Consider the following 72,089-nt stretch of genomic DNA (forward strand, 5'->3'; position numbering starts at 1 on the left):
TAGTGTATACCTCCGCATTTGTTGACCACATATGATCTACGTAATCGCTCTCGGCAATCCCAAGACAGTCTTCACAGTTGTCGCATCACTTTTGCGGCAGTAGAATAACGGAAGCAAAACGCCAATCCAATTGTTAAAATATATGTTATGAACGCCAGCTTCAGATACAAGCGGATTCGAAACAGGCATCAAGCCAACAGCAAAGACACTCGTAATGTTTGTAGCTGACAACGCGGACGTTATGAATGTGTCATGAACCGATGTCGCGCATGTGGTGTTCGCGTTGTGTGTCGTCCGATTCTCGGATACTTTTCACATTGTCTTCATATCTCGGCTTCGTGACTAACATCGGGCGACTTTCGTTGCCTAATATCCTGCACTATAAACTCATCAAAGTTTCTCATTCACTTAAAATAGGTGCCAAATTCTCTGAGCCCACCCAGTATCTGGCCGGCGGTATGCCTGCGCAGCCACGCATATATGAGTACTTCAATGCTGTACTGATTGCTTTGACCTATCATCGGAACAGAAAATTAGCACTAACATACGTGCGGGCATCACATTTGGCGGTACGCTGGAAGATATGCTACAAATACGCTGTATTACTCATCGACGCTGGCAATAATGCGTCTAAAACGTCTGAAGGGCCCCGTAACGGCTTTTACAAACAGCGCATTCACGTTAGCGTTCCAGTCTCATACGATAGCCCACAGCGTTTGTCATACAACCTGCCAGCGCATATCCTTCGTCCACGAAAAAAATGCATAACGGAAAAGAAAAGCCACCCGTTCCGGCGCGCATGGCGCGCAGAGAGAGAGAAAGAGACAAAGAAAAAAAAATGAAGGAGGAAAAGGCGCTCACACTCCTCCGAGCGCGCACGCCCTCCCGCGTGGAGCTCCTGCGCATGCTCGGAGCTCTTGCGCATGCGCGGCGGTGCGCCGTCTCAACGAGTGCGCCAGGCACGTAAACGGTTGCGCCGGCGTGCGGTGTCTCCCTGAACGTTGGTGTCTGGGTATGCGTTTCTTCTTTGTGGCATCACACGTCAACTACACTGAATGGTAAGCTTTATCAAAGACGTTTTGCCACAATACCTCATGATTTTGTGAGCGCATTTCGTAGCGCGAACCGGCTGCATGTAGCGCAGGCGACTCGGGTATAGTGTCGGTTTGTCGTTGACATGGTTTGATAAGGCGCTCTTGTTCTCGCTTCTACTATACGGAATGTTTTACGGCGAGCGATCGCTCGTGCTTGTTGATTTTATCATTATAGCTTAGGTGCGTAAAAAAGGAAGTACACCATGTTTTAACTTAATACTGAGCTACCACTAAGCGGATTGTGTGTGTTGGGCAGCCAGTGTGGTAGATCTCATTTAGTGGCGCTTGATCCGGCCGCGATGAATGCTGCACCGTATGTGTAGTGAAATTCTCGTGACACGCTTTACGTATATGTCTCGAAATTGTGTTAGCATCAAGAATTTTCAAACAGACAGGCATAGTTGAATAACTGCTAGCGTACTCGGATGAAAGGCCGTGTTTGCGGGGCATGCATCAGCAGTGTGTGCGCTGCCGTTTTCGCATAGTTTAAATGTAGCAGTATTTTTAAGGTTCCTGGCAACCAATCTAAATAATTTTGGGAAGTTACAGCAAGCAAAACACGAGACTTGAAGAAATATCTAGTAGAAATCTCTAGATTCACCCAATCTATTTATATGCAACCACAAACGCTTTTGGAGCATGAAACCTGCGATAAGCTCAGTCACTTGCAGCTTCGCAACTTAGCCGAAAAAAATATAGAACAATAAATTAGTCGCTCCGGGAACACCTTTACACGTTTCAAACTGAAGGCATTGCGTTTGACGGTAGTTGGAAGATTTGTTTTTTGTCTTTTTTTTAAACAATTTAGCAGCAGAAGTTATCTTTCGAGCTATATGAAAAGCGTTAAGCGGCTTCCGATGGTTCGGCGTTCTGCAGTTTACGTGCTCTTAATCACAAGGCAGCTGCTGGCGCAGATTCGCATTCTGCTAATCGTGCATGGTAAGAAGCCATTGTCGTGCGTAATAAGTGTTCCGGTTTTCATTACTGTTGCATGTAGTGCCGTCGTCTTGGACAGACTGCATACAATATGCTCTGTACAAAAGAAAAGAGAGCCAGATTATCAATTTGGTGGTCTTTTCTAAGTAGATAACGCACAGATTATTCAAATTATTCAGTGGGCATTGCATTTGTTCTACCCTTATCAACACACCTAAGAGATCGTAACATGTTTTAGTTGATAAGTAACCTGATCAGTACGCCCCTATTCATGTGCATTCTACTGAAAGTGTGGCAAATGTATTAATCTCGAAGTATGAGAAAAGAGACATTGCAGACTGTTCTAAGCGGAAATAAATTGCAAATCTTAACGTGATTGTTCAAAACGGCAGTCAGTATGCTGAGCATGTTCGTTCGGCACGGGCATATTGCATTAACACCTGAAAAATGTGCACAGTCCAGCCGGGTATCTTTGTTTCAACAAGTATTATTATAGGAATCGTTTGGGATTCTCGCATTTTTTTTATTTTTATAAGTACACTGTGTGTCACATGAACCTGTCTTAAAACGAAACGTACCGTTGCTGGCACCGGCGACCATTACGGTTGTCTAACTGCTTATCATACTGTGGTATAACGAAACATCATAATGGTATTGATTAATATTGCCATGTAGTCTTTAGTCAGAGGTAAACAAAGTTAACTAGAGGCATAAGTGATGAGAGCAAATTATATTGAAAACTACTATTGAACCGTAAAAATAACTAATTGTATAACTCATTGTATAGTTTTTCCTCACATTGTTGCATTTGCTTTATGTGTGTCTCTGTGTCTTCCGTGCTGTACTCGTGTGGCCATCAATTACGAACTTGCCGAAGCCCTTGTCAGCTTTATTAATCAAGGGATTCAAGTCAGTTGAATCTAATACTGCATGTCAAGTGACTGACGTGTTAGTCGTTTTATCTAAATATTATGGACTGGCAGTACTTGGCAAGCATTAAACCACAATATTTTTTTTGATTACACTTAAGCTGCAGGCGTCATAGATTGCCAGAAAATTTTCATGAAAACAGCCAGGGAAGGCTTGGAAAAAGATCGGGAACTTTTAATATGGCCACATAGGTATGCTGTCTTGTTATACGTCATACAAAGTTTCCAGAGAATCTCTGAGTTAAATATATTTTTAAAACGTTTCACCTGATAAAAATTGAAGGAAATTGGTTCCATTTATTGAAAAATAAAAGAAAGTCAAGCTTACTGACAAGGCATTTCTTACTCAATATGTGTTTTTTTTGCGTTAACTAAACGTCCTGAACCTCGATAGGCTAGAAAAAATTTTCATCTTTCAAAGCACCTTAAATAATTTACTGTAATAGAATTCATTCGAACTATACTATCAGTTCTGTTTCCTAGGAGGTGCATATCTGTCGTGCCATGACACAAAGTGCTCGTGTGGTATTTCGGGTGCTCATGTGGTATACCTAACTTGGAAACCTGTTAGCACGCCCAAGAGACCTCATTACCTGTAACAAATTAAGTGACCATATCGATACAATCAGCCCATCTGCCTTCCGTTGAAGTTATGGCCAATCACCCATCCATTTAAAAGTATGAGAAAGACATTTAAATGTGTATTAAGCAAAATAAATTACAATCTTAGGCATGATACTGTGAATATTCCAGTCACGTCTTCTGAAAATATCCCTCTGCACGGGCATACTTAACTACCAGCCAAAAAAAATGTACAGACAGCCCAACTGGGTAACGTTTCAGCAATAAATATAGAGACCATTTGGGATAAGTACAATAATGCATCATATACGAACTTGTCATATAAGGGAACATACTGTTGCTGGCACGAGCAGCAGTTGTGACTGTTTAATTGTTCACCATACCATGCAATAAAACATTGCATAAAGGTGCTGATTTGTATTGACAAGCAGCCATTAGTCATAGTTAAACCACATTAAGTATTGACTTAGATGGTTTGAGCAAATATATTAAGCTGCTTAATTAACACACAAAGAATATACACTTGTTATTTTTGCCTCATATTGCTGCATCTACTTATTTGCAGCACACACCTGCAGCACCTTTGGGACTAATGACACAAAGGTCAAGGCCAGCCTGGCGACCATGCTTGCCAAGGAGTAGTGTAAATATTTAATCTGTTTCCATAATAGCATACGACATGAATTTAAGGAATTCATCTATTATATCGAGCAATAAAAACGGTGAATGCATTGCTGGTGCATTTGTTTTATTTTTCGCACTGCATGATACAGCACTATATAAATTCTTTCTGTTTATGCAACATATATGAAAGTACAGCTGGTTCAGAAGCATTATTAATCTACTAATGGTAATGCATAAGTGCAGATGAAAAGGAACAGCTGCACATGCATAAATACATTCAAAACTTTTTGCTACCGCATGTAAACAAAAATGTAAACTAACTTGTAGATAGCCGCTATGGAGTTATGGCCTTATACACTCTTTGTAGACTTGTCTATAAGATGTCTGTGTATATAGAGTGCCTATAGATTAAAAAAATTCATATTTGTTAACAAATGTCTGCAGAATGTCATAGAAAAAAAGTGTATCGGACTATAAAGTTCTGTTTTTGTAGACTGAAGTCTATAGAATGTCTATAGACTATCTATATACATTTGTATATAGACATTCCATAGACTTCAGTCTACAAAAGTAGAACTGTATATATAGTTCTACTTTTGTAGACTGAAGTGTATAAAATGTCTACGGACAAATCTCATCTGTAGACATTCTATAGACTTCAGTCTACAAAAGTAGAACTGTAAGCCTATACACTTGTCCATAGACAGTCTATAGACTCAGACTTCTTATAGACTAGTCTATAAGAAGTGTATGGCCATAAGTCTCTAGACTGTCTTTAGGCAGTGTATAGACAGTCTATAGACTCAGACTTTTTATAGACTAGTCTATAAAATGTGTATGACCATAAGTTTATAGACCGTCTATAGACAGTCTATAGACTCAGACTTCTTATAGACTAGTCTATAAAAACTGTATGGCCATAGGTCTATAGACAGTCTATAGACAATCATAGACTCAGACTCTTTATAGACTAGTCTATAAAAAGTATGGCCATAAGTATATAGACTATCTATAGACTGTGTATAGACAGTCTATAGACTCAGACTTTTTATAGACTAGTCTATAAAAAGTGTATGGCCATAAGTCTATAGACTGTCTATAGACTAGTCTAAAGAAATGTCTATAGACAGTCTATAGACTCAGACTTTTTATAGACTAGTCTATAAAAAGTGTATGGCCATAAGTCTATAGACTGTCTATAGACTAGTCTAAAGAAATGTCTATAGACAGTCTATGGACTTTCTATAAAAATTTTTGTAAGGGAGCAGAAAGTGTTGCAGTCTCCTATTTTGTGCCTCCATATGCAGATGTTGACAATGATAACCCAAACGCAGGGCGAAATAACCGATAGAGATCATATTTAGTTACTGAATTAATGTATCTGAAAATAAAGCACGCTTTCAGCCTGCCACATTCCCTTCCCTTCGAAATGCCCAAAGCAAGGCACCCGGGGAAGTTCGCATCAGGTAAAATCTACCGGGGAGGACCGTTACCTAGGTCGACGGAGTCTGTCAAGCTGAGCCATGACTCAGAGCCTACGAGTTGCGGCGACTTTTGCAAGCACGAGTGAAAGAAAAATAAAAGAGTAAAAGAGACGGGGTGTATTTATGGACAGCCTGACTTGCGAATGCTGGCTGACTGATGTCATCCTGCATCCTATACACGGCTTCAAATTCGGATGGCAACTCTATGGAAGATAAGCAAGTTTTCCAGTCATAGGTGTGTACCGAGCACGTTTCTTATTGCACTTTAATTTGAGCCGCGAGGATTTGAATAGGACAACTACCTTATATATTGCCACAACAACTTGTGCGCCTAGGGTTGCATCAAACCACGCATTATTTGTGGCTCTTTGTGTTTACCCTATGCGACACCCTATGATTTTGATTGCAAAAGCAAGCCCGGCGCGCTGTGGGCGATAACAGCAAAAATGTCACTCCGCTTGTACTTGTTTGGTAGGAATTTCATACCTGCAACGCATTCCATGTAATAGGTACTCACATTTTTGCACACAAAGTTATGACGTCTAATGTAACGTCGAATTGCATGACACGTGCCTATAAGCGTTTTCTGATGGTAGGCATTGTGGATTGTCGCTGTTGTTGCTGATGCGTGCAGTGAAAGAAGCCTCTCTAGCTTTCGTAGCGTTGCCTGCGATGCATAAGGCTGATTATAATCACTTTATCCATTGTCAAACCCGTGACATACCACTCACCACTGTCGAACATGATGAGGCGTGTGCCGGTACTCCACAAAGGAAGTTTGAGCGTACGCGGGAAAGGTTTGTGACGAGGAGAGCACGAGCAAGGTAATAATAAATTAATACGATGAGTCTGCCAAAACCTCGTTGATACGTTACTAGTCAAAGGTAATTTAGAATAGCAAACCGATTGAAAAGAATAATTGCTTCCTGCCTCTTCTTTGAATATAAGCTATACCGCATAGCCTATCCGCTTCTCCCTCTCCACTCTCCCAGCCCCTTTCCTGTGGGCGTGCAATAGGCAACTGCTCCGGCTATGCACAGAAAGGGTAGATTCATGACAGCACCCCGCACCCGACATTTTTGCATAAAGAGTCTGAATTGTTTCGTGAACGTTTAAGAAGGGTGAACGCGCACTGTGTGGACTCTTAGAGCATCGACAAACGCTTAGCCGGAAAAAATGGCGCTTTGCATCGAAGCTGTATATGGCTCTGATCAATTGTTTGGTGGCGTCTGTCTGCGGAAACTATCATCAAGTGGGCCGATCCTGATCATAGTGACGAAAGGGTCCAAGCTCAATGACACATACCCTTGTGGGCTCGTGGACCCGTAACGTGCCCATGAACTACCCTATAGTCATTCCTGTGGCCCAAAATTGTCCTAGCGTAAGGGTAAGAACAAATGTTCTTGAAAAAAAAAGAATGTTTCGTACTGCTTTTCCAAAAATGACTTTAAATATTCTCGGCGCTAATCGCAGTAACGCAGTCGTGCCACTGCTCACACGTTCATCTTCATCGTTTTCTCCCACAGCTGCCTCCATAACGCAAAAAAACTATCATTATCAGCAATGGCTTGAGTGTCGTCGTCTTCCTCCGCAGCTGGCTCGGTGACCCCCTCGGCGCCAAGCGCGCGAACGTGTCATGAGCGGCAAGCGCTCATGACACGTTCGTCGTCGTCTTCTTCCATAGCAGGCTCCATCGGCGCTTATCATTCAAGCGTTGAATTCTAGTTCTCTCCTGTCGTCGTAAGGGGGAGGCCGCTTTTACAGGGGTATCAATCATTGCTTAAGGGAACATGATCTATACATTCGGTTATGTGACGGACGCATTTACTAACGGAGTTGATACGCGAATGTTTGTGCGTACCCACATCGTTAGGATGACCGCGGATCAGGACCATAAATATGTTCGTAGTTTTGTTCAAAATTCCGTGTCACCTGTTCGTCCGGCGATAAGCACCTTCGCTGGTCGTCCTCTTTCTTAGAGTGGCACGACTCCTGAATTTTTTTACTACTCCGCTGCTTCATCGCTTCACATCCTCCCTTCTAGAAAAGGCATATTGAGTGTTTACACACTCGAAATAAGAAGCGGGTATCTTCAGTTAAGGTGTGGTATCTGCAGCATTCTAGAAGAGAGAAAGAAAAGGGAAGAAGGAAAGGCATGGAGGTTAACAACACTGAATCTAGTTTGCTACCTCACACGTGGGGAGGGGAGGGGGAGTGAAAAAGAGAGAGAACATGAGTCTATACCGCACTTTCACATGCACTATAAGGTGTAAGATGTGTATAGTCCGGTACTCAAGTCTGTTGCCTTCAATTAGTGAAGAAGCGCTCGGACTACTTTCTGGGTTAACGAACTGTGAGGCCAGGATCCCATGACATTTGCTTCGGTAAGTGGCCTGTCATCAAGTCTATTCAGGGCACGCTGGAGAGTCTGACGTTGGTTGTCAAAGCGAGAACAGTGGGACAGAAGATGACCGATGATCTCTTCACACTTGCACTTAGCGCACATTGGTGAGTCCGCCATTCCAATACGATAGCTGTAGGAGCTGGTGAATGCTACTCCAACCCACAACCGACACAGCAGTGGTGCGTCACGTCTTGAAAGGTTTGCTGGTAATTTAATTTTCAGTGATGGGCCGAGGCTGTATAAACGACACATGGACTTCTTTAGTGTCTGCCAGTAACCTAACGTGATGGTACGAGCGCGACCGCGAAGCTCTCTTGCAGCGTCTACTCTCGACAAAGGTATAAGGAGTGTCGCTTCGCCATCCTGGCCACATCGAGCAGCGTCATCGGCGCGGTGATTACCAACAATTCCACAATGTCCAGGCAGGCACTGAAAGACGATATCATGTATTCACTCAGAGGCGCAATGGCAAGTTTCGTTGATTTTAGACACCAACTGTATCATAATTGGAACGTCGTAAACCTCACAAGCTCTGGAGGGGGGCTGCTTTCGAATCACAAAATATTGCCCATTTCTTAGGCGGTTCCTTTTGAATGTGTTCGACAGCAGCGCGAGGAGCGGCCAGTTCGGAACCTGTAGATATTGTCGCGTGGTAGTGATTGTGAAGAAAGCAGCCAAACTGAGAAAGACGAAACTAGCATTTTATTGGGCGAACTTGTGCCCTCAAAAACAGGCTACACTCAAAGAACGGCGACAGCGGTGAACACAGTCGGCAATCGTCGATAATCTGATCAGCGGGTCAAGCGTGTCGACTTTTATACATCAATCGTCGAATGTTCCAGACTAATCGCTGAGACCCGCGCGCATTTCACAAAGTTCTACAATATTCGCGTCGCGCACACATGCAATCAAATTACACAAGGTTCGGACAATGGAGGGAACCATCGATATTATTCGAGAAACTTTCCACACATGCAAGTGCGTCCTGCGCTCTGCGATAACATTTGTTAGGTGGTGAAACGTGTCGCCCGATGAAGAGAAGTACACGTGTCAGTACCCCTTCTTAAAGAAGCATCGACCCAATGCTGCAAACAAACGAAAGTAATAAAAGAAAAGCACTCGTAGCAAAGAAAACAACAAAATAAGGAAGTTCGCGAGCGTCCGTAAAAGGGTTTAAGACGCACCACGTGGACCACTTCAGATCGCGTGGCGCCGCTGTGAATGCGAAAGGCCTGGCATGACCTCATAGTCCAGTGCACCAATACGTCGGATGACCTTCTAGGGTCCGCAACAGCGTCGCAGTAGCCTCTCACTGAGTCCTCATCGGCGAATCGGGGTCCATACCCAAACACGGTCGCCGGATTGGTACTCGACGAAGCGTCGTCGGAGGTTGTAGTGTCTGCTGTCGGTCCTCTGCTCGTTCTTGATCCGCAGGCGCGCGAGCTGTTGGGCTTCTTCGGCGCGCTGGAGATAGGTAGCGACGTCAAGATTCTCTTCGTCAGTGACGTGCGGCAGCATGGCGCCGAGCGTCGTCGTCGCGTTCCTGCCGTAAACCACCTTGAACGGCGTGATCTGTGTTGTTTCTTGTACCGCCGTATTGTAAGCGAATGTTACGTACGGCAGGAACGTAACGTTCTTGACCGGCAGGAAACATTCTGGCAGGAACGTAACATTTGAACTGTTACGTACGGCAGGAACGTAACTTTGTAGCAATTGCTACGAACGGGTGGATGTCCGATTTTCCCTTTATTCAGTACGGCAGGACGGCATCCCAGGTCTTGTGTTCGACGTCGACGTACATTGTTAGCATGTCGGCGAGGGTCTTATTCAGCCGCTCCGTAAGACCATTCGTCTGTGGGTGGTAGGCCGTTGTCCTCCTGTGCCTTGTCCGACTGTATTGCAGAATGGCTTGGGTGAGCTCCGCTGTCAAGGCCGTTCCTCTGTCGGTGATGAGGACTTCTGGGGCGCTATGTCGCAGCAGGATGTTTTCGACAAAGAATTTCACCCCTTCGACTGCGCTACCTTTCGGCAGTGCTTTAGTTTCAGCGAAGCAGGGGAGGTAGTCCGTCACCACGGCGATCCACTTATTTCCGGTTGTTGACGACGGAAAGGGTCCCAACAAGTCCATCCCGATCTGCTGGAATGGTCGGCAAGGGGGCTCGATGGGCTGTAGTAATCCCGCTGGCCTTGTCGGTGGTGTCTTGCGTCGCTAACAGTCTCGGCATGTTCTGACATAACGGGCGATGTCGGCGGTCAGGCGCGGCCAATATACCTTTCCAGTATCCTCGATAGCGTCCGGGAAAATCCGAGGTGTGAAGCGGTCGGATCGTCATGTAGAACGTGCAATATTTCTGGACGCAGTCCTGACGGAACAATAAGAGGGTAGTTGGCGCGCACTGGCGAGTTCTTCTTTACGATTAGGTTGTTTTGAAGCGAGTACGAAGACAATCCTCGCTTAAATGCCCTAAGGACAACGTCGGTGCCCCCTTCCAAATACTCGACGAGGTTTTTCAACTCCGGGTCTGCTCGCTGTTGTTCAGCGAAGTCTTCCGCGCTTAAAATGCCAAGGAAGGCGTCGTCACCTTCGTCATCTTGCGGCGGCGAGTCAATGGGGGCGTGTGATAGGCAATCGGTGTCAGAGTGTTTTGGTCGGGACTTATAAGTTACAGTGATAGCATATTCCTGCATTCTTAAGCTCCACCGCGCCAGCCGTCCTGAAGGATCCTTTAAATTCGCTAGCCAGAACAAGGCGTGATGGCCACTGACGACTGTGAATGGCCTGCCATATAGGTGAGGGCGAAATTTCGCAGTAGCCCAAACGATGGCGAGGCATTCGTTTTCGGTTGTAGAATAATTGCCTTCCGCTTTTGACAACAACCGGCTAGCGTAAACTATCACATGTTCATGTCCATCATTTCTCTAGACTAGGACGGCACCGAGGCCTAGGCTACTGGCGTCAGTCTGTATTTCGGTATCGGCGTGCTCGTCCAAGTGCGCAAGTACGGGCGGCGACTGCATGCGTCGTTTGAGTTCTTGAAATGCGTCGGCCTGCGGCGTTTCCAACTTGAACTTGACGTCACATTCAGTTAGCTGTGTCAGCCGCTCAGCGATGAGTGAAAAATCCTTGACAAATCGCCTGTAGTTGGCACACATGCCTACTACACACCTCCACCCGCACCTCCACCAGATGTCACGTGGTAGTGACTGTGAAGAAAGCAGCCAAACTGAGAAAGACGAAACTAGCTTTTTATTGAGCGAGCTTGTGCCCTCATAAACAGGCTGCAGTCAAAGAACGGCGACAGCGGCGAACACAGTCGGCGATCGTCGATAATCTGATCAGCGGGTCAAGCGCGTCGGCTTTTATACATCAATCGTCGAATGTTCCAGACTACTCGCTGGGACCCGCGCGCCTTGCCCAAAGTTCTACATTATTCGCGTCGCGCACACATGCAATCAAATTACACAAGGTTCGGTCACAGACAGTGGATGGAACCATCGATAACATTCCAGAAACTTCCCACACATGCAAGCGCGTCATGCGTTGTGCAATAACATTTGTTAGGTGGTGAAACGTGTCGCCCGATGAAGACAACTACACGTGTCAATATGGTTTCGTGTGAAGTCTTAACCTTGATGAAGACCGATTGAGATGATATAACAATGGCGTCCATGGAATTTTCCGAGACGGAACCGTCCGCGTAGATATGGATTCGTTTAGCGTATGAACAATGCAAAAGTTCCATTGTGGTCTGCTTGAGAGCCGCGGTGGTTAGGCTACCTTTATTCACTATTCCTGGAACAGCAAGGTAGACTGGAGGCTTTTCAAGCACCACAGAGGGGATGGCGTTCTTGTTGCGGGTGAATGCCTCAATGAGAATAAGTGCCGGTTAGCCGCAACTGGTCTGGAGAACGCAGCCTCCGGTCTTTTCTTAGGCAAGCGAGCGAGATGGTGGTCAGGGACTCTGGATATATGGCGAACATGCGCCCGGAGTGCGTCGATAGCTATACAGGTAATTATTGGGTGGTCTCTCGCGGTGGCAGTTGTTGCTGTGGTTGAAGCACTTCGAGGTAGCCTAAAACATGTTCGAAGGGCTTGGCCTTGAATGCTCTGTAGGACATGGATTTCAGTTTTGTTAGCATTGGACAGTACTGGTGTGCTATATTGCAAGTATCCTAGGAAGGGCGTCCTGTATAGTTGAAGCGAAAATGCCACGAATGTGCCCCACGTTTTACCGGCAAGGCACTTCAGTATATGGGCAATAGAAGTAAGCCTCTTCTACAAGTATGAGATGTGGCGGCTCCATGAAAGGTCTCAGTCGATAATAACGAATAGGAATTGGTGAGATTTTGCGTATGAAATTGTTTGGTGGTCAATAGAAAAGGGGTACCATGCAATGAGCTTTTGGGTAAAAGCGACTAAGGGGCACTTCTCGGTCAAAATGCGGAGCCTTTGAGCACACAGGTCCGATGATGTTAGGGTCACTGCTTTTTGGAGCCGTGCACGCACCTGGAGTCGTGTAACTTCCGAGGCCCATATGCATATGTCGCCAGCGTAAATGGAAAGGTTTACTGTATGTCATAGAATGTCGGCAAGTCCAAGGATTGCAAAATTGAAGAAAGTGGGGCTAAGAACGCCACAATGCGGGACGCCACGGCAGGTGTAATGGTCAGTGGCTTGGGCGTGTTCACTGTGCACAAAGAACGATCTTTTGAATAGATAGCTCCGAATCCATCGATGCATGCGACCACAATTTCATTATTTTTCAGGGCATCAACTATGGCTTCATGCGTTACATTATCATAGGCGCTTTTGGCGGATAGACGGTAAGGCGGTAACTAGGCGCATAGGCGGTAACTTGGTAACTTGGTGTCAGTGTTTGTTGGCTTGTTATAGTATGACTACTAAAAATCGAGCCCCTCGGATAACCCTCTTTCATCTCACTGTAGGCGTGTGAGAATCATTCTTTCCATGACCTTTCCAACACAGCTGGACAGTGCAGTGGGAAGTTAGGATGCTAGGCCAAGTGGAGACTTTCCAGGCTTCAGGAGTGGTATCAAGAGGCTGGACTTTCATCACTCAGGGACGGTGCCATCATTCCGTGACTGGTTGAAACATTCCAGCAGCATACCTCGGCCATGTTCACCTAGTTGGCATAAAGCTGCGTTGGTGATGCCACCTGGTCCTAGCGACGATGAGCGCCTGCATGTGGCCAGAGCAGCGTCAAATTCCTCAAGTAAGAAGGACACATTCCATTCTGGGAAGCGTGTCGTAGGAACGTCACCCAGGATTTCACTATTGATCGTGAGCACACTGCCCGATCTTTACACAGAAATCGGCTATATCAACCTCTGAGCGGCCTTGACGGAGGGCTAGGGCGCAGAACGGGTGTCGTTGCTATGGTGACGAGCCAAGGCCGCGCACCGTTCACCATATGATGGATAGTGGCTTTCGGGGTCAAGTGATTCGCAGAACGTCTTTCACCGTTGTTCCTCCAGCCTGTCCATACGAAGTTGAATTTTCTTCTGGAACGTAGAGTGACTCTGAAGACATGAATTGATTTGGTGCCCCTGTACAGCCTCTCAGCCCTTCTGCGAATCATGCGAAGTCGCTCAAGTTTCATTTCGAAGTCCGTACGTTTTCTTGCAGATTTAAATGTGTACTTGGACGATTCCAGTTCGCTTGCACGCGAGGAGCTCATAACTCGAAGGGCCGCGCAGCGGCATTGAATTGGTCAATAATGATTTGTTTTTTATTTTATACAATCATTTCATACACTCATGGAGTGGTGCCGCTTCCTACCCATCGAATGAGCCGTCACGTGCCTAGCGACGCACACACTAGCTCACACGTTTAGTTGGCCATGTAGTCGCGACGTGACTTGCGCAATTACGTACGCACTAGGCGCCCATTTAGTCAACCAGGACCGTGCATCCGCCATGCTTCGGGGAAACGTGCTCGTCTCGCACCCCGGGGGCCTGGGCTCGGTTCCCACCCTCACCGAAGTTCACCTGACGCTTTGCTTTTCAGAGGCATTAATTCACTTTGTTTGCAGGAGCCTCCCTGAGAAATTAGGCATGATTTTGTGTATTTTTCCATGTGGTTCTACTCTTTGCCGTCGGCCATCTTTGGTACGATCATTCGGTGACGCCGCGACTACAACGCCGAATTTTCGCATGATGGGGCATGCAATGCTTTCGTATTAATTATTCTAGTGAAAGGCGACGCTTCATCATCAAGCCAAGGTGTTGAGAAGTTTTGTGAGAACTTTGAATTAGCAATAAAGAAAGGAAAAACTAAGTATACTGTATTTAGGGGCGACATCAATACGAAAGGCTGTGAAAGAGTCAATTGCTAACTACGGCATCAACCCTAGGAATAGTAGATAATATATATTTGTGGAATTTAGCGAAAAGCAATCGACTCCCAATAAGGCCTACCTTTTCCGGAAGCACAATAAGTCGACCTGGAAAAGCACTAACGGTGATTGAGGAGATTTCATAGTCTCTGCTGACGCCAGCATTGCGCAGGATGTAGAAACATTAGGTAAGGTGATAGGCAGTGATTATAGTTGACTTAGGTTAAAGAGTTCTCTAAATTTGAAGAGATGAAGGCAAAATCAATCATGTACAAAGAAGCCAACCTAGAAGCAGACGAATTTATGCAAATGCTTGTGCATGGCAGCTTTCGAACTGCAAGGTGAAGTTAACATATAGGTAATGACTGAGGACATAACTAGGCCCATTTAAGAGGTAGCTGTTGGAGTTGGAGGTAAGGCACCAATACAGTAAATAGGTATGCTGTCCCAATAACAATGAGGCTAATAAAGAAACATAGAATCATAAAAGTGTAAATTAGGAGATCGGATGGGTTTGGGTCAACTGCTACAGCTCCGAGAATCAGTGAGAAGAAAACGTAGAGTAGAATACATCATTATGCTACGGAGAGAAATTAAGCAAGGTAATATCATGAGCAATGTCGATGATATAGTAGAGGCATGAGAGGTCTTATATAGTGACCTCTAATGTAACAAGAGCAGCCACACAACTTTGATTGGAACTACTGACGAGCAAGATAGTGATGCTGCGTGTGTAAGTAGCTACACGGTTGTAAAGCCTTTTAAAGATATGTGCAGGGAAAGGCTGCAGGAGCAGATTAAATAACGGTAGGTGTGATAAGTAATGCAGGAGTTATTACAATCTAAATGCATGCAAAACTTTATTCACAATGCGTCAAGACTTCAAGTGTACCTTAATAATAGGATGAATGGCGAAATCCTTGCTATCGGTGAGAAGGGAGACATGAAAGACTTGAGGAACTGTAGGGCCTTTGGCATGCTTTCAGTATGTACAAAATATTCACCAGAGTGTTTAGCAGTAGAATTATGGCAACACTTGACTTTAGTTAGCCCAGAAAACAGGCTGTATTGTCGAAGGAATGTCGAACAATGGATCGTATTCATGCCATAGGTGATTGAGAAGTAGTCGAAGCAAAACTAACATCTCCATGTGGTTTCTGTGGATTATGAAAAGTCTTTGATTGAGGGAAGATACCAGCATCACTGCGTAAGCCAGACTACAGGAAATGTACGTGGTTGTTGTAGCAAATATCTATAAATACTCCACAGCTGCCTTAATTCTCTAAACTAAAAGCGGAAAAATAGTTATCACGAAAGGGTTCCAGCAAGGTGACAATCTCTACAATGCTATGCATAGCTCGCCTAGGCGCTTTCAAGCTATTAGACTGAGAAGAATTGGGAGTGAGGACCAACGACAAATATCTATGTAATTTGCTGTTTACGTACGGCATTGACCTATGTAGTAACGATTCAGATGGCTTGAAGCAAATGATTGAGGATGAATGTAGGGTTACACAAAGTATAACAGTGCGTTTGAAGTTTGGTGTGCAGAAGAGAAAGGTAATACTCAATGGCATGGTAAGAGAATAATTCGTGATCGGCAGTCAGCCACGAAATTCTGCCAGAGTGCGCTTATTTCGGGTAATTACCCGCAGGGGACACCGAGAATGAGAAAAAATTTACAGAAGAAAAATTGGGATGGAGTGCATACAGTAGACATTTCCCACTCACGACTGGCCGCTTGCCGCTATCCATGCAAATAAAGAAATCACTGCGTTCTGCTGATATTTGGGCAGAAAATTGAAGAACAAGAAAAAAAGGCTTGAACACGTAAGGAGCGACGTAAGGAAAAATGAGCACACTGGTGCGGTTTAGAAAATAAATTTTGTTAGCGGTTATTCCAGTTCATATGATGCAAAAAGTTCATAGAAATGGGCAGGTCATGGAAACGCGCAGGGCGGATATTTAGTGGTCCGTTAGACTTGTGGAACGGTTACCAAAAGAAGGAAAGTGCAGTATAGGACTGTAGAGACATAGGTTGTGTAATGAAATAGCTGGGAGAGGCATTCGTCCTGCTGTGCACGATGTTGACGATAATAATTTTCTTCGGTAATTAGCAAAAGTGTGACATTCCTGAGCACAATGTAAATGCGAGAAGTAACTTCAATGATAGTGTGCGCAAGATCGTGCTGCACAGGATATCAATATTACGTATCCTGCACTTCAATCCACTGCGCGGCTAGCGCTGTTTATAGCTCAAGGGCAGTTGATTTCCTGAAAGCACTTGATTATGACACTTGGAGCGCACATCTGAAAATCAAGATGCTTTGCCACAGCGAACTGTCTGGTGGTTTTTTTGCTTTCATATACCGCATCGGCTACGACGTGCACCACAATTTGGTTTTCTGGCGCAGGCGCTTTACACGCGTCCTGCAGGACATGCGAGTATAACCCCACTTGAAAGAGGTGTGTTCTGGCATGCCCTGCCCACCGGTGTCGCAGGTCTCCTGTTGTTCACTTACCAGCCCACCTTAGAAGAACAACCCGGCATAGTCCCTGCGCCAGAATAATTTTCCTTATTATGCCCTACTATGTACGATTGTTAGTGGCAAAGTATTTAACCCCTCGGATTGAATCTTCTTATTGTTCTCGTTGACGGGTTGGGGGATAATGTTTAGGTCGTTTTACATACGTGTCCAGGCGAAAGATTCAGATCTGATACTGAGTCGAATGGGAAATCTCAGGGTACAGCATGGCGAGCGACTCTACTTTCAAGAAGTCAGACCAACGACTGCGTTCAACAATTTTTCGATACAGGTTAGGCTGAGTCATTGGTTCCTCCAGAGCGCAAAGTAACTTTTGCTTACCCATGGACTAACGTATTTGGGCAACGAGAAACATTTTCTGTGATGACAGCAGCAAGCAAGAGGATGACGGTGGTGACTGCGACAATCGTAGAAGCCTATAACGTCGCGACGTGGGTTGAAGAACTGTTACAAATCGGCGCCCTTGTAGCATACACTGATAGTGCTATTTTGCCTAATCGCTTCATAGCAGCTGCAGTTATTGATTGATTACTTCATTTCCGCTGTTCGCTGTCCCAGTTCAACATGGAGGCTATGCGAAAGGCTGCATTATGTAGAGGATGCAGCAATATATTTTGAACACTTACGCTTGTGCACGTGAATATCAGGAGAGAAACCTTCTTGCCTTGTGCAGTCATTGACAGCTGCCCATCGCAACCGAAAGATAAGCCGGCGACGCCATGTGCCACGTTAGCTCATTGGTTATGGCTTGATGAGCACAAGGTCGTAGGGTTATATTGCTGGTCGTATACGAAGTGGAAAAAGAACCACGCTCATCCTGAGTCTTCTCATATAGCGTCTCTCTGTCCAGTTTCGACACGTTAAACCTCGTTACCTCGTCGTCATCAGCATGACACGAAGAAAAATCAAAAACTTATTTGACATGTCCCGCTCATTCAAATTGATTTGAAAACGAAAATACAACATGGAACAGCTGAGCTAGTTCAAAGTGTAGCTTTCCAGTTTCGCATTGACGAACTAGAATCATCAACAGCACTTAAGGGCTTGAGAGAGAAATATCGGTTCTACCGATTGTATGAAAAACGGTATTTTACATGTGCTGAAAATAGCAAGGTCCTAAGTTATTTCAAAAATTGCCGAATGATAGAGATTATAGAGAAAGAGAAAAGATTGAATCGCGAAATTTACAATCCGTACCAGTGAATGAAAACAGATATCGCTCTTAAAGAAAGTGAATATTTCCGAGCATTTATTGACACCATATACAATATATAGACCAGGATTCGGAGAGTCGCTAGGTGACCGTCTTCTTTTGCAGTAGCAGCGTGTTCTTGTCGAATGCGCAGCCCGCATTTTCCTAGGTGGTCCATGTCGCCACCTGATCATGTGGTTGGACGTGAAGTCTGTTTTCTCGAAACGAAGGTTCAAGAATCAAAGATTCTGGTTTATAGGTTTACAGCTTCCATAAATAAGTTAATGCTTACCTGTGTTTTGCGATACTTCGACCTAGAAATTAGTGCGATCATTCAGAACATTGTATAATGCATCGAATTTGTCCCCATCACGTTTCTCAATAACTGCAGTTAAGAAAATTGTGATATTATTTTAAAGTGATGAGTACACACTGTTAAGTTTGAGGCTTGAAATTTGCAAGACTTTCTGTCGAAAATTTGTTTTACAAGAAGGACAAATATCTCTCACACATAGGTATACTGCAACGTTTACTTCTAATGTAAGAAGCCATCAAATTCGTTACAGGGGACGTCCAGCAAAATTACTTCTAAAGCTGTCCCTCAGCGATGAACCCTGGACAAGAAAGCCAGCTGTACCTATTCATTCTTCGCTGCTAAAGTTCTAAAGATGAAAATACCAAAGATGAGTTTCAGTAAAGTGCCGAAGAAATAGTGCCAGCATAACTGCTTGCACAATTGCTTCCTACAAGTCGCGCGTTTAGATTATGCTGCATACCCTGGCCACATGCTCGTCTCAGCCGCAGAACGACTGCTTAATGGGCCCTTCACCAGGTCTGGCCATCTTGAGCTGACAACCGCCGAGCATACAACGCGCGTTAACTATCGTGTTTGCAAAGAACTGCATCGCTACGCGCCGTGGAAAGGCCTGAAATTTCTATCCGAACGCCGTTTTCCCTTTCCCTTGCAGCGACCGCGCTCCAAGCCGGACGGTGACGTACTCGTGTCCGTGCGCCTACGTACTCGTGAACACACTGTGACGTCGCTCATGGTGACACCTGACTTCGAGAATTATTCAAGACAACATCAGTTGTTTGTGTGATACGTTGCTTTAATTGACTAATTGAAGTTTAGAGAAATAATAAAACGCACAAATGGAATGTCTGCGTATTCTCTTGTTTTACTTCACAACGAAGCGAGAGAGATGTACTTCCGCCTCGCCTGCTAGTTCCCACGGTCGTGCAGTCACGTGCACAGGTACCAAAAGTATGCCATTTTCTACCGTGGTTCCAGCGCGTGATCATGCTCTGTGATCAGCTTCTTCTGCCTCTGTATTCGTGTAGCACTGAATCATAACGCCAGTCATGTGTCCTTGTGCAGAGCGCGCAAAATCGTGCGCTGCGTAAAAGCACAACCTCCACAACCATCAGAAGAGCTTGCACGTGGCGTCGGGAACAAAAGTGCGCGGCGCCGAAAAAAAAAATCAAGGAGAAAAAATAACATGAAGGCGGGGTCCGTGACGTATGCGTCACGCGAAAACACACGGAAGGAATTTCGCTTGCCGAGGTTGCGGAGCGGAGAGAGTTTCCTGCTTGGCTGTGGAGCTCGCCTCCGGAAATAATGGGTTCGCTGCACTGAAATATCGATACCTCGTCTATTAATTAACCGATTTGAAAACTTTATGTGGCATAATGCTTCTCAGAGGAGACGTAGCGACTTCCAGCGTGTAAGCAAAATGTTGTATGGGGCCTGAGGGGCCCGTTACAGAAGCACAAGACAAAAAGCTCCGGCCAAGTGTACAAGCAACACCATTGCCGTCATCTTCTACATAACGTAGTTGCTGCTGTACACTAAGGAAGATCGCTCTAAGGAGTAACATTAGCGTCATTTGACGTAATAGTTCTGCGGAAAACCACAAGGTGGCGAGAAGAAATTAATTAAGGGAAAATGAGACATCCACCCAATCGTAGCAATTGCTACAAAGGAAACCCGTACGGTTTCCTCGAAAGGAAAGCCTCGCAAATCAAGAAAAATTTGTCCTGGTCCGGGACTCGAACCCGGGACCACGGCATTTCCGGGGCAGCCGCTCTACCATCTGAGCTGGTATAGTGGGACGAATCTGGAAACCCTGATCCATACCGCGAGATAACGTCTAACTTTATTACGCAACAAGATATACCAGCATATTGCAATGCAGCTTTCTCACGAGACAATATATTTCGGGTGCGAGAGGCACCTCTTGGGGTTTCGCGCTCTTTTCGGGCAATCCTTTAATTCCATGAGGTGTCGCTTTGCTTTACGACGTCATGACTTACAGTGTGGTGTCCTCGCGTTACTCTCAGATCAGTTATCAGCTCCTACAAACACAAATGATCCAAAAAAATTGATGCGTCACTGAACGTGCAACGTCGAAAAAATATCGTGTTTGTTGCGCATGTCGTGATTGCCACAATCTCACAATACCGCATCAACACCGGTGGCGTTGGTGGTCGCGTTTCCTTCGCCATGCGCTAAATATGATGTGACGCAATGAGTACGTCACCTTGATATTCTGTGGCCAGCGGTTGCCCGGTCGCATTTTCGCGGCACCAGCTACCATCGCTGGAAGCCTGCAGGGCGGGTGCTTTGTTCGGACGTCTGCGGAGCCACGCTGGAGCGGAGCTCGGCCTAGCGAACTTTTAACGGTAAGCCTTGCGTTTATTATTACACGGAAGTATGGTAGGGAGGGGAGAAGCAGCATGTCTTAGGAATGAATACTACGCCTCGCCTTTAAGCTCGCCTTGAGAAGGATTTGGAATGCATAAGAGGCTTGCGCAAGATACATCGAGGCTCGACGGAAGCGCACAGAGAGTGTGCCTTTCTTCGGTTGAATTCGCTTCAACGTTCAGTATACGTTGTTTCTTCTTTTACTACTCTGTTCGAAGGAAGTGAGCGAAATAGCTTGCTCACATCGCGTCTTCAGCAGTTCGCGCTTACTGCGGTCATTCTGAGCTATCAAGCGTAGCACAAAGCTGACGTGGTCCAGTAGCAATGGTTTTCTGATGGTAAACGGGAGGCCCTAGGTTTGATTGCAGATAAGAGCGGCAGCACTAAGATTGTGTGGAATGTCAAAGTGATCGTGCGTTTAAACTTGGGGTTCTCTGTAAAGAACTCCAGAGTTGCGGAGAAATTATTCCAGATGCCATGACTATAAAGTCCCTCCGAGGCAAATTATTGCTTGAACTGCACTATATGAAGCAGTAGTTCCCTGAATACAATATTCGTCTTCATAGAGTTGCATGCAGTGCTTGTATCTCTTGATGGGAATAGCCGCCCACTACAATTATGCATGACAACTCGCTCGGATAGCGTTGTCGCATAGTTGGTTTGCAATAATTACTGTGACCTCTAAAAAAAAACTTCATCCAACTAAGGTTTCTGGCTAAACACGGAAATAAATACTATAAGAAAGTGATAGCGCTGTCTTACCTCTTTGCCACATTTGTAGTTGCTATGAAGATTCTTTTCGTACACTTTCCGTGTTGCACACCTTTATTGCAAGTAGCGCTTACACTTCCTTCTCTCATTGTCTACTTAATCTTTTGCTTCGCGCTACTGCTCTGCCCAGTATAACCACAGCACAGCGAATTTTCGTCGTAAGACTCTTTCCTTAACTGCGGATAGCTACGCCCCTCACAGGGGGAATCTTACGGCGCCGTTAACTTGCCGCAACATTCCGTGTGATTGCCGCTACGTAGTTTCTTAGAAAACAGGGCCGTGCATTTTGTTGAACGCGTGTAAACCCACGTATCTGCAAATTACGCGCCAGACTCACTTCCGATAGCTAGAAACATCTTCGTAAACAGAGATGACGCTTAGCATCATTACGGTGTTTCGCATTGGCTTTCATAGACCGTTACTAAATTTCGTAAATAGGGAACGTTCGCTTCTGCACTTGGCGCTGGTGTGCGCACTTCGCGGCTACCACGTTCTGAACTAGGTGGGACTAGACATTCGTATGGTACATCAATTTTTTGCGCGTTAGAGGCCTCCTGGATAGAGCTGTAGTGTTAGCCGTGGGTGGCTTAGCGGCAAGGACGTCGCGCTGCTAAGCACGAGGTCGCGCGATTCAATCTCGGCCACGGCGCTCCCGTTTCAATGGGAGCGAAATACTAAAACACCCGTGTTTTATGCCTTGAGCGCACGTTAAAGAACTCCAGGCGGTCAAAATTAATTTGGAGTCCTTCCCTGCAGCGTGCCTCATAGTCACATCCTGGTTTTGGCACGTAAACTCCCAGAATTCAAGGAAAACTTATTCATTGTTACTTGAATCGGACCTTGCCTGTCTTTTGCTAGCAGCAAATTGCGTTTACGCTTGAAGCCACCTTACTTTCTCATTGACGGTGCACTGCAGTTTTTTGTTAGGGTACATTTCAGTTGCTCCGTTTTCTTGCACCGTGTTATGCGCGATAGGCGATTGCCCTTTCAATGTATTTTGTTCGGCTGTTTCCTACATGATTCCCCTCGCAGCTACAAGGCCACTGACACGCAGCGCACTCCATGCTCGCACTATACTAAATTGCAAAGGTGTACATGCTCACTGACCTGGAGAGGCAAAGCAGAAGAGTGGGTCTAAAAATTAATCTGCAGAAAACTAAAGTAATGCTTAACAGTCTCGGGAGAGAACAGCAATTTACAATAGGCAGCGAGGCACTGGAAGTCGTAAGGGAATACATCTACTTAGGGCAGGTAGTGACGGCGGATCCGGATCATGAGACGGAAATAATCAGAAGAATAAGAATGGGCTGGGGTGCGTTTGGCAGGCACTCCCAAATCATGAACAGCAGGTTGCCATTATCCCTCAAGAGAAGTATATAATAGCTGTGTCTTACCAGTACTCACCTACGGGGCAGAAACCTGGAGGCTTACTAAAAGGGTTCTACTCAAATTGAGGACGACACAACGAGCTATGGAAAGAATGATAGGTGTAACGTTAAGGGATAAGAAAAGAGCAGATTGGGTGAGGGAACAAACGCGAGTTAATGACATCTTAGTTGAAATCAAGGAAAAGAAATGGGCATGCGCAGGACATGTAATGAGGAGGGAAGATAACCGATGGTCATTAAGGGTTACGGACTGGATCCCAAGGGAAGGGAAGCGTAGCAGGGGGCGGCAGAAAGTTAGGTGGGCGGATGAGATTAAGAAGTTTGCAGGGACGGCATGGCCACAATTAGTACATGACCGGGGTTGTTGAAGTATGGGAGAGGCCTTTGCTCTGCAGTGGGCGTAACCAGGCTGATGATGATGATGATGACATGGTGCGCACTACCATACCGTATATCCAACGCAGCCGCTGCCTGGCGGACAGTGGCTGAACCCCGCATAATGGGGTTGGCGCCTGGCGTCTTCTGCTACCACTAAGTATTCACCAGTACCCGTACTGCGTGCATATCCTACAAAACAACGTTGTCTTCCGTACTTAGTTTCGTCGCTTAGGTACTAATGTGCATATTTTTTGCCGTTGTATAGGAGCAGTTCTTCCTTCGACGTGGACTTCGCGCTATAATAGGTCGAGAGTGCGACGTGAGATTGTCGCCCTCTGTAAACAACAATAATTTAAACGTTGTCGCTTTGCGGGTCGATGTCATACAAAAACATTTGGGGACCTTTTGAGCAAGTTATTTGATCATGGCGTGATGGGAATGACTTTGTTTAGCTAACAATCCTGAAACTTTTGTTACTGTGAATTATGAGGGGGGTCGTGTGAAGGCAACGCAGCAGCAATAAGACCTTAAGCAATCATATCGCGCTATACACTTGATCTCGGGCACGTATTTTCTCTACTGTCCCGTACTCGTTACGCGACCGGCATCATCTGCTACTCAGTTCTATGTTGTGGTTCTGATCACAACTGAATCTGACGCTTTAGCACTTCGATTCTCTGCTACAAAAGGAAAGAGAAAATTTTGTTCTGCTATTCACTTCACGACACAGCGGTCATTTGCTTAAAACATCTATTTTGACCTTTAAATTGACTATTTCTTTCATCGTCATGCATGTAACCATGACAACACTGCTTTGTGCTTAGTTAAGCCTTGCTTTGCTGCTATAAAAGTAATCGCGAATGAAGCAACATCGCAATATTGCCAACGTGCTTGTTTTGCTCAACCCATTCTATAGCGATAACTCTACTACTCTAGGGACAAACGCAGAAGACGCCTGGTTCTGTAAATCTGACCGTCGAGCGCAGCAGAGGTCAAACTGGTACTTAGTCTGCCACTACCGGTAGCTTCTGCGTACGGCCGCGTACAAAGTGCGCCGAGTGCTGCTAGCTTCGTGAGCGCTATGCTTTCGACATTTAGTTCGCTTAGAATCGAGACACAGCATAAAGGTCGATTCACTCGCGGCTACTGCCGCGCCGAGCAGCGTCTGCGTGCTGACTTGTGGTGCAGTTGCAGGTGCGGTAACTAATATGCTATCGCACGACAAACTTGGTTTACCAGCGTTCAACCATGGCAACAAAACTGTTTGCTTTTTTTTTTCACTGAGTATAAAATGCCTATATGAATGCGTGCAAGTAGTAAATTTGAATTCATCCATACAGAAAAGAAATACCTAAATCTCGTATACAGAAGAGAGTCCCACAATATTAAAACGAAAAATGGGCAAATTATTTCGCAGTGTAACTCGCTACTTCATTTTAATTACACAGCAATGCAGTGGGTCGTTCCGCAGAAATGGTTGCATTACTTCAGCAGCGCCACAGCAGTATCGGGACTGTGCCGAACCAACGTGAAAGCCGCTAAAAAAGTGCAGAAGCACAGTTTGTCGGATTGCTGGCCAGTGGCCCGTTATACGAGAGTGCGGTTTTTTAGCGTACAATACCGAAATACTTTCGCGTTTAACGCACTCCAAAAGTTCAATTTCTGTTGTTGCTGGCCCTTTTCTGTTACTGATTAATTTGTCAAGCGCAGTATCAAACTCTGCATGACTGAAACGGCGCACTCTTCAGCTTGCGCCTTTAAGACCCGGCTACGTTCTGCCTCGAATCTTCCGATTACAATGGGACAGTCGACGCAGCACAACTTACGGCATTGCCTTGACTTTAATCGTCTGTGTAAAACATAATTTGGTGATTTCTTCCTACTTAGATGTCACGAGTGCTTTTATCGACCGGGTGTCATTTTGTTTGTATCATCTTTCGTTTACACTGTTCGCAACCGGCAGTTCATAAGGCTTCGTTCTAGCAAGTGGCGCACACATCACTCACTGGGCAAGATGTTTTCGCCCCGTTAATTTCCTGGTGTCGCACGTACTAGATTTTACTTGAACAAGGCTACCGTCAAATGACAAATGAGCGTCGCCAGCCTACATACCGTCCTTCTCGCGTACTTTGCGCATGCCTACTTTGTTACTCAAGTTTGTGAAATACTCGAACATCTATCATTTTGCCACACCGGCGACGATGGCTGAGATTGCCGGATTTCTGGTTCTGAGGAAGCAGGTATAACAAAAGGAATGCCATCAAGGTTGTCCTGGTAATCCTCGCGTAATTTACGCGTCTTCTCTGTTAAGCTACTAATTGAAGAAATGTGTGCAAATAACGGAAGTAAATACGGTGTTCTCGAAAAATCTTTAGGGCGAATTATATCTGACGTGAAGTGCTATTTTTAGTTTGCTTGAAAATTTCGCGAAATCTTGGTTAAATCTCGGATTAATGCTAACCTACTGCTAGCTACACATTAACGCGAGACATTCAGTTGCATCAATGCCAATATAGTAGCCACATGCGGCACTCGATCGCAGTCCAGCCACATCAAAATCTTCATCGCTCGCCATTGGCTTGCTTACCCAATGTAGCCCTTCGCGATTGCGAAACTCAATCCACGTCGGGCTTCATCGCTATCAAAAGTACCCCGTGTGAGACCGGTGTCACCAGTGGTCTGTTATGCTGCTAAGTGGCGGTTTACTGTGACGTTTAGATGAACTCCACTTTTCTTATGAATTATATGGTTCCCATCGTAGCATCTATATGGGCAGACTGGAGATAAATTTAGGTTATGAACTTTGCGACAAGCCATTACTAGGTTTCGTTCTGTAACTGGCGCGATTTCTGCAGTGAGACGGTACTGTCACTGTTCATTTGTTTGTCCTCACAATCAATGACCATGCCACGACATAACCTCAGATGTCCAACATATTCCTTTCATTTGGAAACTTTCCATTATTCAATTTCCAAATTTCATTACTCTGTAGTCATCTGCCTAGTAAAATTATTTTCTGTTCATGAGTTCTCTGTTGAGTGTCTCTCTGCCGTTTTGTCATAGTGCTGTTACTGGGTGGCCCGGCACACTCAGGGAAATGTTCGCCTTTAGCCGTGTTCTCAGTCTGCATTGAAAGCGACGCTTTTCCTTGCGAACCTCGCTGGATTTCGTTACCGTGGCAGCCGTGTCTTGGCTGTTCCCTTGTCGAATAGGCCAGACAATCGCAACAGAGCACATGCCGCTGGGTTCCAGGGTAATGAGGAAGTAAACGCTCCTTGCGGATAGAATAGATTGTAAGTGCGGTACTTACGCAAGCACGTGCTGTTTCTGAAACCATGCGTTCAAGGCGTCCGTCCTTCTTGCTGGTAGTCAGCAACTCCATTTCGCAAAATTCGCGCTATAATTTGTGTGCACGCATGTTTTATTTTCGGGAATAACTCGGTCAAGAAAAGCCGAGAGCACTCGCCATCACGTTCAACAGAACTGCTTGTTGGCCTAATTCATCATCAGCCTGGTTACTCCCACTGCAGGGCAAAGGCCTCTCCCATACTTCTCCAACTACCTCGGTCATGTACTAATTGTGGCCATGTCGTCCCTGCAAACTTCTTAATCTCATCGGCCCACCTAACTTTCTGCCGTCCCCTGCTACGCTTCCCTTCCCTTGGAATCCACTCCGTAACCCTTAATGACCATCTGTTATCTTCCCTCCTCATTACATGTCCTGCCCATGCCCAATTCTTTTTATTTTAAATAAGATGTCATACACTCCCGTTTGTTCCCTCACCCAATCTGCTCTTTTCTTATCCCTTAACGTTATACCTATCATTCTTCTTTCCATAGCTCGTTGCGTCGTCCTCAATTTGAGTAGAACCCTTTTTGTAAGCCTCCAGGTTTCTGCCCCATATGTGAGTACTGGTAAGACACAGCTATCATATACTTTTCTCTTGAGGAATAATGGCAACCTGCTGTTCATGATCTGAGAATGCCTGCCAAACGCAGCCCAGCCCATTCTTGTTCTTCTGATTATTTCCGTCTCGTGTTCCGGATCTGCCATCACTACCTGCCCTAAGTAGATGTATTCGCTTACAACTTCGAGTGCCTCACTACCTATTGTAAATTGCTGTTCTCTTCCGAGACTGTTAAACATTAGTTTTCTGCAGATCAATTTTTAGACTCACTCTTCTGCTTTGCCTCTCCAGGTCAGTGAGCATGCATTGCAATTGGTCCCCTGAGTTACTAAGCAAGGCAATATCAGCGAATCGCAAGTTACTAAGGTATTCTCCATTAACTTTTATCCCCAATTCTTCCCAATCCAGGTCTCTGAATACCTCCTGTAAATACGCTGTGAATAGCATTGGATAGATCGTATCTTCCTGCCTGACGCCTTTCTTTATTGGGATTTTGTTGCTTTCTTTATGGAGGACTACGGTGGCTGTGGAGCTGCTATATATATCTTTCAGTATTTTTACATAAGGCTCGTCTACACCCTGGTTCCGTGATGCCTCCATGACTGCTGAGGTTTTGACAGAATCAAACGCTTTCTCGTAATCAATGAAAGCTATATATAAGGCTTGGTTATATTCCGCACATTTCTCTATCACCTGATTGATAGTGTGAATATGGTCTATTGTTGAGTAGCCTTTACGGAATCCTGCCTGGTCCTTTGGTTGACAGTTGGCCTAATTGGCGATTGCTAAAAGACCTGCTTTTTTGCCGCAAGTTAAAACACACACAAGAGAGACTCATAAAGACAACACGGACGTTCAACTTGGTCAACTGTGCAGGCAGCAGAGTAGGGGCAGCGTTCCCTATCACTATGGCGGTGTGAGCTTTCTGCGCAAGTGTGGAACTTCTGTCACTGAACTTCTGTGCAACATTCTTGAATACTAGCGCGTGATGAACGCTTTGTCCACCTTGCGCTAAAGATGAACATTTCCTTTGCAATTGTTACATCTTCGTTACGTATTGCACATTTACCGCACAACTTTTTGTTATCGTTCTTCTGGGACTTAATGCGACCATACAGGAGATATTGTGACGTGGTGGTGAGGTTGACGAACACAGTAGCAATACTGTGAAGGACAAAACTTTTATTGGTCGAACCTGTGCCCAAAAAACAGGCTACACTTATAGCACAAAGATAGCGGCGAACACGGTCGGCGATCGTCTAACATCTGATCAGCGGGTCAAGCGCGTCGGCTTTTATACAGCAGTCGTCGAATGTTCCAGACTAATAGTTGGTATCCGCGCGCCTTCCACAAAGTTCTACACCATTCGCGTCAGGCGATGAAATCGGATAACAGAAGGTTCGGCGACAACAGACATGGGATAGAAGCATCAATAACTTTTCAGAAATTTCATATATATCCAGGCGCGTCCCGCGCTGTGCAATAACATTTGTCAGGCGGCGAAACATGGTGGCCCGATAAAGATAAGTACACGTGTCAATTTGTAACGTTTTGTGTTCGTTCTCAAATACCGAGATAGCAACCCACTAAAGGGCCATCGATGTGCGCGCCTGCAACAGGTTTTCGGGCGTCATTCATAGCACATTCTATAACATCTTTTTACATTTCTAAGCAACGCTGGTTCGATACAATAAGGCAGCGGAGTCGCACTAAGTCGCTTAGGCGCAGGAATTGCTGGCCTCAATCCAAAAGCGAAACCAGCCTGTTGCGGCAGGCTGGTTGGAGTGCCTGTTCTAAAAAAATAGCAATTGCCTGCACTATAGGAATATCTTCCTATCTTATGCTCAATGTCGCCCAATTCCTTCTCTGCTGTTATATGAGGTGTTCGGATTAACTTCTGTCGCAGTAAACTATCGTGCTGCATCGGCACTGCATAAATATGTCACCGCTCTTTCTCGAGCCGCTGCGTTTCTGTTGGCACTTAGCGTTTTCGTTTTGCTTTCCATTTCGCCACCGCATGTAGAAGGTACATGGCTAATGACCAGAAACCTTTCCCTTGCTGTGCTTGTGCTATGCGTCATCAGTTAGCCACATGACCCTTCCGCCTAGCAGAAACCGTTCACCAAAATCTTACAGTTCTATTTAACATTTTCCTTGCCTTCCAGCGCACACAAGCACATTTTCTGAGCGTATCTGCTTACTGGTATCATAAATCGCTGCTAGGAAAGCAGATCGCTCGTATAATTCGCAATTACAGCACCTGCGTCGCTTTCCTGTCACCCTTTAAGTGTCAGCACACTCTGCTAGATGCTACGTTCGTTTGTACGCGGAACGTTTGGGAGCGCTGCAATTACGGCGCGCAAAAGGGCATGTCACGTGGTATTTTTATTTTGTGAGAATCTGCAATAAGCGGAAAAGCACTAATACCTAACAGATATACAGTTAGAGCCTGTTTACTCAGACGTTTTGCAAACCGCCCAAAAACTTTCTAATTTTAATCGTTTGCCTAACTTCGTTGCTTCAGCAGTTGGTTAATCGAGACTAATTGTACAATTAAGCAGAATACAAAATATAGCACGCCTTACTCCATGCAAAAGTCGGCAACATGCATTTCGACGCGTTGCCTTAGAGTACAGCGGCATATTTTTAAACTTTGGCTAAATTTAGCTTGGAAACCCTGTATAAGAACTTTATGTATCTTAGTTAAGCGTCACTTCCTTTTCTACTCGTATAATGGAAATCGTTCTTGATAACTTCCTGCCAGTGCCATCTCTGCTTCATGTTATTATGCTTCAAGTGCTTGAGCTTCTATCAATGTTAAATTTTACATGCGAATGCCGCGTGGTTCTGCGCTGTCGGTCAGTCTCTTATCTCTGCGTCTCCTTTCATTTTCTGTCCTTGTTGCTGGGGCTGATGGGTTGATGGCGCTTGATGTGGTATACTGCATATACAGGTCTTAACGATATGCCGGACACAATGTTTAGTGAACTTATCGGCGTGGTGATAAATTTCAGTTCCCGCTCCCCCCAAGTTCTCCTGCATGTACGATTCTGTCATCTAAAGGCGTATGTTTGTTCACGAGGGCTACTCAACTGCGCTTTTGCCTTCACTGCTAAGGCTCGCATATCTCTATTAGGTTTCATCTATTCAAAAAGAATGGTACAACAACTCGTCCATCAAACTGTCTCATTGGCTGTAAGTATCGAAGATTACGTCACAGCTTCTTCTATAACCGTCGTGGTCTCTTAGTGGATGTGGTGTTAGGCTGCTAAGCACAGGTCGGGTCATCAAATGCAGGCCACGGTGGCCGCATTTCGATGGGGCAGCAAGTACCTCTGTACTTAGATTTAGGTGCACGCACAAGAAGCCCATGTAGTCCAAATTATTCCTAAGTTCTCCACTACGTCGTGCCTCATGAGATCGTGATTTTGGCACGTACAACACCCTAATTTAATTTTTAGGGTTTCAAATTACTATTCTGCATTGTTTTATGCAGGTGCTGTTGCGCGCGCTTGTTTTCAAACCTTCTACAACATGCTGCACCTATCCTCATTTTCTTGTTTCGTTTGCTTATTACACGCAAATAATCTATAACCTTATTTATCTACCACAATATGAATCTCTAAAGTAGGCGCCACCACCTCGTTGCGAACTTTCCCGAACCGTGGTTGGAAACATTCAATACAATTGCGGCAAAGAATAAAAGAAATGTGTCGTTTTTCACCTCTTTGGAGGCGATAATCTAGCCCTTTGGAGTCCACATATGGGCCCTGCATCTATATTCCTCGTAAAGTGGATTTGTGTTTGCGGTACTTATGCACTTCAGAAATCGCCTGTACCGATCGTGTTTCGCGGGAAGTAGGTAGAAACTACGGAATGCTGGCTCACGGAAAGAGACGCTGGGCCATTACTGCTTACAGAATTTCTACCGCACTTTGCGCGTTACAGATGGCCAGTGCGCCAAAGCAGGAAGAAGGCGGCAATGTCCTGTCTCCGGAATACATGGCATTGCTACAGAGCCTCTGCAGACTGACTCGACCGACGGTGAACGAAGTCACTGGCATATTCAACAGCGAATTCCGCCGCGCTTTAGGAGGCGGAAAAGCGAAGCCTTCCAAAAGGTCTGAGGCTCCATCAGCTTCCCGTGGAGGTCCATCAACATCCCGGGGAGGGCCTTCTCGTGGTTCCAAGAAACGCGGCGGCAAATCGGGTAATCGAGGCTTTGTTTGCAGATGCCTTCCTTTATTAAAATAAGCTTGTCTATCTTGCTGTTTGCGGACGTGTCTATGCGTTTGTATTGTATTTATTTCACCATGGCTGTGAACTTCCGGATTCGCGCCTGTCCCACGGTCCATGGTTCACCCGCCCGCAGGCATTGCGACCTCCTTTGTCCCGTCATGAAAGAGTCTTTGCATGCCCATGTGAGGCTTTCAGGTGCTGGCATTGGCGTCACTGCAGGATCTGCAAATACGCGTTTTATCGGAATATATGTAGGGCTACACCTCCTCAGCATTTCTAAATTTTCTGGACGCGTTGCATTTTCGTAATTCTCTCCAAACATAACCACATGCTTCTATATCAACGCCAGTCTCCTCTAGAAAGAAAAGGATAAAGGACCGTATGCATGCCACTTAGGTTAAGACGAGTTAGCTATCAAGAGTGAGGACAAGAGCGCGCCATATTGAAAGGTTGCACGTTGACGTGCAGTTTGACAGATGAATATATACAGGTTAACGGGTGAATGAAGCAATCGGAGAACGCGTACCCACTGGTGCCCAACAATTCCTTCCCTCAAGGTGGTTTTGGCCTATCTGCGCCTGCGCGAAGGTTTTTGAGATTTTTCGCGCTGCAGATCTTGTCACTGTGACCGCCGACTCATTTCACTTGTCCCCACGTGAGCAGTCTCAGAACCACGCTGTGGGCGGGCGCCTCAAAATACCCTCTATAAAGAACCGTCTGTCACTTTCCTGTCATTATTACTTTTAGTGTTTCTTTTAGTATTTAGTTTTCTTTAGTGGTGCTTCTGTATAATGCCTCTTTACCGGACGCTATTAGCAAGGTCTCGTGAGGCTTCGTCTCACCACCGTGCCTTATATACATCTTTTGATGCTCTTGCCGAAAGCACTTAAGAATGTGAACTGCTCAGCATAATGCCGCTGCCGAAAATTCATACCAGCCGTGAAGCAGAATGCATTTGGTTGCATCAGTAAGTTTCTCTGGTTACGCTCTCGGTCATCACGCGGCGCCACCAACCCGACCACTCTTTCACTCGTTCAGGAACCCGGAAATCCGCAATGCTGATCAGCTTGCGGACAGATTAAAACTCTACATCTTTCTATCTATGTAGCCCCTCGTGGTCGTGGCAAGGGTCGCGGTCGTAAGGGTGCCAAAGGCAATGACCCTGACGACGATGATGACGGCGACGGGGGTGACGATGGCGGCAACGGCGGAGTTGACGACGAGAGCTACCAGCGTTCCTGCACCTGGGAGCCTGACCAGAAGCCCTGCTGGATCATCGCCGAGCTGGATCCGTGGAATCGAACGCTCGCCAAGGGCTTCTTCGAGCTATGTGAGCACAAGTGGGGCGAACTCACCCTCCAGGGGTACGCCTGGCCAGACACCAGCGCGCCAACACTCCCGGACGTGCTGCGAGTTTCCCTGCTGATGCACTTGCTCCTGCGACAGCACAGGTTAGCAAGAAGGTCCCTTTGTGCTTTGTGTGCGAATAAGAAAGGTAGGAAGGGGGGTGGAGGGGCGCAGGTTGTCGCTCTACATTTGTGACGGTGCTCCTCCTCACAGGGCACGAAGGCAAAATCTTAAACCTAAGATTACTAACGTTCACATGAAGCTGACTACATAAGTTGACGTGCTTCTGAGTACACAGGTCGAATAATATACTATATGGCTGATTGAGGTGCGACGCTCGAGCCATGGCCTGAGCGTCCTCCGGGTTTAGCAAGAAGTGAAGGTTTCTCCTTTCCACAACGTTCACGTGGGCATATTGGGATGTTGTCAAGCGTGCTCGCTCAGCAGGTCGACCAAGCGGTAACGGTGGCGCACGCACTTAGTGTACGAGCATTCAGCGATGCAAATGATAGCCTCTATACAGTGAGGAACTGATTCTCTCCTACGCCATTGGAGACCTATCGCTTCTCCGTAAACGCTTCTTGCCATTCGCGAGCTACCGAAGTCGTGGACGGCAGCAGCAAAGCTGTTGGTGACATCTCCTGGCGTTTTGTTGAATCACAATGCATATGAAAAAAATTGCCTCCTGGTCAAATGAATATCCTAATAGGAATGCGTAGTCTATTGTGTTGCTACCAACGCTCTGCACCAGCAGCTACAGGCCAGCTGGAAAGAAATCTCACTGGCTAAATGGGTTATCATCGCGTAGTATGTACCACTGAAGTAATGCTGGCAAAGCCACAAGTCTGTTCACTTTATCAGCCTATAAACAGCACTTGAGGAGAAGCGTGTGCCAGGTTGTTGACTATTTACTTAAAGGGTCCCACACCAGTCTCAATTGTAAATGTGGGTTACACATGAAGCTGTAAAACGCCGTTGAAGGAGCATTTTTCTGAATTTTCAGAAATCCGTTTAATATTGGAGGTTATACAAAATTCTAAGAGGGCTGGTCAAAGAATGTTTAGTAATTCTATCATGATGCGATACACGATGCTTGAGAAACAAGTACTTGAGATACAAATGCAAGATCCTACCGCAATTATTGTATCGGATACGATACCTTACATTTGTCTCAAGACACTTCACTATATTCGCAAATTTCTTATTATAGATGTCTACAATGTAGCAGCAAACCTTTTGCGCAAAAATATTGCTTGCAAATTTTTAACTCCAATCAAGCTTTTATTTAAGTAATGTCTGTCAATGTCAATTTTTTTGCTGAAATTATAATACTTCCTTTCCGAAACAATTTCTCGAGCTTGGTTTAGCTGCTTAAAATGACAGCTCTTTATACGCTGCGCTGTCAGCGGTTTTTGCTTGTCGCTTTTGTAATTGATGAGAGTCACTGCCCCGCTTGCCGACCAGCTTGCAGGTCGCCATCGAATCACAAGAACGTCACTAGGCAGGCTCTGCACGATGGTTCAAGTGCGGCTGTACAGTTTTACCTTGTCCGTAAACCTATTCAGTTTGTGCTATACCAGATCACCGGAATAGTATAAAGCAGCAGCAGCGCTTGTAGAGACATTTCTTGTGACGCATCGTGTATACAGAGCATATAAAGCTGCCATGACCTTTCGTATTCAACTTATCTGCTGGAATAAACCATTCGCTAGCGACGTATTCATTAACGGACAATAATTTGAAGAAGTTTCTCCTGCGAGAGAACTTCTGCAGCTCAAGAACGTTTCATGTAATGTAGTGAAAAAATTGGCGCTTGCAAGCAACAATCGCGTTGGCAAGATAGCCGCCTTATGCGCAATTCTCCCGGAAGCTGCGGTACGCAGGCATTGCTTCACAACAGTCGCACACATCCACGAGATCCTTCAAATCACTGAGTGAAAGCAACTAGGCGCAAGGCAAATCCCTTCTTGCATTGCTCAGACTTCGTAACAAAGCACCATCCAAAAGGAACTTCGATAACAACGCTATAGCGTCATCAGAATTTGAGCCATAGAAGCCGCACGCATTGATGTATGTACGCGGCACAGTACGTTGGCTGCGAGCAAGTATCATGGCTTAGTAAGTATCATTTCTTAGTAAGAACTAAGAAATCAAGAAAATTTGCCAGACGTATAATACAAATACAAGATGCCCAAATTGTATCTAAGAAAGCATATACGATGCATATATCTTCGACACTGCCCAGCACTGAATTAACATTCCTGCTACGATGCCTCCAACAGGCAAGCGTTCCTGTCATCGTAGACACGCTCTGCCTCCAGATGGATTCCAAAGCGGTCTTAGTTCGCGGCCTTTCATACCAGAGCCGAGGAACGAACCGAGGTGTCGAGCTCCACTTTTCTTCTTTTGTGTTTTCTTTTTCGGGCAGCGTTGCGCCTTCCGCACTTGATGATTCGTTATGCTGAGTGGCTAAACAGGCACTGCGAAGAAACATTTGTGCATGTGGCCTCTGGCCTAGCCTCTCTGGCTGACGAGGGCTCTTGCCTAGACCCTCAGACACGATGCAATGGTCTGTTTCGATACGACAAAAGCTTGCCAGAAATATTCGTGACTCTATGACTCGTATTCCAAACGTACGTTAGACTTTAGCACTACTAAATTAAAATCTTTCTTACGTCGGCCGCGTTGCGATCAGTTTTCATGTAGAATATGGTTGGCTAGGCAGTATTAGCCTTGTTTTTTTTTGTAAACTTTGCGTTACAAGATAAGGCTATTCGCGTTGTCGCTTTGGAACCTGCAGCTTTATTATGCTATCCCTACCTCGCCGTGTTGTATGTCTGCTCAATGAAGGCACAAGTGATGTATAAATAAGCACGAGACAGTTCTAAAACTGGATCGCTGGATCGCACTGCTGCTCATTGCACATACCGCAAATCTTCCGGTGCGGGTATGTAAACAAGTTCTCGTTTTGATTTTCCTGAACTTCTCCATCCATCTTTTCTTCACTAGTGTTGACACTCAAGCGCGTCGCATGACTGCACGTCCTGCTCTCTGACACTTACTCTCACGCAGTACGCATGCTAAAAAGTTGTGAGAAGCAGCCTAAATAACAAAGGCAAAACGACATATAGCGGTTACAGTGAACGCAAATTAAGAAAATCTATTATTGGCACCCGAATTAAATGTCAACTTATTTGTAACCTTACGTGTCTACATTTCCAACGAGTGGTGCGCAGTGCAATACTCGAGTACGCACATCACCTCGCGCTATTATCTCGGAGCTTTCCGAAACCCTCCATCGCAAGATTGCAAAAACCGAGCTCCTACCTCGATGACTCTGTGGAACACGTCCATCCTTGCGTCTCGCTTCGGCCGCATTGTGGCGGGAATCTGACTCAAATTAACAAATTAAATTACTTTAGCTTGCCCGTAAAAGCATTACCACTTGCAAAAGTACCAGGTAACCGGAAGATTACGGCAGTAACGCCCTTAGCAGCGACATCTTGTGACGAACTGTAACCAAAGAGCCTTAAGTTAACACTGCAGTGAGCCAGCATACCCTACTGAACTGCTAGTTCAACGCTGCTAAGAGATAACCGTTAAGCTTGTCAGTAGTTAACGTAATCGAAGTTTTCTTTGTATAAGAACATTCATGGGTGGGGTAGGCAAATTCAAGTATAGGTTGCCCATTTTAAACGGTACAAAATGTGCGCAACGCAATAGAGGAGGTGCCAGTAGCGATCGCAGATGTGCCTCTTCCTCTTCTATCGTGGTCTGTAATTTTTCGCTATAGTTAGAAATATTCGTGCCCCATTGCAATTCTTAAAACCCCTGTAGTTGGAGAAAGTGGTCACTAGGTGTCACTACCAATTGTTTTACCAGAGTACGGACAAGATAATTTCTCGTTGGGCGAGAAGAGTCTCGCGTTTCCGGACTCCTTTCATCGGAGTGCACGCGGACACGCCGCAGCGAACGGGTTGCCCTTTCGATCTCCGGCAGCTTCTTTCACGAACCATTTTCGGTCAAAACAATATTTCTATGAAACTTTCGGCATAACTATTTCGTTAAAGCGAAGCATTGTTTGGCTAATCGGAAACCTTGTGGCAGGTAGGCTCATGTCTCCGCTCGTTTCATAGAAAGGAAACTCGTGTCATTCGCCGTGGAAGCTTAGCTCAACTACGTTACACTGCTACGCACGAGGGCACTGGATAAAATCTAGTTGTCGTGACAGCACTTCGCCGAGGAGAAAGTGAAAAAACCGCCCGGTGCATTGGGTTCACGTTATAAAGTCAGGTGGCGCAAATTATTCGGGAGCCTCCCCTACTGCGTAGCGCATAATCGGATCATCATCTTGGCACGTAAAATATCAAAATCGCAACAGCAGAAGTGCGGGAGTCGCGCAGAGCATCCCGATGCTCTCAACGTTACGCCACCATCGCACTCATTGTGCGATGTGGCGTAACCGCTATCCTCCCTTGTCGCAGGAAATCCGGCGCCAGACCCCGACACCGGGAGTCTCGTGAGGGAAAAATTGTTCCGAAGCACTCATACCACGCAGGGCCCCCGTGTAGAGCAAAGGTGTTAGCAAACTGATTGAATTTCTCAAAGTAAGATGCGTCAGAAAAATTGTAAAGTGTGGCTTAGACACAGCCTACAGACATGATGGCGTTGGACTGCAGTTTTACTATACGAACACACGGTAACTGTGTTAGGCGGATATTTCAACACAAACCCCCTTTCCAGCGTTTATACCATTCCCGCTCGATTCCTTTCAACACCATCCAGATGGCGCGCGCATGCGCAGCCCAGGCAAGAGGCCACGTTTCTACCAGAAAGCTCACCTTCGTGCGTAGCGCTCACCGCCATTGTTTTCCGGTAAACATTATGGTTACATCACCTACAGTTGCCAGGAAACAGTCAAGGATCTTTGAATGCCATAGCGTTCCACTGTTAAAGGCGAAGCTTAAGGTTCTCCAAATTTTTTATAAGTGAAACCACCGTCGCATTCATGCTTCTCTCGTACCAAAATCAACGAGCTCATTTACACCACTGGCGGGTGCGTCGCGTCACAGGGCACTAGCAAGGGCACGTGAGCCCGCGCTGGCTTGCATTCGGCCACACACTTGCCCCTACATTGTTTCGGTTTCTCATATTCTTGCCTCATAACAACTAAAGCTTTGAGTATACTGCACCGCTTTCGGTATTGGCTCCAATTTATTAGTCATTTCTTCGTAGCAGGTAACGCTACGAAAATGCTGCGTTACATTTGTGAGTTCTAGTACTTGCATATGCAAAGTTGGGGTATGAAAATTGCCGGGTTTAAAAAGGAACTCCAAGGGAGTACAAAAGAAATTTTGACCGTCCTTCCACTACTGTGCAGAGGGGTGCAAGTGAAGCTTGGAATCAGCGGCTCTTCGTTGTCGTTACGCCTCGGCTTCGCGCTCTCACGGCGTGGTCGGCACGTCGACGACGAGCCCTTCCTCGAGGGAGTTCCCGCCTGCGTTCATCCAACTCTGCCTGTTCTTCCGCCGAACGCATGACGCGCGGCCCGCTCCCGTTGCAGCTCCTTCAATGCCGCCTGCTCTTAGACGGAAAGAACCAATCTCAGCATCCCCGCCTAACTGCCGAGCCTGAATGAACGGAAAACGGCGGGCGCGAGTCGAGCGCACACGCGATCACACCCCTTTTCCTCCTCCGGATGGAGGGGACGCCTGTGATTGGCTCGTGCGTTGCGCTGCGTCTACTTCATGCTTATAAAACCCCGCTTTAAACCTCGCGTAAGAAGCGACAGTGGCTGAATCGGGATGAGTGAGGTGGTCTCGATACCCTTCAAGCAATTAAAATTTTCGCGCGATATGGGTTTTTTCGTACGGCAGCACCAACACCGATGCCCACACGAGTGAGGCAATACAAGCGTCGCTTGAAAACGCAGCCGTGGGTTGCTGTTTGTGTCCCCATGGGCAGCCAAATCTTATTTGCGTGAGCAAAATCTAAATCTCTGCATTTTACCGTTTTAGTGACCGACTCAGGTCGCAATCATCGCAAGTTTCTTCGCGCAGAAACAAAGTGTAAACTTTTGTATGCTGTCGACGTCATACTTTCATAGTAGTCTTGCCTCCGTAGCAAGTCTCCCGTCAACCACACCTGCTTGCTTTAAACAAGCGCGTTCGCCCTTCCGATAACCATTCGAAGAACCCCAGACTACGCCGATAGCCAGTACCTACAATATGCCTCGCGTAGCTTTGATTCCCGCAGTGCGTGGGTTCTGCGTATATATCTTATTCGGGTTATACAAAAAAAAAACTGAACCCTTAATCGTGCATCGTCTACTGCGATGGGTGGCCGGTCTGAGGAAAGCAGTCTTTCCGGCAAGTTTCGATTTTGTTTCGATGCGTCTTGCTAAACTATAGGTCAGGCCGAGTGCATTCACGACTGTCTAATTCGTTCGGCAATTCAGTGTCGGCTCTGACAGTCCGTTTTTGCCCACAGATGCGTCCTACGCGTCGTGTTGGACGCGGCTATCAACAGAGTCGAACCCATGGTATTCTGGGACGCCATTAAGACCCGCGCCGGGGAGCTCGACCACTTCGAGTTGCACTCCGACGACGCCCATATGCGCGGCCAGGTGAGCGTGACCGGTGGATGACAGAAGTAACGAGCCATTTAGCGCTGGCCGCGACGGCCCGCGTCGTGTGACTGATGCCTATGCGAGAGGAGCGATTGCGGCGCATGCTCACACATGTGTATTTCAGCGTTTTGTCCTAGGCTATTCTGTTGAAGATCACATAGGCCCTGCTGCTCATTCGCTGAGCACGCAAACAGAACAACTCCCGTGTGCTCCCGTGTGAACAACTGTTACGAAGAGCGGTTTTGGAGCAACATATGGGCTGATACGCAGCGGGGGAAATGCTGAATGAGTTCCGATTAACCTAGCTGTCAGCGCTAACACTACAAGCTAGCTCCGTGTGGTTTACAACATAATCTCGCGGATTTAGATGTGAGCTGAAGCTTTAGTTCGATGGTGGTTACGGATTGACGTTTTACTGCCGTCACGTGTCAAATTCACTCGAACTTGTTTCACCTCTGTTCATTTCTGTCGCAGCAGCGTGAACACCATCGCCCGTGTACTTAGATTTCATATGCACGTTAAAGAACCCCAGGTGGCCGAAATTTCCGGAGTCACCCACTACGGCGTGCCTCATAATCATAAAGTGGTTTTGGCACGTAAAACCCCATATTTTCATTTTTTGTGAAGTCCATCGGTGCATAAAATTACGTTGTTTTTCTGTTCAATCAATCCTGTCACCAATCTATTCTTCCAGGTACCTCCTGCGACAGCCATCATATGGTCTCGCTCGCTGGCTGCCCTGGCATCTCTTCGCAAGCTGCTCCTAATGCGTGTGTTCTTCGACAGAGAAATTGCGCTAACGCTGGGACGCTTCATGGAAGATACCACTTCGCTTATCCATCTCACCGTGGACGACGTCTCAGTAACCATTCTTGCAACTTTTTTGTTTCGCGCTATGCTCTACTTGAATTTAGATGCCTCTATGCTTTTGAATTGTTACTCACTGGCATGCTGCATCGTTACGTTGCGTCGTAATCAAGTGTGCCAACTCGTATGGTCCTGTAGCATATTCAGAAACAAACAGCTCTCGATTCACTCACCCAGTCCGAAGTTGATTACGGCGCACCTTTATCCGAAAGAACTTTTGACTTTGGTAGTGACCGGAAACTTTTTTCTTGTCTGTGCACCATGACGCAATGTTTATCTCGAGCCAGAAAGCTGGCAACACCAGTTGTGTTCTGGTTCATCTTCTGGGGATAAATTTGAGAGAAGGCTTTCGCGCGTGATTACACAATTCAGGCGCAATGTTTCACCCGGCCATTGAACTTTCGGAGCTGGCACTATCTACTTGCTACACTGGCACTATGTACCACTCAACTGCCGCATCAGCCAAATTTCAAGCCAGTCTTTCAGTTCACACGGATATTCAACCCAAAGCGCTGTAGTGCCAAAAGAATCTGGCATTTCCACCTCCAAGTGTATAACGGACAAGTTTTAGAATAAGGGCTCCAAAGAAACGGTATTGAAGCCACTGCGCATGCCTGAGGCGCACAGTGCGTTTAGGTTTTGCGTCAGGCACGCCATGTCAGATTTAGCGGGAACCCCTAAAGCTGCCCCAAAAGCCTTGCGTCAAGCAACATGGCTGCACCCATCAAAGCGGCAGCTCAAACCCAGCACAAAACTGGACTAGATTCGCGTTTACGCGCGAAGTTCATAAGCTAGAAGTGACTGCGGTAATCACTTTCTATCAACTAACTTGTGTAATGAATGTTGATTTGGTAAACGCCACTGATTCAGAGTTCGATTCTCAATTTCATGGCTCGTAGGCCTAAATGGCTTAACTTGGCCTGTGGAGGCACATAAGTTTCGTTAATCAAAACTAAGCGCAGCAAATTGCTTGCTGCTAATACAATAACCTCAAGTCTAATTAAACGAGGAAACGCTAGTCAATACTCCTTATCGTAAAATAGTATATTGCATTTTATTATTTATAGCTTCTCATTCACGGCACAGTAGCGCTGCCAGCGCAAGACTCTATCCGCAAACGCAAAGCCCTACTCTTTACCTCCTCAACCCTGCGTGCCCCAACGCTAAAACCCGCAAAGCTTTCTGCCCCCCAAAATATTCGGACCCCTATTCTAAAGCTCTCTAAAAACCGAGGTCAAATATTCGTAGCAGCGTAACCGCTACACAATTTCCTTTTCTTTCGCCACCTCTAGCGAAGCGAATAGCTTTTAAATTGAGAGTACAAGACTAGTTTGTGTGCTCGTCTCTGTGCCTGCCAACCCCTAGTTGCATGACGGTACTCGCAGGTCTCAATCGTGCATTCCTTTATTAGCAAGTTGTTCATTTCATCCATATAACGTCAGACCTTGGATGGTTCCGCTCGTCTATGAAAACAACGACGGTCATAGTCAACCGTTTAGCTGGAAGTTCAACAATAGTGTCACACCACTATCTGCAAAAACCAGAAAAATTCAAATATTAGCCTGTCTTTCCATTCTTTCATTTATGCACCTACATCAAGGTGCATCTCAATTACACATCGATCTTGTCACAGCTAGGACCACATGCCAGTTTTTGACCCTACATTTACGTTACACCAGCTGTTCAGCGAAGTATTGATCTGCTGTATCTTGCTTAGTTTTTTAATGGAACGCTTCAATATTTCACTTGTTACTTCATTTGAGTAACATGAAGATATGAACTAATACATTTCATGTACAGTATTTCCTGCTTTGCCTGTTAGTGCCTTAAATGTATCAGATGCGTTTCTGTAACAAACTGCCCATGACACTTCGCCTTCCATGTGGCGCAGCTATTCTTAGTTCCTAACGAAGAATTCCGGTGCCAGCGAAGGTGTAATTGTGCTATAGTTTTCAGATAGTTTCATGCTTCATTCAGAAATAAAGCGCAGTGCAAGCTCGCTCTACGCAACTAATTTATTTTTCCTCTATGTTGACTGTTGCCAACAGTACACCGCTCTTGAAAACGACGAGGCGGTTTCAATTCCCAAACATCGCCGCGATTCCCCACCAGCCCCCGATCACAGCGCAGAAACTGTCGTGCGCCGCACACTTGACGTTTAATTTTTCACGGACACTCGGAGTGCTAAGTCATTCACTGCGGTTTCAGTGATTGTATGTGTGATATAACGCTCACTGAATTCCTACTAAATTACGACTATAGGCCTCCATGAGGCTGGAGAATAGTTTGTTAAAGGGATGGATGTTATCTAGTGTTAAGCGGTTAAATGGCATTCTATGGTCGGCAAGGTACGCATAAGATAATGAGGATTTCCTTATGACGTGAGGTGATCAAAATAACAGAAAATAAATAACTACACGAAAGCGAAATTGCGCTCTCGTGGGTGTCTGGACATCGCATGCTATCGAAGTAAAATATTTGCACATGTACGCAAAAAACAAATAGGTAACACGTTCTCTACCTTAAGCCTGCGTACGCGGGCCGGATGCAGGAACTGATATATACTTTAAGACATCATACACAATGCGCCATCGCAAATCGTCCTATTGACGAACATTATTCTTGGCAAGGCGACTGGAGTACTGCGCTCAATATTTGTCATCCTGTTTTGTAGATGGTCTTTCTTTCTCTAATACCATGTAACGACTCCCCGACGAGTCGCCTTCCTATAGCGTAGGAAAATTTTCATGCACAGAGAAGCTGATGCCTCAGAACAATAGCAATAAAGATCGTTTACACGCGTCCCCCTCTGCTGCGGATTTCAGTAGGTGAAATCTACACAAGGTGAAAAATACAGAATACGACAGCCGAAATGTTGCCGCTAGCAAGCATTGCTTCAATGAAGCGCAGGACACGATTCAGCACAGCTCAATTATCCGAGTGTAGGAGCTGCGGCAACCAACCGAAATTGCAGCCTCCCACGTGTGGGCATTTTTCAGCACCATTGCCATGGGCGTCATGTGTTCAGTTGGCAGCGGTCACGATTGAGCTTCTTCTGATCGACCTGTGCTCACTTGTTTACAGTGGCCATGGCGGCCGCATACACGGCTGTCCCAGCCGCTGTGACAGCCGCTATATTCACTGGACTATGTGAAACATTGGTTAATATTCCAGAGGCAGCGTACTTGTAGCTTTCGTTTATCGGTTAGCTCTGCACTGCAATGTTATTGTAAGCTTACCGGCTGAACAGGCGAATGTAGCAGCCAGTTTGCTTCGTTCATTTGCATTCGGCATCTTTGCTGCGGTCGATTTGCAACGCTATTGCGACCGTGCACCCGCTGTCGTGAACTCTTCGCAAAATCGGAAAAGTGCGTGCGCGCGCAGAAAAATCTGTTTGCTACCTGCTCCGACCACAGAGGTTGGTTCCGACTGCAACATTCTTGTGGCCAGCGCTGATCGTATAAGTTAGGAATGGCTTTTTCATTGCTTGCAGCGCCGAATAAAAATGTATTCGCGTTTGCGTGGGCTAAATTATTCCAAGTGGTTGAACTATATGTCGACAGCTGCTTGATTTCCAAAGAAAACTCTCGCTGCTCCGCTGCTCCAGTTCAGTTCGCTGCAGTGGAAAGTAATGTTGCTCGAGTTATTCAGTCGTGCTTGTGTGGCGAGGACGTTATAAGGCTTACCTTAAAGCTTGTAAAGTTTCATCGTCTTTCGTGATACTTTTTCATCGTGGTGGCGGTGACGCTGTTCTAACCTGGAAGTCAATGCTCACATTCGGTTATTCAGCGCGGGCGGTTGACCTTGTACGACTCTTGTGGGGAGATGTGCATGGATAACTGCCCTAAACACGGGTATTCCTTGGTGGGCCGAGGCTCGTGGAGCTCGCACATTCGCACTGCTTCTCTACATTTCAAGTAAATAGCACTGAGCGACCCGGTATCTTGGCGTAACGATGATCGAGGGGCCGGCGGCGTCAGGGTGCCTGCTTCCTCCCGATTCAGAAGTTCACTTCTTATTTCCCGAGGCAAATAAAGTAAAATTAATTTTGCATTGCCGCAAAATACAGAATTGACTCGTTGTCTCGTGGAAATAGTCGCTTGGGTAACTCGGAAATACACTTGGGTAACTTGGGAAATAGTCGCTTGGGTTTTTTAGTTATCGGGTAACCCCGATAACTAAAAAAAATGTCGCATCGAAAGCTTCATGGATTATGGCAAATAAAGGCATTATTTATTGATGATGTTGACAAATGAATAGTATTTGAAACGACAATTGCAAATCAAAGCCATGTACAGAAATTGGACGCGATAACATTAAAGTGGGTGTGAATAAAATAACAGCACGTCCCTAGTACAAGCACGAATGCAGTGCTCGATTAATGCGTTAAGGGCAATAGAGCACCGCATGTCGTTTCGAACGAACCAAAACATGGTGAGATTTTCTGCATAAGTAGATTTGTCTAAATACACTAAGAACTCGTAGTCTGCCCAAGGACATATAGTTATTCAACGACGGCTAACTATTCAGAATATGACTTATTTTATGCTTTTTCACTAACGCGATCGCTTGCACTACAACCGCGGTTCTCCTGCACCGGAATCGGTCTTCATTCTTGTTTTCCTTCAACGTATCGGACAAATATTCTTTAATTTCAAATAGCGAGGTTTTGCACCGTGTTGAATAGCAGACTATTCGATTCTATTCTGTGGTCTTCCCGCGTGTTGCGCGAAATTTCCTTCTGGACAGGCGCGCTTTGGCTTTCATTCACAGGTCGAAAACGATGATGCTGCCACATTCCTAGACTACTTGGCCCGCAACCGCTCGTTGAAGAGTATGTGGTTGCAGAGACCCCTCCTCGTGGCCCGAGCAGGCGACGCCCTTGCGAACGTCGTCCGTAAGCACACTACCCTCGAGACACTTGAGGTAAGATATAACCGAGCACTCCTTTATTGTGTTTTTCTGACTTGATGCAAATCTCTCCAACCGATCTTTCAGAGAGGCAAAGCGTCATCACGTCTTCACACCTAATTCCCCTTTACGTCCATTACTTGATGTCACGTCAAGTGCTAAGACTAAGTAAATATCTCTAAGAACGATGTTTTTTTTTTCATCAGTTTAACATGCCATATAATTTGCAAGAGAAATGCGGCTTCTTAGACCTCAGCTGTAGGACGACTCGCACACATTCCTGCCGGCGTCGGTTAGCACTCGTTTTCGGAAAGCACTTGAAGTTACGCTTTTACCCTCGCTTCCATCAATGGGCCGTTTATTCGATGAGGTATAGCTCGTTCACTCCCTTCACTCCGCAGCCCACCTCAGCTCCATAACACCACTCGTCTGTCTTCTGCTCGCTACACCATAGCTGCCTTAGCTGCAGGTTTCAAGTCTCCTCGAAGCTTTATGTGCCCGCTAGTCAGGAACTGAAGCAGCATCGACTTGCACTACGGCCTTCCGGCGTCGCTGGCAAACTTTGGGTCCGCCAAAATTTGAAACGCACCCAGGTTCCATTTCATGGTAGTTGACTGGATACTTTTACCATGTTACGCATGAAACCGCTGCCCAGCCTACCCGCAGCAACAGGCGGGCCCACGGGGCCACCATTGCGTAGTAGGCGTTGCCTTACCATTCGGTAGCCTGAGATCCGGTGGCGCGTGGTACAGCACGCGCAGACTAATCTCGCAGGTCATGCTTTCGCCCGCCCTGCAGTTCACCCCATGAGCTCCGTTTTCAACTTACGCTTCCTACGAGTAGCTGACCGTAATTTGTATCTGGCCTTCCGTAATTTAGCAAAGGAAGGGTATGTTACTGAACACTCCGTGTACGGTGAGTAAATCTCGTCACAACGCAGGTGTTCGGTTTCACGTCAAAGAGCTTGAAATCAACTTGTAAGAAATGCTCGCTTATAATAGTCCCTCCAGTGGCCCCATAGTTCAGGCTTACTTAATTAGTCTGGTTTTTTTTATGGTTGCACTGTATATGTTCGTTCTACTGACCGACATATATCCACTTAAGTACACGCGGGTCCTACGTTTCCACGTGTTACCACTACTCTTCAGGACCTCGTGTTGCGATCGCTGGTCAGCCTACGGGTCCAGTCGAGGACGATATAAGGGCTGCATGTCATGCGGCCTCCCTACCGCGTCGAGGCCTCATTGCTACAGTCGTAACGGAATGATGCGGAATAGATGACAACGTTATCTAGGGCACAGAACTGGTCAATATTCTAAATCATTTCATCTTAGATGAACTTACAGGTACGCTGGCATTTCTATTCAATGAAGTCTTATACAAGATAGAGGTGTTTTATGCAGTCTTTATGATATCGAACATTTTATTACCGAACTGGGTGCTAATTGCGGCATTGTCTCAGTGTTCTAGCTTGTCATCGGACAGATATGATTTACAAGAAACTTAGTGAATAGAGGTATAAATTTCGTCCATTGGCTAGGATATTTTTGCATATGGGTTAGTCCTCATTAGCGAAGGGGAGACTAATTGGCGGGGACCACGAGAAGATTTGTTCGGTTAAACTTAACGATATATGTAAGTGAGATAATTGTAGGTTTGTTCTAAACTATTTTTTTGTTTACAGGAGTGCGTGTTTCATTTTCCAGAATAAATATCGAGACGCTTTTTCGAATGAGAATAGCAAAAAGTTATTCCAATTGAGTCACTTTAGCGGTACGTATACTCCAGGATCATTTTCCCATTCATGGTCGATTGCTAATTCGCACGGTTTTTCAGATAATGAGCTTTATCGTGTGTAAGCACAAGCCACCACTGGCCCTGACTGACGATTCATCGGTTTGTTCTTCAATAATCACCCGCGCTAGGCACATCTCCGGCTCTTCACGTGTGAAAGAATCTGCTAAGCACAGAGAACCGCCTCTTATTTGTTAAATACCGAATAGCTGCTCAGTCTGTCATCAGCAAGATTGGTTGTTGTCCCAAACCCGGACTTGCTTAACGCACTCTTGCGGAGATGGAGCATTTACATGTACATTGTTGCTCCACAAATATTTTGAGGTTTTACGGACACAATTGCGGTTTGCTCACTCACTGCAAATAGCGAGACCACGAAATACTGAATATTTTTTTTGCTTCAAGTATACGCTATTTCCAAATGTGCAGAACATTTGTATGCTCAATTAATAAACCTTAACCAAAATATTCATGTGCATGCAGAAATGTCTTTTATGCAGGGAATGTGAATATCCTTAATACATAGTAATATTTTCATTTGTTACTAAACTAAACACTGAACATATTTGAAAGTAGTCTTTAGAGTGAATATTGCCTACTTCACAAGCCCGCTAGTATGAGTCAAACCTTCCGCAAATGACCATGCTCTTCCCAAGGACCAAGCAAAATCCAATCCCATAAACAATTGCATCTTAGCCACAAATTTTATGGAGTAAGGTCTATCAAGAAATTCGGGCTTGACGAACACATTCTTTTTATTTATAACAAAATGTACGATACACTCATGCAAGCTCGGTCCTCATTGAAGCCTTCCAGCACATTCGATCCCGTGTCTCTTTATGAGGCTCACAAGCCCCGGCGCATGGCACAGGTTCAACTTCTCCCTCAACACTGGCTCCGCAAGCTTTCGTGTCAAGATCCTGACGTCCCAAGGTGCCACTATCTAAGTGATAGTGCAGAGCTGTGTTGCGCAAGCCATGTACGTCGTACCTGTTTCTACTCGAGGGTGGACATCACAAGTGCCGGACTTCCCACTACCATTTACGAGGGTGCCCAGTCCTCAACACACTACTTCCGACGAGCAAGTTTATCACTGTTTCTGAAAGACCACGAGGTTGAGCCATAAAGGCGCATGCTACTTGAACGGAGCAGAAGCCAATAACATGGATGCACAAATGTGGAAAGGAATTCTGTAATTTTACGTTTCACTTCGCTTGCTGGTTAGTTAGCTGTTTATTTCAGTGAGTCTCGCTCTCCCTCTGGTGTCTTTCTGAACGCTCTTGTGGGGCCTCCGAAGGACCAGCTTTCCTGGGGTCAAATGTACCTTGGCCCTGGACAACTGCCGTATATAGCTGCTCAATCGACATGCCCGCCCTCCAAAAAGGAAATCGCGTAGAAACTACTCGAGCACCTGGTGCAATGCTTATGCAGACTTATACTCCAAATCTCTACGCAGGCCGGTATCGTCAATGTTATGAGACCTAGTCCAACCAGTATAAACCACAGCGCTGCGGCGACCTGAACTGCTGCGGACGGCGGCGCATGGTGAATTGATGATGCAAGCAAAGTAATGTAGGTGGCGCCGTTCGGTGCGCAGATGACTCTCCGATCATCAAAGCCGTTATTGCTCTTTACCGCGTTATCCACCCGCGTCAAACCATAATCCATCGTGATCAATCGTACTCCGGCTACGTATGGCACGGCAGCACGGGCGCGTGTTCTCACCGCTCAGTTCGAGTTGCAGCGAAACGAGCGCGCCATATCTTGAAAGCGGTCTGCGGTGGAGACAGTGCACTGGGTGCTGATAGCTTCGTGTGCGCCGTGTTCTCGCCGCTTAGTTGGCATTAAAGCGAGAAGCATGAATGCGAATTCGCTCGCTCCTGAATCCTCTATGTTGAAAACGATAGTCTTGCGTGACGGTCTTTCTTCGTTGGGTAGGCATAGAAGTGCTGAAGCATTTAAAACGCAGAGGAAACGTTGGGTCGCCGCGCTGTGGGACCTCGGAGGAAGCCGAACGCAGGAGAGACGTTAGACCCAAACGAGAAACCAAATTTATTCAGACAATCTCGGTAGGTGACCGGAGAACCGGCAAACCACTGCGCACGCCACTCGAGCCCACGCGGTTCTGTCTCTACGACGATGTCTATGCGTTGACCATGGTACAGCCATGGTACTGCGAATACCTTACCCATTTTCTTAAACGCATACACGCGAGCGTCGAGTCATAACCTCTCCCTCCCCTCCCCCGCCACCCGCCCTGCTGCCGCACTTGGCGAGCTTTTAGTCACTACATGGAACTGTTCTTCACGCCTGTTATCGCCGCGTGCATTTAAGAGTTAGTAGTATATAGGATGCGGTGATTGCAATGAATGTGAAATACGCACGACTGCTTCCAAAATTTCTTCTGGCCAAAATTGGTTTCGGACGTGCTGAGAACACGCACATGCGGGTATGTTTCGCTTAAACACTCCTTCATTTTTGGTAGGCGCCGCACTGCAGATTCGGTTTACGATCGGCCACACCCGCAGCTTTGAACGCACGCGCAAAGTGCCGCGCGCACTGCTTTACGCGGAATAGTCGATCGCAATACTGGAGTGATGAAGTCATTTGTTTCGAGGGAATTGACTAAAGTTCTCTCATACAGCAGTCTATTTCCCAAAAACGGAAGCTTTTGCTTCGTTTACACATGTTATATAAAGAACGACAATGTAGTTAAAAATATATCCGGTTTTAATCGCTAACTTATCGCTCGACAATCTGCACGTGCGATCCTTCAGCTAGCAACTTGTCTGCAATTCAGTCAAACCGCATTTTCGATCCCGCATCGCGAGCCACCATATACAAAGTACTGTCCGTTGTGCCTCAATGCCTTGGCTTTGCCTAATTTTCCGCCAGGTCTCTGGCGGGGGAACGGCTAATCCGTCAGCTCTGCTGAAGGCAGCTGTGCAGAGCGCCAGCCTGCGGACACTGATTGTCAACACGTGCTTCATCGCTGCCCCGGACATCAGGGTGATGGCCGCCGCCTTAACTCGACGTCCGCCGTCTCCGGCCACTCTTCAGGGTGCGACCGCGGCGCCACCTTCACCGACGAGCCGCCTGGAGCACCTCAGCTTCGTAAGCTGCCCCAAGACGGATGTGCCGTTGCAGAGAGCCTACGCCAACCTTATCGGAGGCAAGCATTGACACTTACTCGTGCGCGCAAGTTAGAAGTGACGATACACAATAAACAAATTTTTTTTGCATGCGTTAAGGTTACTTTTGAGGAGTAACATAAAATTAAGTAAAAATGAATTGTCATCCTTTTTTGGGCATATCTTGTGTTAAGCGAACATGGTAGCTGCGACACATGGCAGTAAAATTACACGCTAAGCACTAATAGCAATCGTGACTGATCTCTTGTCAGATTCTTTAGGGCAGAGCTTGGGGTCCAGATTAACTTTCAGCCAAGGATTTTCTCACTGCAGGTGCAATACGAGCCCGCTGTCGTGTAGATTGAAGCTTTCTTAGTTTTCAGCGTAAAGTTGTCAGTCCGGACAAACCAGTACCCTTATGGGTGGAAAATTTTATACTACTGGTTGTGAAATCGTAGGCGCAGCTCAATTTCAGTGATAGTTACCGAGTGCGGAAGCTTTTTATGCTTCTAGAGTAAGTGTTCCTAAACGCGTGCTGTGGAATGCAGGTGCCGTTTCACTTGGCGCATTGAGTGTGGCCTGCACCGCAATGTGTCTTTATGTACCGCTCCAGTGCCTGGGGAAACTTCTATTTCGTGGAGTGGCACCGAAGTAGGCGTACATATTCCTAGGAGTGGCCAGCGCAAGCCGGAGGAAGAACAGAAGGAAGTAGAAGATACGAGCGCAGACTTGCTTTTTTCGAACAAGTGGTTAATGGTGCAGAGAATGGGATCATGTGATGGAGTGAGCAGTACAAGCGGTGAGAGTGTGAGCCTGTCTTGCCATTAAAAACTTGGTGTCTTCATCACGCAGAGGTAAACACCCGGTAATATGTTCAGTTACCATATCGTCCAGCTTATTTTCTTGATTAGGATTAGATGCCCTACTCGGTTACGGTAGTTTGCGCGGTTCGCTCCCCACCTCCGGGCACCCACTGGTACAAGCAGGTCTCTTTAGGCGTCCGGCTTGCTAGGGCTTCGCTGCTTGCGGAACGGTCACAGAGACCGCTATGCTAGTTATGCCACGACCAAGGCAGACCAAACTGCACTCTAGCATGCTGGTAAGCGTTGCGGAGTGACCAGCGCTCGCGCGTATTTTGATTCATCGCCATTGGCGCTACTTTAGTTGTGCAACTCAGTGGTTCATGAAACTTTTCCTGTGCACCTTCGACTAACCTTTCTAGCATAGCATAGAGGTCAATATATTGGTCACGGCAAAACACCTACCCTCCCATTTCTTCTACCCAACTCGCCGTTTCGCGTCTGTCAGTATGTTGTGGAGTAAATACTGTGGTAATTTGCAAGCGATAGCGTTCAGGGAATCGTGTCGCAAAAAATCTCCGTCTTGGCGTCAGACTTCGTTTCGCGGAATTATCATTCCGAACCACGAGGGCCCTTTACGTGGCGGAGCCGTTACTGAATTATTTCTCGAGAAAATCGTAAAACAAGCCCACAAATGCACGCAAAATTGCCGCGTGACTGGCTGCTCGAAGCACTTTGCATGTATTTGCGGGCTTCTTTAACGCTGTATGTATTTATGCAGCATATCTTGAACAGCAAAGCTGTGTGGAGAGTTTTACATGTCGCTCTACAATGTTCTTGACACTTTTCATCTAATTTTTATATTACAGCCGCTGATTTATGAAGACTAATTATTTATTTAGGCGGAATGAACAAAGTAGTTCGAGCAGCTGCGTGTCGTTTGCATTTTCTTGAACCCTGGCTTGTAGGTGGTACACCCTGTCTAGTAATGGGCGATCGGAGATGCTAGTAGAATGTTTTTTTTTATTTGCCTGCCCCTATTTCAGGGCCACTGCATTCCAGGCCAACGCGAAATTGCCTTGTTCCCTTTGACACGCGCGGTGTAAACTCTATCCATCCACCTCTCAACGGCATTCTTCCCACGACTAGGATGAAACAAAAGCGCAAGAGCGCTCGTTCCCTTAGGTACACCCAGGCGGTCAAGAAATTCTGCAGGCGTAACTCGCAACAAGCAGGTTGCTGGTTTTTCGGGGAATAAAACGACAGTGCATTCGATTATTCTTCTGCATATTCCATCTCCCATTCTCTCCTGCCATGTCACTGTCATGGCGCAGGTGTGCTTCTAAGTCTGACGCTGACGAACTGCAATCTCTCCAATGTCTTCGCCTCGGCTGCCGCGGAAAAACTTGTCATCGACACCCGACTGCGAGAGCTGTACGTGCAGGAAAATCCGCTGTCCATCAATGGACGGTGCACCATGCTCCAGGCCCTAGGGGTGAGCCACAGTCAAAGATTGAAGTGTCGCCATGATACTCTAACTTCTAAGTGAATTACGCCATTAACATCGGTTTTTTTTTTCTTCGACGAAGGTGATCGGGGTAGTTCGGCAGCGCATTTTAAAGTGCAGCAGGAAAAACTGGCGTGAAGTGGCTTGCCTATATCAGAATATCCAGCAACGACACCTGCGTCGTAAATCTTCGCTTTGAGACATCAGTGCGATTGCTACGGAAATGCAAGATAATCTGAGCTTTTGCTAAGAGGACAAATAAGTTTCAAATTCTTGCAGCCCTCTGTAACTTAGTTTTGCCTATACCCTTAAAAAATGGCCTATATTGCAAAGAAAACAATGAGGTGGTTGGTAGACAAAGGTTTCAGTGTAACCGAAGTAGACATTTAGTTATTTATCGCCTCTACGATATACTGCACTGCATGCATGTATTGTAAGAAATGTTGCAAGTGTTTCGGTTCAGTTGTCATCGAATGTATACCTTCGATGTTGATTATAGCACGCTCCTTCCGAGCCATTGCATTAAACATCGAAAGCGCTCCTTTGACCTTCCCACTGAATACAAGAAAATTCACATCTAGCTCAGTGCTTGAAATGTGGGGCCAATCAAGCGCATGCGTCCCCGAGAAAGCATAGAGCTCAAAGATTTCATCAACACCATACGCGCGATAAAATGACTTCACTGGCAATGTACCCTCATAATTCAGTTTTAAAACCGCTGAAAGCAATCACCTGTAAAGAACCAAAGCTTCATTTTTACTTCCAGCTTTTCTGTTTAAGCGTCGTATAAAAGTCACCTTTGTAGTGATTGTAGTGCAAAATAACCAGATTCATTACTCAGCAATGACGAGCCTGGCATTTCAATTTGTATCGTGCATCTTTCCAGTTCAACCTTTAGCCTCAATAAACACGTTTGTGCGGGACGTGTTTAATGTCCAGCTCCTCAAATATATTGGCGTTCCGCATAATTATCACGGACACCCTCGGGCTTTAAAATTTATTGCCGGAGCTTTGCTGTGGTGTGTACAAGTTTCGATCCGTGTTCCTTCACAAAAAAAAAGTGTCCAGGAGATCATGGCATGGTGGATGATGCCCGCTGCTTTTTCTTTCTTGGGCAAAGAGTTGACATTAAAGGGGACCGGGTCAAACAAGCAAATAAAACAGATTACATAGCAAAGATCGCTGGCAAAACAAACGAATCCAATGGGTAGAATATCCAGAAAAGTTAACGCGAGGCTCGAAAGTGCTGGCGTGCAGCCTGCATGCAGTTGCAATGAGGACACTGTGTGTCATTGTACGTCATTTCGCATTACAGAAGTTGCTCGCAATTCACTTCTACTTGAAGGTGTGACCATCTGATACATTAGTGTGGCTCAAGAAGCTACTTAGATATACAATAGAACAGCAAGGCGCAAACGTCGATAATGTGGTAGTCCTAACCCCAAGCTCGTGCTCTCCTTCAACATTGTGGTCAACGTTGTTACACGGTACAGTTAGATTACAGGTTCCAACAAACTCAGGATCAAAAAAATTCGGGGGAAAGTTGAACTGCTGAGCATCGGCGAAGAGCATACGCCATGGAGAACCTGTTGCAATGCTTTAATTATCTGCAATTGTTGTAGCTTTCCAGATGTTTTATTCAGTTACCCGCGAGATCTTGTAGTTTCATCGAGGCGATAGTTGCCATCTTTTTTTTTTCATATTAGAGTGGTCGTTTGTGCCTAACTCAAGCGTTCTAACGAATGCTTGAGCAAAACCACAAGGTAAACGCAGGAGCCATCGTTTCACAAGTGGACTTGCATGTCTCACGCTGACATAAGCTTTCCTCGGCAAAGTATATATAAAGGAACGGGTAATTTTGTGCCGAGGAAAGCATAGGTCGCCTTAAAAAGACGAGTCAACATGCCGAACCATTGGCTCCCGCTTTTACCTTCTACCGCTTTTACGACGGCTGGCTCTGATGCCGATCATCATGCCAGCGTTACCATACTGCCCTACCTCTGCGAAAGCGCTGACGGCACTGGCCCACTGCCAATCGGCTCGAAATTCTTTGCCTAAATATATCGCGAAATGAAAACACGAATGCGATATAACGAACGCATAACACGAACGCGGATCTCTAAAAATGTGTGTGCGTACCTTTCGTCACGAGGACCATCGGTCAAGACAATAAATGTTGTTGTACCTTTTCTCAATTCTGTGGCCTCATTGTCGTGTGCTCCACAGCTTCGCTGGTCACCCAACTTCAGAGTAGAATGGTTCACGATTTTTTTCACGTTGCCCAGCACTAGCAACGTGTCTCCCCGGAAAAATATACATGCTTTCAAAATGCGTAATATCATAATACGATTTTCTATCATGAATGCGGCATTGCTACTACAGAAAATCTGTCTTACTCGTGCTATGCATTTCACCAGAAGGCCCCCGTATACAAAATCTTCAATATATTAACTGAGGGAGCACCTCCTCTAAGCCATTTATTTCAAACTGCTGTCGCAACGCCAACGAGTACAATTTACGCACATGCGTGTCGTATTCTTCGCCTAGCACAATGTTAAAACCGAAAGTCCCGTATTTCGTGCACAGATTACAAAATCTCTCAATCGGCGTGGCTTCGCACAGGATTCACTTTTCTTCGAAGACTGCAACTAGCCCTTCCTCAGTGCCTATGTGCCTCCCGCAGGTGAACACGACACTGGAGACATTCGCACTTAACTTGGTGTGGCCAGCAGACTTAACCCCTGTGCTCGACACCATCCGGGAACTCGACCTCTCCTCTCGTCTGGTCTTGGGCTGGGTGAACCCGGACGGGGACGTTTTCGCCGAGGCAAACCACTTGTGCAGGGCGGCCTCCACCTACTTTGACCTGGACAGGCGCGATCCCGAGGACGCCAGAATCCTTCTGGACGCCCTGGTGCCAAGCCGCCAAGTTAACGTGCTCACCTTGGACTGCACAGAATTCACAATCCCATCGGTGATCCGATACCTGCCTGAGGCTCTCGGCAAGACGAAGTACCTCAGGTATCTATCCTTGCTTTTGTCACGACTACCGTTGAATAAAAATACTCGCTTGCAGGCAGTTCACGGTGATATACTCCTACATACTATGAATAAAGGGAAAATCAGACATCCACCCGTTCCTAGCAATTGCTACAAAGGAAAACCATACGGGATCCTCGAAAGCAAAGCCTCAAAGTTGAAGAAAAATTCGTCCTGGTCCGGGACTCGAACCCGGGACCACCGCCTTTCCGGGGCAGCCTACCTATTGTCTATACTCTATGCATAACCATCAGAGCCATGCTTGTATGGGTACACAAACGAAGTAATCAATTACAATGCCACTCCACTAATTTTGTCAGGGTAATCAACGAAAACCTTTAATGAAGAAATAATTGCACAACTACAAAATGGAGGAAGAATTCTTCGACTTCTCCCAAATTAAGGAATTATTTAATCAACTACAAAACTACGAGCAACTATAACTGATTATAAATGCGTATGATTTTTGTGCACAATTCTGCATGAAACGAGTCTTTTTCAAGGACCTCTTCCATAGGGCGCCTAGTCAAGAATGCCTAAATAAGCAAACGAACACGCATCCCTCAATTTAGTATGCAGACGTAGGGTTTCTCCCATGATACATGCTAAACGGAAACGCTGCGTGCAGCGCAGTTACCCTCCTTCGAATTACCACAAGCTCTGTAAAACGACTGACCTTGCATGCTTCATAGCATGCGCTGCTTGGATAGACCAGAATATCGAACGTCCAGAAGCTTTCTATTGTTGTGGAAGGATAAAAGAGAAAGGAAGATCGTAAGACGCTCGCTGCTGAGTGTTCTTGTTCAGCAATCTCAAGTACCTTGATTACTTCTATATGTATTGTAAATACAGTAAGTCTATACTCCTAACATCCCCGTAACAGTATGTTTCGAAAAAACCTCACTTTATGAGCTGCACTCCGTGGTAAATTTTTCCAGTAACTCCTGCCTATTTTCATGCCTTACCATGTTCCACGCATCAGACATCGCAGCATTTCTATCAGTATTAGCTGCCATGTCGCTGGGCATCAACATGAAGCAAGGAAACAAGCTGGAAAGCCAAAAGCTGGGCCCAACAGATCTTGGCCCCGGCATTGCGTCACAAGCTAGCTGTTTCGTCCCCGTCGTTTAGGTGTTTCATCCTTCTGGTTACTGCATTCTCGAGCAATTGGAACACTCGTTCGGAGGGTCATCTTTTGTAACGAAATGGTTGTCTAATGGGAGTTTCGCGTGTTATATCCGCGAGGCCTTTTTCTATCAGCTGGGCATAAACCACATTGATCCCTTACCATATGAACAATGCCTTTTCTATCTATGCAGAGAGCTGAAACTGAATGTTGCTGTATCTGAAGCCAACGCGGTCAGCATACTTCGCTCGCTGGAAGATAATAGGAGCGTCCAGAGGTTGTTCCTCTCCAACATGACCTTCAGGAGGAGGGCAGTCAAGGCACTCGGACGAATGGTAGAGCAGAACCGCACGCTCAACCTGCTCTATATCGACCTCATGGACAGCGGCGTTGACAACTGGACCCAGCTGCGGTCTGTCTGCCGCGAGCTGAAGGAGGCCATTCTCCGCAATCGCTTTCTCGTAGTAGTCAGCGTGGCTGTTGGCGATGACAATCGCGCCAGTGACTATGTCATCAAGGAATCTTTGAGGCGTAACATGGTGAGCCTGTTCCACCTCTTGAGTACGATTGCAAATATTTTTGGATCAAATAACCCGTCTGTAACCTATCTTCTGCTCTCGATGTGATGGTACAAAATCGAGTGCTTATGCTCTGCACTGCGAGAGTGCAGAAATTAAGCACTTCGGACTGAGGGCCTTTCCATGGATTCTGCACATCTCAGTGACAAACTCCACCTTCTCCGGTACGCAGATGCTTGTGAACCAAGCCATCCGGTTCATCTACGGGTCAATGCAGAAGAGTGATGCCCTAGCCTTCGAGACCCTACAGTACTCGTACTCCGTGCACTTGATGATGTGCGAGAACTTCAGACTCACCGACAAGGAGGCGAAGGACAAGGTCGAGGACGCTCGTAACCGTCTGGCTGCCAATTACTTCATCTTCACGGGCGTCATCCGGAAGAGAGTAACTTGCGACCAACGGGGAAGAACCACGCTCGACGATCTCGACGTGGATCTCCTCGCCCGCATTTGCAGCTACCTCAGCCTTACTGATGTCATGGACGTCTAAGGCGCCAGTGAGAGCCCCTGTCTCTTGCTACACATATGCAACTGCCCCACTGCCTCACCTCCGAAAATGTTCGTGCGAACATTTCATACGTGTTCGTGAATTCAAACCGCTACGATTAATAATGAGCCGCACTTGTTAAAAAAACATTTCGTGCTTTTCCCAGCCCATCATGTGACTTAGCTGCAAATTTTGTCCTGTCCATCCGGATTAGCAGACTCTTCTAACGTAGAGCTACCACATTAGTCGTTCCAGGTACCGCCATGACAACGCCTTCCATTAATACAGGTCATGTATGGCTGTTTTCAACAAATTGTACCCCTTATAAAATTTCCTGCTCCCTAAAATTACTTCCTTGATTTCCATCGTAATCGAGCGCATCATTCTAGCTCTCTCGAAAGTACCCAATTTCATGGCGGTGCTACACCGACAGTGCCCACGGCGCTTTCCTACCTTGGTACCCGTTTGATTAACCCGACGCAATATGTAGTCTTTTTTTTTCCTTCGAAAAAACAATCTCCACTTTTTCATCATAGTGCTCATTTTATGTCTCGTTTTTAATCTTTCGCAACCGTGTTATAACACCCTCACCGTTTAATGTGACTTTTACGAGAGGTTTTTTTGAAAGTATTAAAGAGCGGCCCACTTTCCGAAATGTTCGTCACGCCGGCTCCTTTTCGAGCTTTTCCAATTCTTCAGAGTTCTGATGTATTAGCGCTATTACAAGTTGAAAATGAACATGTTTGTAGTTCGAAAAGGGGCGGAAATTTGGTGCTTTAATAAAACTGTTGCGGCTCTTGCAGCTCCTTTTTGCGTTGTTCTTTGCGAAAGTGTTGGCGCCCCAAGCAAATGTGTTGAGAATAGGTATGGTGTGTGGCACAGATATTCCGTATCTGCTCTCCAGATACGTTTACTCTCGTTGTGAAAGTACTCTGCCAAGGCTGCAATGTTCACCTATAAAACTTTGATCCATCATTACAGTTTCGCGCATCAAGTGTCGAGCGAAATGAAACCAACTCGTGTTAGTTGTAAGTGACATTGCTCATAATTATTTTCTTCATGGCACTCGCATTGGGAGGTACTCATTTGCGCTGCAGATTTGAAGGCTATGAAAGCCACTCGTTGCCTGGGATTTAGGTCCATGTTGAATAACCCACAAAAATTGCTCCATTGGGCCGATTTGCAGGATGCCTCATAATCAGCTAGCTGTTGAACATAAATCTTCAAAATTCAATTTACTACTACTATTAAAGTACAATTGGATCTTTCTTGTGCAATGTTTTGTATGCCTAGCGTATTCTTTATATACATTGAAAAGGCACGTCTGATTGCAGGTACAGAAAAACGTTGCCTAAATGAGCACTTCGCTCGCGAAGCGCACATACATTTACAATTTCTTAACAGGGAGAGGCGGGCTAGCTGGTGGTCGATATTTAAATGCATCATGTAACCGCGCAAACAAAGGACAAAAAAAAGGAAACACGCAGGACAAACCCACGGGACAGGTCCTGTCTCCTTCTTTGTCCTTTGTTGTTCGCGCGGTTACATGATGCATTCCAATACATTTACAAATGATCATGGTCCCCTCCTCCCAACTCCCTTTCCTCGAGAACGCGTTCTGTTAACACATTCCTTTTCCAGCACATGGATGATTGAAAAAGGTTCCATCTCCATATAATTTTTGCTGAAAACAATCACTTAGTTAACACGCAAGTCTGTTTCTCAACTAAAAACTCGCGTCTACAGACATTTGTTAATCGTGTGAGGCGTCCTTCCACAACAAGTAGACTGCAATGGCTTTCCGATAACTATAAGCACTTTTGTCGTTAGTGTCCGTAAACACCCATACCACACAATGATTCTCCAAGAAGCAATTTATTGTTGCTATTCACTCTTTTGAATCGCCTTTACCCCTGCCCAACCATTGCAGAGTAAAGGGGTGTACAGGGTCTGACTGTGGTAAATGTGAAGTGGAAAAGTGCCTCATTTTGCTAGTTCATCGAAAGTATTTCTTCAAAAGTATTTTCGTCTCAATAACGCAAGTATCAAACAGGTAAACAGGTGTTTAAAGGTGCACTGCAAAGTTATTGTTAACAATTGACGCAAACCAAAATTAAACTGCAGTGCCTATAGAAGACGTTGCCGTACAGCCTATGAAAGTGCAATGATTAAATTAGAGGGTTTAACGTGCGAAAACCTCGATTTGATTATGAGGCACGCGGTAGTAGAGGGCTAAGGAATAATTTTGACCCCCTGGTGTTCTTTGACGTTCACCTAAATCTAAGTACGTGGATGTTCTTGCATTTTGTCTCCATCGGAACGTGGCCGCGGTGGCCAGGATTTGATGCCGCAATTTAGTGCTTAGCAGCGCAAGTACAAGCATGCAATCGTGCGCAAACAAAACTGTATAACGGAGCACCAAATTATTGCAGATGACTACCTTTTTACAGCACGGTACACCGAAAACTCTTCTGGCGCAACCTCGGGCGCGCGCGCGAAGAAAATGAGACAGGTGCGCGATTTGCGGCGCCAGTACCGACGTTGTCGCTCTCCGTCACAGCCGAGAGGACGCGCAGCAGTTTCTCACCGCGCCATATGTACTCCTGATGAACAGACAGCTTTCGATCGGCAAGTCCGCGAGCAGAACCGAGAAGGCGCTCGTCCACGCTGTGGCAATGCTGTAGCGCAGGCACAAGAACAGGCTCGTGCAGCCGAGCGCAAGCAGCAGCTGCGCACCGAGGATTCGGCAGCCTGTATGCCAACCCATCGTTCAATGAACCGTTGGCATTAACCCAGTGAGAAACACCAGTGCCGCACGTTTCATCTTCACTGGTTAATCATCCGTGTGGAGTACTTGGGCAGAGTGTGCGTGCGCGTGTGTGCGTGTAGGATCGCTAATACCCTTGCGTCCAGAGTGAGCTCCTCATGGAGACAAGTGCAACGCATAAGGATTGCCACGTTCCTGCCAGTGCTTTGTCGGGAGCTCGGCTTGCTATAAAATTGGTGACGTATTTCAATTTTTGCCATATGTTAAATTGGCACGCTCCTTCTTAGCCTTTCATAAGCCAGTAGTACGATTACTTCCATGACCAAGAATGCTCAGTTGGTCCAATTGACAATTTGTCCTTTATTCGAAACTCTGCTGGCTTGGAAACTGCTTTCTGACAAAAAAAAAGGGAAAGAAAACTCGTTCGCAGACCCACGTCGCAATTATTTAAAAAAAGATATATAGAGAGGATCGAATTATCTCTCTTTACAGCGGCTGCAATTGCGCTGACAGATCAAATTTCCTAGTTCTGAAAAATGACAAAAATATACATATGAGTTGTACTCCCGCTACAGCGAGTTATTTGCAAAGACCAAATCCCCATTTCTGTCCGCATTTGCAGGCGTGCCCAAAAAAGCTCGAACGATATAGCACATACAACCACAAAATATTCTCCTATTGTATAATTTGTTGGGAAACTCTAGATTGTTTCCCGTGGAGAACTATTTAGTGTATGTGTTTGATAATTCGTAGGAATAGAGTGCATCTGGCAAGCAAAATACTTGTCCACGCATGAGGCGCTCGGGCAGCCTATAGCTCTGTTTATTATGCGCCATTTAAAATAGCCATTTTTTTTTAATCTGTCCGAAACGAAAACATTTGCCAGCCTCTTTTTTTCTACCGAATAGACCACTCATGCAAGCAGCACTCAGTCATCTTGCAGTAGGCACAACACGAGCTGCAAGGCCACGCGGTTGGATATCGTTCCGTTTAGTAGAACAATACAAACCTAGCCTTCAAGCCTCAATGTTATATAGAAGCGGTAAGCTACACGTAGTGTCGTTCGAGTTGGTTCGCTTGCTGTAGTTACGGGGCTTCTGTGGAGAATTATTGAGCGAGTCTTAGAAACAATATGGACAAGGGCCGGGACCTAACATTGCTACATATCGAGCAAGAATAACATATAAATGCGGTTACTCCACCAATATTTCAATCGCGACATTTCAATCGTCACCACTGCAGGATTCTCAAGGAACACGAGTCCCACAACGCCGATTCTGTACAGCCCGAGCTCATCGAGGCCAAAGCCGCACGGCCTTAGCACCACTCCTCGCTGCTTTCAACCAAGTAACACCGAACCTACAAACCACAAGAAAGGGGGTTGACCGAGGGGTCCGATTTTTTTTTATTAGTCATATCATAAGTAGCAAACAAACACTGACACCAAGGACAACATAGGGAAAATTACTTGTGCCTAATAAATGAAATAAAGACACGATAAATTAATGGAAATGAAAGTGGACGAAGAAACAGCTTGCCGCAGATGGGGAACGACCCCACAGCATTCGCATTCTTTCCCCTTGTTGTAATTTCCCCTACGTTGTCCTTAGTGTCAGTGTTCGTGGGCTTCTTATGATATGACTAATAAAAGAATCGGGACCCTCGGTAACCCCCTTTCTCCTGGTTTATAACATAACGAGGGTCTCGAATCCGGCAACATTGATGCCTTCAGGTAGCATGTGTGGGTCTATTGACCGGTTGCCGTCACCCAAAAAGATCACGTTCTCGTGACGCCTGCGACTGGAAGGATGTTCCACGTCCACCGTGAAGGTCTGTGGGTGGTGGCGCTGGCTAGCACTCCCAGCGTTCTACAAGGAAACTTATATACCCAAGAAAGTGGACGATGAAACAGCGCCACGGTAGCTCAATTAGTAGAGCATCGCACGCAATATGTGAAGGTTGTGGTATCGTTCCCCCCTGCGGTAAGTTGTTTCTTCATCCCCTTTCATTTCTTCTATTAATTCATCGTGTCTTTATGTAATTTATTAAGCAGAAGTAATTTCCCCCTATGCTGTCCTTCGTGTCAGTGTTTCTTGGTTTCATATGTCAGAACCTACAACCAACACACAAGAAACGCAAGCACAATCACACAAGCAACGTTGAACAACACACGGTCAGCACGGGCCAGAGAACGATGATGTTGAGAACAACTACAACACGGCGTCGCTGGGCGACAACATCGTGCCTTCTCAAAAGTCCCTTAAACAATCCTGTCTCAAGGCACCTACGATATGTCACATGAGGATCTTTATACGTATACTTAGATGCACGCGACCTCAATGCCCTTCAGCTAAGCGCTCCCTGGTCAATCCTATAACCCGCCAAGGTGTCTGATTTATTGCACAGAATTGCAATTACAAACGTTTCAGCGCTGGCACCAATACTCCCTCTCCAAAATCCTCGCATCACCAGATAATTCTTCTACACCTAAATTATCCATGTTTCGTCATTACTGTATTCCACCTCCATTTTATTTCTACTATATATCGGTAGACGCTTGCGTAAGTCTTTTCTTCGTTTATGTACACCCAAGTAAATATATTGCTTGACTATGGGTTTGATTTCCTGTTAAATTCATAAAGTGTCACCACAGGCCTCTTCAGTAAAGACGAGAATTCCTGATTTCACTATGGTAAGCAAGGGTTGTACATTCTACATTGCTTTGTCTGCTAGCATAGCAGTATGTCATCCGCATACATCAGCCCTGAGACCATCTGCTGCAGCTGTTGCCAGTTACGGATGTGAGAGACGTCAAAACCTAACTAGCTTCTTTACAGTGGTCTTTCTACGTTCTTAACACAAGAGGGTGATCACATACATGCTTCAATCCTCGTTGACTTCCCAAAACTTCACTGTATTTCCAGTCTTCCCATACGATTGTAGTCGTTTGTCCCTAAGTATATCCTTCAACAGATTCTGGAATTCGTCGTCTATGCCTTAGAGGACGAGAATATATCACTGCAATTCCAAGTCCACGTTGTCATAAGCTCCTTTAGTGTCACGGAGCAGAGAGGGACTTCTAGAAATTAAGCAGTGCGCGAGTATGCCCCTGGCAATTAGTAAACCATAGTCTTTTTTTTTTCAAAATCTTTGCACTCAAAAGTGGGGCTCCAAGCCTCACAAGTGGGCGAGCCTCATACGATTGAATGCGGTAGTTAGCTTAACCACAGTGACAGGAGTATAACGCATATAAAGAAATATCTCGTTGTGGCGCGGTATGCGGCACATTAAAAAATTCTTAGTTCATACCACTTGTACAAAGAAAACGCAAATGGTGTTTTAATCCTACATTGATGCTGACAATAGCGGCACACAGGCCTATACCATGTGCACCTTCTGCGCAAGCGCAGAATGTGCACATGGACGGCTCTCTTAATGGATGGTGCACACATGTTTCCTGCAGCTAACGCATGTGCTCCAAGCAAAGCAATGAGGAAGTGAAATGTATCAATGCTGTCAGCATCCGCGGGTGACTTTCCCATTGATGCACGCAGAGCACACAATCAACCAGTAAAATAAAAAGCAGCTGAAAGCTGGCTAGAGGTGTTACCCCGCTTCTCCCATCTACCCTTGTGCATTGTTCGTTTCGTATGGCAAACCAAGTGCGACGCGTGAACATGCATGTGCTGATCACGGCCCTCTTCTAAACGGCGCTAAATCACTGTAGGCTTTGAAGAAGCAAGTCACAAGATCGCATACGCGCACATATCAAGCATTACAGCGCACAAACGCACCATACTACATAAATAGACTGCCTTTCTTTTTCATCGCTTCCCCGGAATTCAAACAACCATGCCTTCTGCCATACTTAGTAGAAAAAAGGGATTCAATAAAACGGATTCACTGTCTCATGCATACACATTCGCGCAAGCGTTGACTCCTGTCTGATTGTGAAAAATGCGACTGTCATTTTCGGACAAGAAAAGGTTGTGGAAGTGAGCCACTTCGTAATAAAAAGCGTTGTCCCCCTCCATTTAAAACATGTTTCGCATGGGAAACGTCCAGAAGTAAAACTGTCAACTATCAGGGGGAGTGTTTTGCTAGTTCGGGGTAAGCGACGGCAAGTTCTGTGCCCACTTGAGCAAAGACCCCAAAATTGCCCTGCAACGAAAGGGGGCACCCTGTAAATTCCTCAAATTCTTCGCCATCCACAATGACACATGAGTTCTGCTTATTTTTTTCTCCCCTTGATTTACATTCCCTTGAAGTCGGGTCTTTTCTCGCCGTTTTTCACATACCAGTTGTCATGGATGTGGCCAGCTGAACGCCTTTCCTTTTTTTTTACCAAAGCAACAACAACAAAAAAAAATCGCCTTTTTCCAGTCAGGTGCAAAGACACGTGGTATCGACCTTTGTGCACGTGCAACCACAAACACAGATCAAACCGCGATTTTACAGAATCTGGCATGACAGGTCACTACGCACTTTAAATATGGGTGTACGGTAGCGCGACTAAAACGCGGGGCAGAAGAAGACACACAGGGACACACACAGCGTCTTTTAGTCGCGCTACCGTACACCCCTTGAATTGACATTACCAACATGCCCACATTGTAACCCTCGTGAACTTTAAAAATTGTTCATTAAGATTATAGAGTGATCACGAAATACGCATTTCTACGTGGTTGAATTTAGAATGGCATGTATCCCGATAATTGTCACGTGTAAAAGTATTTCTTTATAGCATCACCCAAAATGAATTGTAGTTTTCCCGACGGAACCCGCACAACTAATTGCCTCCTGCCAATACCACGTGAACAAATTCATGCTGCTGGCCATTAAACACTTGTAGACTGCCATCAAGTAGGAACAGGCGGGGCAACAAACACAGTGCATGCCTTTATAAATGAAGACTATTACGTACTCAACAAGGTGTGCAAGACATTTAGCGAAACATTCTGTTTGCGTCTGCACGCGTAATCTTGCTTAATGAATGGGAATAGTCACAACCATTTTGAAGCACGCATGATTATTGGTGAAATAATAGGCGCGCATGTGACTTCGGCGATTGTTTGAGCTCATGCAGTATCTTTTGCATATTCAAAATTGTTCTTAACATGCTTTCCTTGCAAATTATAAGCAACCGAAAATTGAGTTCTTGAAGCCGCGTTCTCCAAATTAGGAAATTTGTTTTTTTGATTATTTTGTACATTTCTTTTTGCTGCCAATGGTAAGAAGGCAAATATTTGTTGCGGTACGCTCACATCTTTAAAAAAAATATATGCACATCCCACGTACTGTGGGAATCAAAGCAAGCGAAGCTCTCAGTGCAGTTTGCTTTGATTGACGATGAATAGCGGTGATGTTGGCGGAGAAGGCTTAGTTTCTTCAGCGTTGTGTCCAACACGAGAGTGGTGAGTTGATGTTAAACGTTGCTCTGCGTGCACCGCTGCTGTTTGTCGGCGTAGTGCACAAAACACAACAGGATAGGTGTTTGCTAGAGGCGTTGTTGTGCGCCATACTTCATAAGCTCTGAGAGGGTTGAGCATTGTCATTGCCTCACAGGGCACATCGCATCGTGGCAGAAGCATTAAACTTAATTTCAGTTATGGGGCTGTGCGTGCCAGAACCACAACCGAATAATGAGGCAGGCCGTAGTGGCGCACTAGAAATTAATTTTGGCACCGTCGTGTCCCTAAATCAAACTGAGCGAACGTTTCTCATTTCGCCCCCGTTAAAATGCGGCTGTCTCGGTCAAATCCGCGGCCCCGAGCAATGCCATAAGCTATCCAATGCGAAAAAGCTATCGCGGCGGGTACAGAAGTGTTGATTTGACGTGCGACCGCTTCCGTTGTGTCGCCTAGATCCTGCGGTGCGCTTTAATTACTGCGGCTCGGGCTCTGTACGTCATGTGTATATTCTGCGCTAGAGATTTTCACATCGTTTTATTTTCCAGAAATCGCAGAAACACACCATACCGCACCTTGAACTTCAGTTTATTCAGCGTTTCATTGCCTTATCACGTTAGATTGTCCCCCCCCCCCCTTTTTTGATTGTATGGGAAATGCGAGCGAAGAGTGGCAAGGGTGTATTTGAATCGGACTGCTGGTACGATCTGTTGGGAACTCGGCGCTGACGCCCGTGGTTGTACCTGGGTCGCAAGCCCCAAGGGTAGCGTTGGCCTGGCGGCCTGGGGTACAACTGCAAGCATCCGAAGGTCCCGGCAAAGCATGAGTCGACAGGTAACAACGAAACAACTTGTTTATTTTAACATCGCAAAGAGTTGGCGGTCAGGTTTGACCGAAGTAGAGAGACGGGAGAGCACTTCACTCAACGGAAGAAATCGGAGCCCTCCTCTGGCGTCCGGGGGCAGCTGTTTTTATACTCTCGCAGTTGAGGGCAAGAAGGAACCCCTCAAAAGACGAGCACGTGAATGTACAATGGGCTAATGGTGACGCACACTGTCGTAGCGATGCCGTAGCACCATGTCGTGGCGCTGCGCACGATCTCGTAGCACCTGGTCGTGGCGCTGCGCAGCACACTGTCGTGGCGCTGCCGGTCGGACACAATGACTGTAACGAGAAGATGGTCCCTGCTTTGGCATCGCCTGTTTCGGGCACAATGACTGGAACGAAATCCCTAGGCGGTCGCATCGCCGCAGACGCGCCTGGAAACACCTGGCGATGAGTGTTGCGGTGACGACGATCGGGCCAAAATGTCCGCCGCCCCGCCGCCGTCGCGCCGGCAAAACCACGTGTCGCAGGCGAAACGCAACAGACCGCCCCGCCGGGGAAAGGAGATCCCGATGGACAGGGGACTGCATCCGCTGTCCGGAGGGATGTCGCTCGATGATGCTCATAACCGAAGTCGGGCGTCCCTTGACGTTTCTTGAGCGCAGCGCACAGAGAAGGCCTCGTTCTCTCGTTCAGGTTCGCACGGGACACTGCAAAGTGACTTCGGGAGAGTTCACATTTTTGTTCTCGTTCCCGGCAAGCGTTAGAACTACGCTGAAAACTCAACCGCTCAGTCAGCAAGCACGGCACAACCCTCACTAAGCCCTGCCAGGCTCTTTCCCCTTTTTATACCACTGCCTAGTTCCTTACAGTAGTCTAGCATCACTCAGAACGCGTCCACAAATTGAAAAATTGCACTAGAAAGCATATCATCACTTTGAAACACTAAACAAAAGCAATATGTTAAAAAAAATCCTGCCTCAGGAAGAAAAACATCAGTAACAAACAATTTTGAGGCTGATTCCTACGTTAGGGGCTTCGACTTAAGCCATCGGCGTTACCGTTGAGACTCCCCTTTTTGTAACGCACCTCAAAGGAATATTGTTGTAAAGCGAGGCTCCAGCGCAGGAGGCGGCCATTTTTGGGAGAGATGGTCTGCAGCCATTGGAGAGGGCAGTGATCTGTCTCAATGATAAACCTCGAGCCGGCTAGATAGCATGACAATTTCTGAACGGCCCACACGAGACATGCACACTCTTTCTCGGTGGCGCTATACGCCTGCTCACGACTGGTCAGCTTACGACTAGCATACAGGACGGGGTGTTCTACTTCTCCATTTTCCCGTTGGCACAGTACAACGCCCATGCCTCGCTCACTAGCATCGCACTGAACAATGAACCCTTTTGTATAGTCTGGCGATCGTAGCACAGGCTGGCTTGTTAGGGCACTCTTTAGGGCGCTAAAAGCTCTTTCCTTTGTCTCGTCCCAGACGACTGTTTGAGGCTCTGTCTTTCTTAGAGCATCCGTCAGGGGAGCCGCGATATCAGAGTACCTAGGGATGTACCTCTGATAGTAGCCGGCGACACCTAAGAACGACCGAATATCGGTCTTTGTGCGCGGTTGCGGAAAGTCTCGCACAGCGGCCACTTTTATTTCAGAGGGGCGGCGACGACCCTGACCAATCACGTGACCGAGGTAGACAACCTCGGCCTGTGCTAACTGGCACTTAGGAGCCTTTACTGTCAAGCCTGCTTCGCGCAGGCGGGTTAGCACTGCCCGCAAGTGTGTCATATGCTCAGACCAGGATGCGGAGAATATCGCTACGTCGTCTAGATACGGTAAAGCGAATTCTTGCTGTCCCCGCAACACTTTATCCATGAGACTTGAAAAACAGTATGGCGCGTTCTTCAAACCAAAACTCAACACTTTAGGACGGAATGTTCCCATTGGTGAAATGAACGCCGCATACCTACTAGCCTCTTCTGTAAGTGGAACCTGCCAATAACCCCTGACAAGATCTAGGGTGGAAATAAACTGAGCGCTACTAACTTTCTCAAGGCGCTCCTCGATGTTAGGGATCGGATAAATTTGATCCTTAGTGATGGAATTAAGCCTGCGGTAGTCGACGCAAGGACGAGGTTCCTTGCCCGGTACCTCAACTAAAATCAAAGGGGAGGTATAATCACTCTCACCTGCCTCAATAACACCGAGCTGTAGCATTTTCTTTACCTCAGCCTCCATAATATCGCTCTGGCGGGGTGACACCCGATACGCCTTGGATCGTACTGGCTCTGTGGAGGTAAGTTCTATATCATGAGTAAGTACAGAAGTCCTACCAGGCCTCTCAGAGAACAGACCTTGAAACTCTTGTAATAGCTGGTGTAGTTCGGTTTTCTGCTCAGGCGACAGCGGTGCTTTACTGATAAGGTCACTAATGACTTGACCGGTGTCTTCCCTGTTCGTCACTGAGCCTAGTCCCGGAAGCTCGACCGGAAGCTCTTCAGGAACGTTTACCATCATGCACACCACTGCTTCCCTTTGTCTATAAGGTTTGAGCAGATTACAGTGGTAAACTTGCTGTGCTTTCCGCTTTCCTGGCAGACTTACCACGTAGTTAACGTCCGACAGTTTCTGAACAATTCGCGCTGGGCCCTCCCACTGCACGTCTAGTTTGTTGTTTAGCGATGTGCGCAATATCATGACCTCATCGCCAACCTCAAAACGACGGGCCCTGGCTGTCCGATCATAATAAACCTTGGCCCTCTGCTGGGCCTTTGTCATTGCTTCACCTGACAACTCCTGTGCCCTTCTTAAGCGTTCGAGGAGCTTAAGCACGTACTCCACCACGACTGGGTCGTCGCCCCTACCTTCCCATGATTCTCGAAGCATGCGAAGCGGAGATCGAAGCGAGCGACCGTACACCAGTTCAGCTGGCGAAAACCCCGTAGCCGCATGCGGCGCGGTCCTTAAAGCAAACATCACCCCAGGCAGACACAGCTCCCAGTCAGTTTGATGTTCAAAACACAAGGCTCTCAACACGCGCTTCATGACGGAGTGGAGCTTCTCAACGGAATTCGACTGTGGGTGGTACACTGAGCTGTGTAGCAGCTTTACCCCACACCTTTCGAGAAAAGTTGTCGTCAAAGCGCTAGTAAACACTGTGCCCTGATCTGATTGAATTTCTGCAGGAAAACCAACTCGCGCAAATATGGACAGTAGTGCATTAACTATCTCAACTGAGCTGAGTTCTTTAAGCGGCACTGCTTCAGGGAACTTTGTCGCTGGGCAGATCACAGTCAAAATGTGTCTGTACCCCGTGGCTGTTACCGGCAGAGGTCCCACTGTATCAATAACGAGCCGTCTAAAAGGCTCCGTAATGATAGGTACCAATTTCAACGGCGCCCTCGATTTGTCCCCTGGTTTGCCCACCCGCTGACAAGTGTCACATGTCCTCACGAAATGGTCTGCGTCCCGAAAACACCCTGGCCAATAGTACTCTTGCAAGAGACGGTCCTTAGTTTTCTTAACTCCTAGGTGTCCGGACCACGAACCCCCATGTGACAAGCGCAACAGATCCTGACGATAGCATTGAGGCACGACCAGCTGATCGAACTCCACTCCTCGGCGGTCTAGATACTTCCGGTACAGGACTCCACCTCTTTCCACAAAACGCGCAGTTTTCCTGGCGATACCTTCTTTGACATTGCAGCGCACGTTTTCCAGGCTGCCATCCTTTTTTTGCTCGGCTATCAAAGCCGACCGGCTGACTTTTAGCAACCTATCAAGTCCGTCTGACGTAGGCGCGATGAGCAAATCAGTAGATAGCTCTTCTAACTTTCCCGTGTCGGGCATTTCCTCTCCAGTATCTGGCGCCTTTAACGTTACAGACTCAAGTTTATTCAGTTCGGGCGTGCTCGGAATATCAGCTTGCTGCGCCTCTGACCCTTTTTCGTTGTTTGATAACGTCGGCCCCGCAACTACCGCCTTTGCAGCGAGCTCCCGAACCTTCGATCTGGTTAAGGCCTGAACACTAGCTTCACCAAACAAAAGCCCCTTCTCGCGCAGGAGGTGATCGGACCTGTTTGAAAATAGGTACGGGTACTGGGGTGGCAGCATAGATGACACTGCCGCCTCTGTCTCAAGCGCTCCGAAAGGTCCTTCAATAAGCACTTTTGCTACTGGCAGACACACGCTATGAGCTTCCACGGCTTGCTTGATCCACGCGCACTCGCCCGTGAACATATGGGGTTCTACGTAGGAGGGGTGAACTACATCCATCGTAGCTGCGGAATCGCGAAGCACTCGGCACTCTTTCCCGTTCACGAGGAGGTCTCGCATGTAAGGCTCGAGAAGCTTCATGTTCTCGTCAGTGCTGCCTAATGAAAAAAACACAACTTTTGGTGTTGTTTCCGGACACTGCGCCGAAAAGTGACCCGACTTCTGGCACGTATAACAAACGCCCGCTCGCCTCATCTCGAACCGCTTTCTGCGTTTGGCTGCCGCCGTCTCTTTACGTCTGGTCGGACTGCTTTCACTCGCATCCGCACTACGCGTGTCCCCCTTAAATCTCATGGGCGTGAACCTTGGCCTCTCAGACTTGGAGCCAAATTCACCCTTTTGACCGTCCTTAGCTCCGCGAGCTCGACGCGTCACAAACTCCTCGGCTAGCTCAGCGGCTCTAGCCACCGTACTCACGTCTGGCCTATCCAAGACCCAGTATCGCACGTTCTCAGGTAACCGACTATAAAACTGTTCTAGCCCGAAACACTGCAGAACTTTATCGTGGTCACCAAACGCTTTCTCTTCTTTGAGCCACTCCTGCATGTTCGACATAAGCCTATACGCAAACTCTGTATATGACTCACTTTTGCCTTTCTCATTTTCCCGAAACTTCCGACGGAACGCTTCCGCAGACAGCCGGTACTTTTTTAGCAGACTCGATTTTACTTTGTCGAAATCCTCTGCTTCCTCTCTATCCAAGCGAGCGACTACGTCGGCCGCCTCGCCGGGTAACAAAGTGAGCAAGCGCTGTGGCCACGTTTCCCGAGAGAACCCCTGCTTCTCGCACGTTCGCTCAAAGTTAACCAGGAACAAACCAATGTCCTCTCCAAGCTTAAACGGCCGCATCAGGTCAGTCATTTTGAACAATACGCGTTCTCCTGCACCGTGTGCCTGACTTCCATTACGAGCGCGTTCCATCTCTATCTCGAGACGCTTCATTTCCAAAGCGTGTTGACGGTCACGCTCTTCTTTTTTCTCTTGTTGCTCTCGCTCTTTCTGTTCTTTACGTTCGCGCTCTTCTCTTTTTGCAGTCTCCCTCTCTTCAATAGTCTCAAGGC

At 46.4% G+C, this 72,089-nt stretch overlaps 1 protein-coding gene across 1 annotated transcript; it reads left to right on the plus strand.

Annotated features, from left to right (window-relative positions):
* Window positions 1-20,732: 20,732 nt before the first annotated feature.
* LOC142592772 (uncharacterized) lies at window positions 20,733-58,544 on the plus strand. The gene is made up of 11 exons (XM_075704438.1): window positions 20,733-20,829; window positions 31,245-31,506; window positions 32,644-32,986; window positions 39,372-39,507; window positions 40,205-40,372; window positions 45,151-45,303; window positions 49,978-50,254; window positions 52,348-52,508; window positions 55,204-55,541; window positions 56,879-57,224; window positions 57,436-58,544. Exons 2-11 carry the CDS (start codon window positions 31,245-31,247, stop codon window positions 57,751-57,753), a joined length of 2,502 nt encoding a protein of 833 aa, XP_075560553.1. The 5' UTR covers window positions 20,733-20,829; the 3' UTR covers window positions 57,754-58,544.
* Window positions 58,545-72,089: the final 13,545 nt, after the last annotated feature.

Source organism: Dermacentor variabilis, chromosome 9 (assembly GCF_050947875.1).
Source record: "Dermacentor variabilis isolate Ectoservices chromosome 9, ASM5094787v1, whole genome shotgun sequence".
NCBI classification, from domain to species: Eukaryota; Metazoa; Arthropoda; class Arachnida; order Ixodida; family Ixodidae; genus Dermacentor; species Dermacentor variabilis.

What these genes read in the sequence shown, in the direction of transcription:
- LOC142592772 (XM_075704438.1), top strand. Translation starts at nt 31,245, where the DNA reads ATGGCCAGTGCGCCAAAGCAGGAAGAAGGCGGCAATGTCCTGTCTCCG. An exon ending in ACGCCCATATGCGCGGCCAG is followed by an intron (nt 39,508 to 40,204) that starts GTGAGCGTGACC and finishes CTATTCTTCCAG; the next exon opens with GTACCTCCTGCGACAGCCAT. An exon ending in CCATGCTCCAGGCCCTAGGG is followed by an intron (nt 52,509 to 55,203) that starts GTGAGCCACAGT and finishes TGCCTCCCGCAG; the next exon opens with GTGAACACGACACTGGAGAC.